General features: G+C 37.6%; 2 protein-coding genes and 1 long non-coding RNA gene across 10 annotated transcripts in view; 2 read left to right on the top strand and 1 right to left on the bottom strand.

Moving 5' to 3' along the window:
* Positions 1-6,328: 6,328 nt before the first annotated feature.
* LOC140514318 (uncharacterized) lies at positions 6,329-21,351 on the top strand. The gene is made up of 3 exons (XR_011970543.1): positions 6,329-6,980; positions 7,551-7,825; positions 11,633-21,351. It is a non-coding gene; the product is annotated as an uncharacterized lncRNA (long non-coding RNA).
* Positions 21,352-23,718: 2,367 nt separating this feature from the next.
* Positions 23,719-44,173, top strand: CSN1S1 (casein alpha s1). Of its 7 annotated transcripts, XM_072624504.1 has the most exons (17): positions 23,732-23,776; positions 25,899-25,961; positions 27,137-27,160; positions 29,695-29,730; positions 30,995-31,021; positions 32,236-32,250; positions 33,051-33,119; positions 34,016-34,039; positions 34,543-34,566; positions 35,241-35,279; positions 36,746-36,769; positions 38,036-38,077; positions 38,557-38,598; positions 39,052-39,075; positions 40,607-40,759; positions 42,007-42,052; positions 44,046-44,173. In XM_072624504.1, exons 2-16 carry the CDS (start codon positions 25,911-25,913, stop codon positions 42,013-42,015), a joined length of 603 nt encoding a protein of 200 aa, XP_072480605.1. In that variant the 5' UTR covers positions 23,732-23,776; positions 25,899-25,910; the 3' UTR covers positions 42,016-42,052; positions 44,046-44,173. The 7 variants fall into 7 exon arrangements, with proteins under 7 accessions (XP_072480611.1, XP_072480605.1, XP_072480607.1 ...); XM_072624510.1 differs by lacking the exon at positions 33,051-33,119 and having other exon boundaries at positions 23,719-23,776; XM_072624506.1 differs by lacking the exon at positions 32,236-32,250.
* Positions 44,174-55,037: 10,864 nt separating this feature from the next.
* CSN2 (casein beta) overlaps positions 55,038-60,948 on the bottom strand; it is a 9,831-nt gene continuing 3,920 nt past the window's right edge. Inside the window, exons 3-8 of one of the 2 annotated variants that reach the window (XM_072624502.1) lie at positions 60,765-60,791; positions 59,974-59,997; positions 59,843-59,872; positions 57,857-58,624; positions 56,367-56,412; positions 55,038-55,370 (exon numbers count right to left, since the gene is read on the bottom strand). In XM_072624502.1, the coding sequence (XP_072480603.1) occupies positions 56,404-56,412; positions 57,857-58,624; positions 59,843-59,872; positions 59,974-59,997; positions 60,765-60,791 (858 nt within the window). In that variant the 3' untranslated portion in view covers positions 55,038-55,370; positions 56,367-56,403. The remainder of the gene's footprint in view (positions 55,371-56,366; positions 56,413-57,856; positions 58,625-59,842; positions 59,873-59,973; positions 59,998-60,764; positions 60,792-60,948) is intronic. The other variant, XM_072624503.1, reaches the window with a different exon arrangement.

Genomic DNA, 60,948 nt, shown 5'->3' with positions numbered 1-60,948 from the left:
TTAAAAAGAGACGTTTCCACTTGTTTTTGTGCTGCCCTCTAAGACCATGGGACCTTTCCATCTGACTTAGATCTGAAACCTTCAGGTGTGTTGACTCTCCCATTAGAATATACACTCCTTGAAAGCATGGGCTATCTGATTTTTCAGTCAGTGCTTCACCAACTATAAGGATTTAATAAATGTATTTGTATCCACCCACCCACCCATTCATTTATTTATTCATAGTATAATTTCTTTTATTCAGGTTACACTTCTACTTTAAGCTTATTGTGGTATATATTGTAAACATGTATGTCTATGATATTTTCTGAGCCCATATTTTTTACTCTGTTCTCAATATGTAATTTCTTTTTTATGTTTATTTATTTATTTTTAGTTTTCCATTCATTTCCACAAAATTTTGAGTTCTAAATTTTATCTCCATCTCTCCCCGCCCAAAATGCCATGCTTTCTAATTACCCCTTTCCCCAATCTGCCCTCTCTTCCACCATATCTCTCCCTTCCCTTATCCCCATCTTCTCTCTTTTCTTGTAGGGCAAGATAGATTTCTATACCCCATTACCTGTATTACTTATTTCCCAGTTGTATGCAAAAACAATTCTCAACATTCGTTCTTAAAACTTTGAGTTCCAACTTCCCTCCCTTCCTCCCTCACCCATCCCCACTGGGAAAGCAGGCAATTCAATATAGGCTATACATGTGTAGTTTTGCAAAAGACTTCCATAATAGTCAGGTTGTGTAAGACTAACCGTATTTCCCTCCATCCTACCCTGCCCCACATTTATTCTATTCTTCCTTTTGACCTTGTCCCTCCCCTAAAGTGTTTACTTCTAATTACTCCCTCCTCCCACTTGCCCTTCCTTCTATCATCCCCCATATCACTTCTCCCCTTCTCCCCTACTTTCCTGTAGTGTAAGACAGATTTTCATACCAAATTGAGTGAACATGTTATTCCCTCCTTAAGCCAAATGCGATGAGAGTAAGCTTCATTTTTTCCCTCTCATCTCCCCCCTTTTCTCCTCCATTGAAAAAGCTTTTCCTTGCTTCTTTTATGAGAGTTAATTTGTCCCATTCCATTTCTCCCTTTGTCCTCCCAATATATTTCTCTCTCACTTCTTAATTTTATTTTTTTAGGTATCAGCCCTTCCTATTCAACTCACCCTGCTCTCTCTCTCTCTCTCTCTCTCTCTCTCTCTCTCTCTCTCTCTCTCTCTCTCTCTATATATATATATATATATATATATGTGTGTGTGTGTGTGTGTGTGTGTGTGTGTGTGTGTGTGTGTGTGTATGTATATGTGTGTGTATAATCCCTCCAACTACCCAAATGCTGAGAAAAGTTTCAAGAGTTACAAATATTATCTTTCCATGTAGGAATGTAAACAGTTCAACTTTAGAAAATCCCTTATGATTTCTATTTCCTGCTTACCTTTTCATGCTTCACTTGATTCTTGTGTTTGAAAGTCAAAATTTCTATTCAGCTCTGGTCTTTTCATCAAGAATGCTTGAAAGTCCTCTATTTCATTGAATAACCATTATTTCCCCTGAAGTATTCCCCTCATGTATTATATTCAATTTTGCTGGGTAGGTGATTCTTGGTTTTAATCCTAGTTCCTTCTGGAATATCATATTTCAAACCCTTCGATTCCTTAATGTAGAAGCTGCTAGATCTTGTGTTATCCCAACTGTATTTCCATAATACTTGAATTGTTTCTTTCTAGCTGCTTGCAATATTTTCTCCTTGGCCTGGGAACTCTGGAATTTGGCTACAATATTCCTAGGAGTTTCTCTTTTTGGATCTTTTTCAGGAGGTAATCAGTGGATTGTTTCAATATTTATTTTGCCCTCTGGTTTTAGAATATCAGGGCAGTTTTCCTTGATAATTTCATGAAAGATGATGCCTAGGCTCTTGTTTTGGTCATGGCTTTCAGGTAGTCTTGTGATTTTTAAATTGTTTCTCCTGGATCTATTTTCCAGGTAAATTGTTTTTCCAATGAGATATTTCACATTATCTTCTATTTTTTCATTCTTTTGGTTTTGTTTTATAATTTCTTGGTTTCTCATAATTCATTAGCTTTCCTCTGCTCCATTCCAGTTTTTAAAGAACTGTTTTCTTCATTGAGCTTTTGAACCTCTTTGTCTGTTTGGCTACTTTTTTCTTTTTAAAGCCTTCTTCTCCTCACTGGCTTTTTGGACCTCTTTCGCCAATTAAGTTAACCTATTTTTAAAGGTGTTATTTTCTTCAGTATTTTTTGGGTCCTAGCCAGTTTTTGACTCACTTTTCATGATTTTCTCGCATCCCTCTCATTTCTCTTTCCATTTATTCCTCTACCTCTGTTACTTGATTTTCAAAATCCTTTTTGAGCCCTTCCATGGTCTGATACCATTGTGTATTTATTTTGGAGGTTTTGGATGCAGAAGCCTTGACCTTAAATCTTCCTCTGTTGGTATGCATTGTTCTTCCTCTTCTGAAAGGATGGAAGAAAATACCTGTTCACCAAGAAAGTAACCTTCTATAGTCTTATTTTTTTCCCCTTTTTTGGGCATTTTCCAAGCCAGTTACTTGACTTTTGAGTCCTTTGTCAAGAAGAGTGTATACTCTGGGGGCCTGTAAGATCTCAGTTCCTCCAAGGAGGCTCAATCAAGGGAGAGGAGTTTATTCCTCTCCTGGCCTGCACTCTGTTCTGCCCAGGATCTACCTGCAGGATTCCCTCTCCAAAGCCTCCACCAGCTCCACTGCCAGCCCTCTTCCTCAACCCAGGAGAGCCACTCAGGGCTGAGATTCTGATCAGCAGCTCAATTCCCCCAGGGTCTTTAGTCAGAGGCCTCAAAAAATGGACTTTGCCACTGCAGTGCCTGCTGGTGGTGGGTCCAGATCTTGTTCCCTTCTCACCCAAGTAAAAGAGCTTTCCCATTGATCTTTGAAGCTGCATTTGGTGTTTGTGGGTTGAGCAATCTGGGAACTACTGCTACTGGTGGTGCCCTGAAGCCTGTTCCAGGTCCTGTCTCTGTTGTACCTCATGGCCCATGCTGGGCTGCACTCTGCTCTGTGCCCAGTGTGATAGACCTTTCCTATCAGCTTTCCAGGCTGTCTTGGGCTGAAAATCTCTTTCACTCTGTCATTTTGTGGCTTCTGTTGCTCTAGAATTTGTTTAGAGTCATTTTTACAGGTATTTTATCGCCTATGTGGGGAAGCTTCTACAGGTCCATCTTTCTGCTCCACCATCTTGACTCTGCCTTCAATATGTGATTTCTTTAAAAAAAAATGAATCCCCAAGATCCCTTCTCACTCTAATGTGTGATCCTGTGGCATTTTTTTTGCTGTTCTTTTATGCTCTCTGGGGGAGCCCACAGAATTTTTTTCTTTCACCAGGAGATATTTTCTCACTTTGCTTCACATTATAATATTGTAGTATTGGCTTGTATTCGCTTTAAGGTTTTACTCATTCTTCTATTTCATTGAGCTTTTTTCCTCTTCGTGTTCTTGGTGTTTTAGTTTTTTACTGGTGTTTCTTGTTGTTCACATTATGGTTTCTCCCCTTTTGCTGGTTAGCAGAATCCTGGACTTCTCTTAGTAGGATCATTCATTGGTTACTGGACAGGGGTCTCACCTAGAGTATCAGTGAGTGAATATTTCTAGAGTGATGTTTGTCAGCATCTTCAATTCTGGATTTCATTCTAGGACATTAAAAATTTAATGCCACAATGCATAATTTCAGACAATGTGAAAAGTTAAGTTAGATTTATTTTTTTTTCTAATTAGGAAATGGAAATAATAATAGAATCACTTTTCCCCCAGTAAGCAAAAGACACACAACATGGAAGACAAGGAAGGCATCAAATATTTACTAAGACTTTACTATGTGCTAGGCTCTGTACTAAGTGCTGGAGACAGAAATACCAGGTTAAAAAAGTGTCCCTGTCCTCAAGGAGCTTAATTCTAAGGGGAAAGATAATGCATAAAGGGGAACTGCAAATCAGAGCAAGGGAAGGGGTGAGCGGGTGGGGAGGGACTGATTTGGAGACACAACATTGAAGCCCAGAGAGTAAGAAGCACAACTGAAAATGGAGGAGGAATGGCTGATCTGAGCCTCTTCCCAAAAGAAGGTCCTGGGAGGAACTCACTGATCCAGGGGAGGACAGATGTTCCAGAGTGAGAAGGAAGGATATAAAGAATCCTGGAAAGCAGCAGAGCCAACCTCAGAAGTAAACTCTGTTTGTAGAACTAGACCCACTCAAAATTGTGTGGAAGGAAGGAAGCACATTCATTAAATGCCTACTATGTGCCAGGCACTGTGCTAAGCACTTTATAAATATCTCATTTGATATTCATAACAATCCTGGGAGTTAGGTGCTATTATTACCCTCATTTTACAAATAAGGAAATTGAGCCAGACAAGAGGTTAAGCAATTTATCCAGGGTGACATAGCTAGTAAGTGTCTGAGGCCAGATTTGGACTCTGGTCTTCTTGACTCTAGGTTTAACATTCTTTTAACTGCATTACCCAGCTGTGGGAGTAGCAGAAGAGCTAGAGTTAATTTCTGATGCTTGATGCAGAAAAATGTTTCTCAGATGATGGTTGCTTATGGACAATTGGGACTTCCAAGTTCAGCACCAATCAGGCAGCTCTAGGACTCATGAAACGTACAATGTCAGACCCTAGGAATCCTTGTTTGGTACATAGTAAGCACTTCATAAATGCTCTATTTAGTATATTTGCTTACAACCTATCTGTCTGTCCATCTGTTTACCTATCTACTTATCTCTCTTTCTCTCCCTCTCTCTCCCCGCTACTTACCTAACTCTAACCTACCTATACATTCATCTATCTATCTATCTATCTATCTATCTATCTATCTATCTATCTATCTATCTATCTATCTATCTATCTATCTATCTATCTCTTTGAATGAAGGGCTGTAGGGAGTAGAGGAAGAGAATGGCTGTTTCACCTTTCACCAGTAGGTGGCAGTCCAGGCTAAGACAAAATGATGGGCTCCCACAGCAAAATCACTAAAATCACCTCTGATCATCAACAACAGAAAGATAAGCCACAGAACAATTGTTTGTGGACTCCATAGGCCAATGATATTACTTTGTGAGAAAGTAATGGAAGGTTTCTAAGACACATAACCACAGATTTTAGGGCTAAAAGGAGCCTCAGAGACTGTTAAAAGGAATCCTTTCGATGTGTAGGGAAGGAAAAGGGGAAATGGATGCAATCTGGATGATGCCTGGTTGGGTCTCTCCAAGGTAGTTTCCTGCCTAGGGTTGGGCTATCATAGACAACATCAGTCTCTTTGGATTCTAAGCTTTAAAGACTCTCTAACTTCATTGAGTCTAAAGATTTTGGACAATAAGCATGTGTTTTCTTATTTAAATCTGAATGGTATAGACCAATAATTATTCTTAAATGATTTTTTTGGAGAGGGAAGGGGGGCGTTGGAATGTGTAGGAGGTAGCTAGGAGAGGGGAGGAGGGACGGCAGAAAGAAGGGAGGATTGAGGATAATATCCAAAGCATAGATATAATGAGGGTATCTAAAAGATACCAGAACTTAAGCCTACCTTCTTGGCTTTTGACAGAGTTGCCGAGGCCTCAAAAACCTTTAAAGTTAATTCTTCATCCTTAGATAGAAGCTGACTTTAATGGATTTAGCCTAATACCAACCTATTGTATCTTCAAAGACCACTCCCTCCTTCCCAAAGGTAATTCATTGCTTTTTACAAGAACCAGAGTTTCTCATAGATCTTCTTCCTTATATTAAATCAAGAAAACCTCTTGTTGAAATTTAAAAAAAAAAATCTAATTTAATGATAGCAATTAGTATTTGTAGAGGGCTTTTAAGTTTGCAAAGCATTTTACATAGATTATCTTATCTGATTCTCAACAGCAACCTCATGATGTGGGTGCTGTTATCATCATCCCCATTTTACAAAGGAGAAAACCAAGTCTGAGAAATTAAGTGATTTATCCAGGGTCACGTAGATAGGAAGGGTCTCTAGGAGGGTTCAAACTCGTGTTTGCCCTGACTTCAAGCCAAGTTCTCCATTCACTGTACCACTGAGGGTAGTGTCTCCTTAGGAGGAATGAGAAGAGACTAGTCATTCTTTTCATATTGAATTTCATCCTTCCATCCTCCCTCCCATTCCTTTCTTTAGCGGATTAACTTGTTTCAGTTATTTATTTCAGGTGTTGCTAATCTTTTTTTTTTAATGAACTCCTTTGAATACCTGGTGAAGTCTAAGCACCCTTTTCAGAATAACATCTTAAATGCATAAAATAAAATATATAGGATTACAAAAGAAATCAATTATATTGAAATACAATTAGCAAAATGTTTTCCCATCCAAGTTCATAGACCCCCTGAACTTGCTCTCCCCATTTAGGGGTGTGTGAACTCTAGGTTGTGAATCCATACTTTATTCCAACATTCTAATCATCTCATTCTCAAGATTATTGAGTTCTAGGTCTTTCCAGGATTTAACAGAAGCCTTACTTCATAGCAGCTGCCTGTTTTTCCAGTTGGTTTCCCTACAGGGCATTACTATTTTTGTCAATCGACAGTACAATATATTTTCAACAGAACAAATTTTGAATAAATGTCCTTTTCCTTTGAAAAAGATGTAAAAGTGTTCAATTTGTATTTAATTTTAAATATTTCCCAAGACTAAAATTTCAATCTATTTCATTCCAAAGGGATCTGATCTAAAATAGAGATTATCAAGTGTTAGAAGACTAAGGGTCTTTACTCACTGGGGCAAGCAAACATTCAGGCTCCTCATGGGTATTACAGGAAGAATTATTTTAAAAGATATTATTAGAATCTGTTCAAATTGTAAAAACTTCCTTGTTTATTCATTTCAACAGGAACCATGCGGCAGAAAAGTATGTTAGCAGAGTGAAAGTATGGTGTAAAGAGTGCTGGATTTGGGATCAGAAACATCAGCTCTTTCATTTGCTACCTGGGGAAATTCAGGTCAGTCACTTTGCCTAATAATTAAAAAAAGCTAGTGCTTAAATAACAGTGAAAAGGTTTGTAAAGCACTTTAAATATGCTATCTCATAATCCTCACTCCAATCATATGGATTAGGTGCTGTTATTGTCATTTTATAGATGAGAAAACTGAGATTGTGCAAGGTTAAGTTTCTTGTGTGGGATTTGAACTCAGATGTTCCTGATTTGAAGTCCAACAATGGGGCATCTAGCTGTTTTGCTTTCCTGAGCCTTATTTTCTTTCATTGTAAAAGAAGAGTTGGGATAGATGATTTCTAAGGTCCTTTGGGATGACAGAGCAAACACTTCTTTGTCCTCCAGTCCCATGACAGCATCAGGAAGCGTGGCAGCATTGTATCAATCACCTCAGTTTCTGGGGAATAACTTTTCTATGATGGGTAGAGAGAAGGGTGGCCCCTTTCTCTACCTACACTTCATGGAAACCCCTGAAAACATGGCAACTGAAAAAAATGTCCTACTTGGGCAAGCCTGAGCCTGGTTCTCAGAGACCCAGCTGCCTCTGCACCTCTGTGTTTTTCTGCTTGATTGTAGGTGATGAATTGGGATCCTGAGATGGATGTTTCCAGCTTTGGTGTTGAGTAGTGTGAAGGATGCCCTCTCTATATCCACATTTACTACAGAGCTTCTTGGAGAATGCCCAGGTAGAAGATGAACCCAGTCCTTGGCCTGGTTTGCCAGAAGACGTGGAATTCTTTGAACAGAACATATTCATGTGAAAGATAAGATACCTTCTTACTGTTTTACAAGCTGCTTCATGCTTTGATATCTGTCTCAGCCTCCTGTAATGGTGTAAGAAGAGTTAAAAGGTATTATATCCTATTTAAGTCTTTGTCAATGTACTGTGAGTTTGTGTGCTTTTTAGAATTTCTTTTGTGAGCAGGAAATAAATAGCTAGCCTATATCTCATCTATATTGTACATTGATCCTCTTTGTACTCCTAACTCCCTTTTGAGAACCTAGATAGTAGCTTAAATCTAAGTTTTAAATATTTTCCCCTGGGACTCTGGCAGAGGAATATATACGGCTCAGTAACTTGACCCCTCTCATTAGAGTCAAGTTCTCCCAGTTTTGAACCTCATATACACACTAGCTAGGGTTCAGTCCTAAGAGGGAGCCCTTAGAGGAAAAAATACAGGGCTTCAGCCTCCAGGGCATAGTTGGTATTTGGCATGGTTACATAAGCACATATGTATGTATGTATGTATGTGTATATCTATATATCTATATATATCTTATAATACTATGAACCATTGAATGGAAGGTCAGATGACTTGTCTGTGAAATTCACTACATAGAAATTCATCAGGAAATTTGGTTTCTGGTAACTTTAAAAATGGGTCATCTCTCTTTATATCACTGAACCAGTTCAGGTTCCCTGGGGATGTTCCTGCTGACATGCTGCTCAGTGCCAACTGCAGAGAACTGGATGATGCAAGATGTTTCATAGGAAATACCTTTATTCATTCAACTCTTGCCTCTTCCTTGTTCCTTGAGCCCATGGTTAGGGCATATGCAAGATGGGTCTTTTTATTATTTTATCTATTTATTTTAAAATTAATTTGTTTGTTTTCAGTTTTCTACAATCACTTCCATAAATCTTAGATTTTCTCCCCTTCCCTCCCCTCTCCCTCCTCGAGATTGCATGCAATTTTATATGGGTTCTACATATACATTCTTATTAACCACATTTTCACATTAGTCATGTTGCATGGAAGAATTAAAATGTATGGGAGAAACCATTAGAAAAACTAAACCAAAATAAACATAACACAAGAGAAAATGTTCTGCTTTATTCTGTGTTTCGATTCCATAGTTCTTTCTCTGGATGTGAATGGCATTTTACCTCGAGTCCTTTGGGAATATTTTAGGTCCTTGCATTGCTATGAAGGGTTAAGTCTATCAGAAACAGTCCTCACACACTGTGCATGTTACTGTGTACAATGTTCTCCTGGTTCTGCTCATTTCACTCAGCATCAGTTCATATAAGTCCTTCCAGGCCTCTCTGAAGTCCTAAAATGTGTCTTTTTAAACTGATCTTCTATTAGTGATAATGAGTACCTCCCCTTGGACTGGCATTAAGTACTTCAATTAAGCACTATTTTACTTAAATGCATTTATGTCAGCATTCTTATTACAGAAAATATAGCTTATCAATATAAGAAACAGATAAAAACATTCTCAACTTTCATTTCACCTAAGCTTCAATTTCCCCCATGGTTAGAATGTATTCCACTTTCACTGTAAATCTTAGAATCCTTGGATTCCTTCAAGGCTCATTTGCATCAAACCATAGATCACACACACACACACACACACACACACACACACATGCATGCACACATCCAAACTGTGTACCTTTCTTTTTGTGTATGTTTATATATGACATATAAATACATAGAAATTGCTTTGCACACCTTAACATGCGATAAAAATTCTAGTTGAATAACTATTAAACTCAAGCTGACCCAAATTTCCCACCTTCTTTGCTTTCCTATTACCAATGAAGGTGCCACCACTCTCCCAGTCACCCAAATTGGAGACCTAGGTGGCATTCTCAGCTCTTTCTCTTATCCAATCTATTGCCTAGTCCCGTCGACTCTATCTTCATAATGGCCCCTTCTCCCTTTGAATGCTGCTACCACTGTGTGGAGGGTTCTCAGCATCTCAGGCTGGACTGTTGCAAAAATCTGCTGCCTGGTCTTTCTGCCTTATATCTCTCTTCACTTTGCTCTATTCGTTACCCAATTGTACAATTTAACTTCCTAAAGTGTAGGTTTGTTCATATAACCCTCCCTCCACCTCCAACAAATAAACTTCAATGGCTCCCTATTACCTCGGGATAGGATATAATATATATTGTTTGACTTTTGAAGCCTTTCATGACCTAGTCCCTTTCTACCTTTCCAGTCTTCTTGCACCATAATCTCCTCTATGTATTCTGTAATACCATGACATTGACTTCCTTGCTGTTCCTCTAGGTAGGTGCTACCTTTCCTGATTTTGTGCATCTCGCTGATTGTACCCCAATGCCTGCAATCTTTTCTCCTCATCTCTGGCTCCACACCTCCCTGGATTTCTTAAAACCCCACCTAAAATCTTACTTTCTATTGGAAGCATTTGCAGATCCCCTTGATGGTAGCATCTTTCCTTCTGTGATTCCCTCCAATACAACTCATTCGTGCTTGGTAATTTGCATATCGTCTCCCCTTTTAGACATAGAGATCCTTGAGGACAGGGACTGTTTTTGCCTTTCTTTGGATGTTCAGGGATTAGCACAATACCTGACACATAAGCAGTTAATAAAAGTGTAGTGACTTGATGATGCTGATAATAATAATAAGTGCATATTTTATATGGATAGTGAACACACAAGCATAACACAGCAATAATAACAAATATAATAACTAATGTTGTTAAGTACATCTATGATATTAATAAATGTAAAAATTTTCAAAATTTTTATCAAGCCTACTCCATGTATATAAAACCAATCACAACAAACAAATAAACAGCCAAAGCCATTTGAGATTTATTTTGGGGGTGTATTTTCATGGGCTCTTTTTTAGGAGAGATGACAGACAAATTAAAACTAAATTATGCCATGCAGGGAGATGGGAATGGGTCTTTCATATGTTACTCTTCAATTTTCTAGACAATCCATCAGTTAAAATGTGGTAGGTTCTCTGTCTCTTTCTTTTTGGAATGCCTCTATATTTTTCTCCAGATGTTTTTTCTATCATATTCCCAAACACACTCAAATACTTAACCTTCTGTCTATGTCCTTTCAATCTATTTTGTGTTTGGCATACTGGGTTAGGGAGACGTTCCTACTCCTCTTATCACTATTCCAGTAAATTCATACTGGCAGGGGAGGAAGGAACAAAAGTAGGGCATGGTGACCAGGCCAGTGCTTTTTAAGGAACAGTTAGGTGGAACAGTACATAGAATTGCTGTGTCTGGAGTCAGGAAGATTCATCTTCCTGAGTTCAAATCTGGCCTCAGACACTTATTAGTTGTGTTACCCTGGGCAAGTCGCTTAACCTTGTTTACTTCAGTTTTTTCATCTGTAAAATGAGCTGGAGAAAGAAATGGCAAATCATTCCAGTTTCTTTGTCAAGAATATCCCAAAATGGGATCATGAAGAATCAGATATGACTGAAGTAACTGAACAACAATTAAATAATCACTGGATCAGGAGTGTGCTCTGATTGGCAAAGAGAGGGGGTGGTAAGCTAAAGCTACCAGATAAGGAAATTGGATCAAGTTAGGATGATAGAGTCATTCCGTCTAAAAACATGAAAAAGCTTACTGAGTACCAGATACTGTGATTGTTTGGATACAAAGAAAGGCCCAAAGCAGTCCCTGCCTTCAAGGGACTTATATTCTGAAGGTTGAGTCAGCATGCAAAGAACTAGGTTCATGCAATCTATATGGAGAATAGATGGAAGATAACCTTAGAAAGGGAAGGAACTAGGATCTAGTGGGAAAGATCTCCTGCATAAGGTGAGACCTGAGCTGATTCTTGAAGGGTGCCAAGAAAACTAAGGGGAAGAAGTTTTCTTGGCAAAGACACTGGAGTGGCTTGTCATTTACTTCTCCTGTTCATTTTACAGATGAAGAAATGGAGACAAACAAGGTTAAGTGACTCTCCCAGGATCACATAGCTTGGAAGTGTCTGAGACCAGATTTGAACTCAGGAAGATGAGTCTTGAAGTAAAAGACAATGAAGAGTTGAGGATGATATCAAAGTTGTGTGCCTGAGGAACTGAGAAGAGAGCGATGTCTTCGACAGTAATAAGGTTGGAAAAAGGATGGTTTATCAAAAAAGAGAATTAAATCTGTTTTCGATATTTTGAGTTAGAGATGCTTAGAAGAACTCCAGTTTCAGGTGTCCAAAAAGTGGTTGCTGATGTAGGACTGTTGCTCAGGAGACAGACTAAGACTGGATATATACATCTGAGAATTATGCTCATAAAGATAATTAAGCCAGTGGAAACTGACAATATCACCAAGTGAGAGAATAAAGAGAGATAAGAAAAGAAGGCCAAGGTGGAGCTCTGGGAGACATTTCTAGTTAGTGTGATGTGGATGAAATATGCAGCAAGGGAATCAGACAAGAAGTACTTAGACAAATAGATGGAGAACCAAGAGAGAGTTTACTTGGAAAAGACTGAGCCCAAGGACACTAACTGGAGTTTGAACAAGTGGAGATGAATATGGAGTCTTGAGTAGTCATAGTTTCTACCAGGTAACCTAATAACCTTTCCTTTACTAGGTAAGACCTGTGAATTTCTAGGTGGACCACATTGCTTTTGCTTTTTGAAACCTAGACTGTCATTATTGCCTTTAAAAAAATGGTGATTTTTGAAATGGAGAGAACCTATGAGCCTTTTCCCATATCTTAGCAAATCAACCTCCTGCATAGATTTCTCAGAATAGATCTGTCCAGGCAGCTCAGTGACAGGACACTCCATCATTCTTGATTGTAAGTCATTCTTCATTGTGTTCATTTCTTTTCCAAAAGGTCAAGGGAGAAAGGCTAAAGTACATTTTGCCCAAGTTTGATCTAGACTCAGACAACTGAGATAGGAAAATAATAATACACTCTAGTCGATCTACTATTGATATTTCGGACAAGTGGTATTTGTAAGTGAATTTTGCTTTGGGAATGCTAAAAAAGCCCATACAGACCTTAAATGATCTCATGGGAGCATATAACTCCAGCAATGGAAGAGCCATCAACGGTCATCTGGTTCAACTGGTTCTTATGCAGAAATCCCCTCTGCCATGTCCCTAACAAATGATCACCTATCCTTTGCTTGAAGACCTCCAATAATGGGGAAGCCATCCAAAGACTTCCCATTCTGGGGAAGCTCTAAGTATTGGGAATTTTTTCCTGACAGACACTTGCTTTTGGGGTCAAGCAGAGCAATGACATGACAATTCTTTAAGTACTTGAAAGGACCTCTCATATTTCCTCTCCTACACCAAATCTTCTTCTTAGGTTGAAAGTAGGTTCTTTTCTTTTTTAGGTCTTGAAGTAGCTTGTAGTATCCAACCAAAATTGAGAGAAGTAACTGGAGATGATTGTCTAGCCATATCCAAACCAAAGTGGAGGATTAAGTCAGTTATTTGGATAATTCGAACTGAAACGCCATTCCTCTGTCAATTTTGGCTAAAGTATGATGTTGTTAATGTGCACAAATTCATTATATCTCAGTATCACAAAAGATCATTGTCAGAGAAAGAGGACATTACTTTCCTTTTCTTCTCATCCTCTTCCTGTTCCCCTAAGAGCTCTTTAATTAATTTAATCTGAAGAGTTCCAGAACCAGCCAATGGGGATTTGGTCCAGGTACTTTCATATGACCAGTCCATTCTTTGATGTACTGGTAGATGCCATCTGGCTTTCCATTGTATATGAATATACTGTTACTAATGCACTGAGATCTCAGTAGGACGTCTGGGTAGAGTCAGAGAAGCTGATAGCCTGAGGCTTTGGATGCCTATAAATAATTGTTAATGAGTTCAGAAGAGGGCAATTCGGGGAATTGTATCATATCTATTTTCCATTCATTTTATCTGTCATATCTGTAATTTCCATGTATACTGTAATGATCGTTTGTCTTTTTCTCAAACTTGCTTTTAGCTTAGAGTCTTATATTATATTGAGTCTTTTAGTAGCCTTTTTTCATTCTTTTGGTCATCTGCTAATTAACCCTTTTGAAGAGAATAGTATGGTTATTTGAAAGAACTGAAATATATGAACTGAAATATATGACAAAAGTAATGAACAGCTCAGGCTTGGAGACTATAGTATACAGAGTAATTGGTATATCTTTTTAACTCTTTAGACCTGCTTCCCCTGTGTGCCAATCCTGATGGATTGATCAAGCTTTTTAAAGGTCTGAGAAAAAGGAGAATGCCTTTTGAAAATGGGAGGGTTTCTAAAAATATGGTCAGTTACAACTTGACTGATAATAACTTCTATAATGGTTAAATAGATTCCCCTTTAAAGTATCTGTAAAATGGATAGGGTACTGGAGTTGGAGTTAGAAAAACTTCAGACACAATGTGACCCAACAAGTCACCTAACCTTTTTTTTGAAAGTTACATATTGAATTTATTATTTACCATCTCCCCCCATTTTTAAGGCTTTTATTTAGTATTTTATTTTTCCACAGTTACATGTTAAAATAATTTTTAACATTTGTTTTTTTAAAACTTTGAGCTCCAATTTCTCTATCTTCCTCCTTCCCCACCTGTTGCTACATTGAGAAAGCAAAAATTCCATATAGGTTATATGTGTGTAGTCATGCAAAACATATTCATAATAGTCATGTTGTGAAGCAAAACATAGACAAGAAAAAACCTAACTTCTTGATGCCTCAGTTTTCTCATCTATAAAATGAGAGGATTGGACTTTATGGTCTCTAGGGTCTCTTCTAACTCTAAAAGTATGATCATTCCAGAGACTAGTAAGGTCTGGGGGGGCTGGAAGGAAATATAGCACTACCACTGTTCATTTGGAAGTGTTCCAATTCTTAATGGTTTTGGAAGAGTGACAAGGCTTCTCCTACTGGAGAGAAAGAAGCATTTGTGACACTGAAAATGGTGGAAAAGAATGGCGTTATAGCACTAGTTGGGGGCCAGGAAGAGTCCCCAGCTCAGATCCTCATGCAAAACTTTCTACAGTATTTGGTTGAGGTGTGGCCTGAATGAATATGCTTCCCTTGACCGTGTTAATAAGGAGGTCTAGGCTCTGGGGTCATTGTGAGGGGGGAAAAGATAGTCCAATACCTGTGAGTGCTCATCAAACAGGAAGAAATGGGTGTTTTATGTTCAAGCTAGCTTGAGGTTCCCATTGATCAGAATGGACATTTACACTCTTAAACTGCCTTCACTAAGTTTTCTATGGAACAGAATAAGGGGAGATGAGGCCCCTTCCCCAACTATAATCTGAGCAGCTAGTATTAGACTTTCAGTACTTTAAGAGGAATTATTTTGGTTTCTTGTTTTGTGTTTGAAATTGCTTTAAAAATAGGTAACTATTAAAACCATGCCAATTCTACTTTCTTGAATATTTTTGGAGAGATAGAGAAGAAAAGAGGAGGAAGGGCCCCAAGGATGTTTACTGTCATCTTATTTACTTAGTTTATATGCAGAGTACATCATGCAAAATTCCAGGCTGGAGGAATCAAATCAAGAATTAAGGTTATCAGGAGAAATATGAATAATCTCAGATATGCAGAAGATGCCACTCTGTTGTCAGAAAACAAAGAAGAATTAAGAAGACTCTTGATTTGGGTGAAAGAGGAGAGTCTAAAAGCTGGCTGGAAGCCAAAACAAAAAAGAAAACAACTCAGATATTGGCAACTACTCCCATCACTTTCTGGCAAAAAGAGGGAGAAGATGTTGAATTGATGTCAGATTTTATACTCTTGGGCTCAAAGATTGCTACAGAGGTAATTGCAGCCATGAAATAAAAAAAGGCTTGTTTCTTGGACAGAAAACCATGGTGAATCTGGAAAGCAGACTAAAAAGCAGGAGGACCACCTTCTCAGTCAAGATCCATATAGTCAAAGCTATGGGCTTCCATTAGCTCTGTATGACTGTATGATTTAGTTATAAGGAAAGCTGAGTGCTGCAGAATTGATGTTTTTTAGTTGGAGAAGACTTTTGGGAGTCCCTTGGATAACAAGGAGACCAAATCAGTTGATTATTAAATAAATTAATACTGAAGATGAAGCTTAAATACTTTGGCTACATAATGAGAAGACAGGACTTGTTGGAAAAGACCCTGATGCTGGGAAAGATTGAAGACAAAAAGAGAAGGGGAGGAGATGAAAAGATGGTGTCATGAACAATGAACATGAACTTGAACTGACTGGAAGATAGTAGGAGATACAAAGGACTAGTGTGCTATGGTCCATGGGGTCATGAAGAGTTAAACATAACTGAATGAATGAACAACAATTTATTAAGGGTTTACTACGTGCCAGGCAAAGTACTAGGCACTGGGCAACTGTGGATTAAAAAATTATTCAAGTAAAGGAGTAAGTTATAGGGATGGAGACTATCTTCTGTGACTAGAGGGAAGGAGATGGATGAAGATATTTGGAGTATTCAAAGAGTGGACAAGAGTAGATGGAAGATACATTGATTCACCTACCAAATCTCTTTTTAAAAATATATTTTCATTAATTTCATTAAAGAATTCCCAATTACATGTAAAAATATCTTTAACATTCATTTTAAAAATTTTGAATTTTAAATTCTCTCCCTCCTTATTTCCCCTCCCCCCTCCTTGAGAAGGCAGGTGATTTGATATCAATTATACATGTCTCACCAAGGCTCTTAACCTCTCAGTGCTCTAGACAGCTCACTAAGACCCAAAGTTTCAGAAAAGGTCAGGGATGAGGGGTACAAGTCAACTCTTTATGAACTCACTGAACACACTGATCTTCAGTGGCAGAGAGAATTTCTTCACCATGAATTCCATACAGCAATGAAAATCACAAATTTATAAACAAAATAGACAGCAATAACAACAGCAAAAACTGTTGCATTGCAACAACATTTTCTGACATAGCTGAACAGATTCCCTCGCTGCTCAAGTCTCATAGATTTGTAGAATGTTAAAGCTAGAAGAGGCCTTCTATTTCATCTAGTTCAACTCTGTCTCATTCTACAGGTAAGAAAATAGATGACAAATGGTGAGAACTTATTCAGTGTAACAGCTTCCTTGTGGAACTCAGACCTCTAGTCCTTCACTCTATTGGTATAGGAATCGATTAGGCCGTAGATGAAGCCAATAGTTATCAGAGGTCATTTATTACAGGGCCATCCCAAGGCCTACTGGGGACACCTAGATGAGGAAGCTCTTTCTACCAATGTAGTTCGGTATCTTCTTTGCAATTTATAATTATACAAAACTGTCTAGGGCACTGAGATTTTAAGCAAAAATCAGCTCCTTGATTCAAAATTTACACAAAAAGAAAAGCTTAAAATAAACTTCAAAGACAATCTTGAAGAGAGAATGAAAATAAACTAAGAGCAAGCACCTAGTACTCTACATGGATGGTAGCTCTGGTAAACGCAAGTCACACAAAATCACCTCACATGTCAATATATATGAATAATAGAAAAGCCTTTGGAGATCATTTAATCTACTTTCATTTCATTGAGAAGTAGACTAAAACAATCAATCCCCAAGCATTTATTAAGCACCTACTATGTGCTTCAGAGATACAAACACAAAATGAAATATTTTCCACCTTCAAGGGGCTTCCATTCTATCACATATCTACACCTTAAATGTTTGCTATCTGTGGTTCTATAATAGGGGCACATCCAAGGGAGAAAACTCCCTCATGAAGGTGCTACAGACCTCGGAGACAATCCTGATGGAGATTTCTGAGACTTCAGCTCTTTTTGGCTATGACACAGAGTGATTGCCTAAGGGGGAAGAGCAGGGTCCAGGAGGAAGTAGAAACTGTGTCATGTGAGGAGATGGTAAGTCATGGAGCCAAGCAGGAGCTAGAGGAGCAGGCTACTGGCTAAGCTATGAGGATATGAGTCAGCAGGGCTATATAAACTCCCAGAGTCTAAATGTGCCAAGAAGAAGAACACCTGGGGTGGGAGTGGTGATTGAGAACTAGGACTAGCAATTGCTCAAATCTGCCTCTGCTTTGCCCTGACTTCCTCAGTGTAGCAAAGCTGGAAGAGGAAAGCTTCATTCTCAGCTGTGCTAAGGAAGAAGGAAGTTTGAGGGTGCTCATTCCATTTTTTTTTTCATTTACATGTTTTCACTTATTTTTGACTGCTCTTTGCCTAGATTTGTGAGTATAACTCATATAAGCTCTGAGGTTCCTTTTCCTAACTACTACTGTCAAAGATGAATCTTGGGTCCTGAAGTAAGACTATATCTCATCCTCAGAGCTCTAGGTATACCCCCCAAGAGTTAGGGGTCACTCTTTAATGTTATTGGTTCAAGCTCCCAAAGTAACCCAGGATTATAAGTTGATAATCATTTTTATCATCCAATCTTAAGTAGCTTTTAGAAAGCTACTGAAGAAATACTTCCTCTTTTTTTTCAAGAAATTTTAGAAATAACCCTTTTGAAAGGGTTATTTATTAAGGTGCTATAATTTTAAGAACAGTTGGTGCAAATCATTCCCCTAAAAATCTATGACACAGTTTGCCACAAGCATATATTGGGTCTAGGGGAATGTGGTCTGGAGTTTAGAGAATATATGTGGAAAGAGTAACTAACACATCCTGGTTGTTAGAAGTCCTTTTAGAGGTGCTTATGAAACTCCTCTTGCATATGATTTAGTTTCTTTGCAGGGTTCCTTCTGGAGCTATGAATCTACATCCCATCTGTCCATGGCTCCAAATGCAGACACTGTTGTCAGTGATTTAGGGATGCCACTAGGCCACTGCTGGGAAGATGGGAAGCATCCTCCAGTCTCTTGAAGGTTCACATGGTCCTCTTCTGGCCAAAGTTGTGGATTTGGAGAGGAGATCTAAGTGAGTCCAAATCCAAGGTCTCTCCTTACTTCCTGTCTCTCTAAGATGGTTCCTACTCAGGGTTTTTACTGGAGTACCCGACTTGCTCTAACCTTTCAACTGGCTTAACAATTCCTAGGTGACACACGAGGCATGGCCATTTCTTGAGCCTATCTAAACATGATTCCTATGCAACAGCTCTCTAGTTCCAAAGACTTTTCTGACTTAGTCTAAAGCCTGTGCTTGAGATTGATTGGGTATATTATCATATACTTTAAGTGTGGTAGAGTGACAATCAGCCTCACTTTTACATTAGCATGGTAGAAAAGAGAATAGCTAGGTCTGAATTTCACTTTAGAGGTTCTCAATTTCTTTTTGAATTGGGGTTTGACCCACATAAAGTAAATTTACTCTCATGATATAAATGCAAGTCTATATGGCTAGATCTGCCTGGCCAATGGGGGACAATTTCATTCATATCTTATGGTGATTTATCTTTACATGCAATTTAATAAATACTTATTTGTAACCTACTCTTGTTGTTGTTCGGTCATTTTTCAGTTGTGTCCAACTCTTTGCGACCCCATTTGGGATTTTCTTGGCAGAGGTACTGGAGTGGTTTGCCATTTCCTTCTCCAATACATTTCATAAATGAGGAAACTGAGGCAAGTAGGATTAAGTGACATGCCAGGGTCATACAACTAGTAAATATGTGAGGTTAGATTTGAACTCAGGAAGATGAGTTCATTCTATCCACCATATCACCTAGCTGTCCTAGCACCTGCTACATGAATTTCAAATCATAAGATCCACAGCTAAAAACTTTATTACATTACTTCGCCAAAGAGGAATCTAAAGCCCAAAGAGCCCAATGATTTGTCCAAGGTTTCAAGCTCAGGTCATCTGATTCAAACATTATATTTTTTCATAACTGTAATATATTAAAGTATTGCACAATCTATGTATATGTCTTGCTCCTGTTATAACTCTTTAAGGGTTGAGACTGCATCTTATAGATCTCTCCAATGCCCTGTCAATTACCCTGCAAACAACAGATACTCATTAAGTGTACATTATTGTAAATGATGCATTGTAGGATTCTCCCACCTCCCTCCCCAAATGATAGGAAGGAACCTATTAATGTTTAAGCACTGTTTCAAATGACTGGACTGAATGCCAAGTGTTCAGTTGGGTTGTTGAACCCAGTGTTTCAGAAACTATTGATCTACCATTTGTCAGTTCACTACAAGGTATGGAGAGAATGGTGAAAGTTCTTTGGTCCCAGTATTGTCATCGACTGGTTTTTTGGTTTAGGGACTTAAAAAGTTGTCAGAGATCAGATTATAAAATGACAGAAAGGTGTAGAAGTAATTAAGATATAATTTTGAAGATATTAAGCAAGGATTGGGTAGGACGTGTATGTATGTATGTATGTGCATGCATGCATATGTGTATGTGTGTGTGTGCATTTTGAGGGAATATGAGGAGTTGTAGAATAACCCTTCAAAGAGAAGAATGTGGTAGAATGTTTATTTCTCCTGTTTGGAAACCGGATGATCATAGGGCTACGTTTCGTTCATTCAAGTACACAGAGGGTAGCCACAATCTTTTTGGTTTCCAAGTAAAACTAAGTTAATGGAATATAAAAGAATCTAGGTATGATAGTGCACACCTGTAATCCTTGGTACCAGAAAGACTGAGGTTAGTGAATCTCTTGAGCCTTGGAGTTCTGAGTTGCAGTAGGTTAAGCCAAGAGATGTCTATACTAAGTTTGCCATTGATAGAGTGAGCCCATGGGAGGCTACCAGGATGATCAAGGAGGACAAAACCAGCTCAAAACAGAAGTGCATCAGGTCAAAGCTTTAGCCATGCTGATCAGAAGTGGAAACAGGCCCAGGAATAGCCTCTGCACTTTCAGCACAGGCAAGATAGGGAGACCCAGTCTTAAAATGAATGAAAGAATGAAAAAATGAATGAATGGACAAATGAAGAAACAAAGAAATAAAGAGAACCACAGGCAGAGAAAACATCCTTTGTTCTCTTTTCTTTTTTTCCCATGCCAAGGGAAAAAGGGATTGGTGGACTAGAGAGAGGAAGTGATTCACTGGGCATGCTCAGGAAGCCATCAGGCTATAGATTGTATTCCTGGGGGTATAGAAGAAGCCAAACTAGCCTTTCTCAGCAAGGCTCTTTCCAGAGCATTCACTGTTGCATAATAAGAAGATAATTCCCCAGAATGTTCACCAGCCTCAAATGCTTTCAGAGAATAAGTCCACAGTAATTTTGCAACCTAAAGTCCTGAAGTTGGCAGGATTGAAAGAGCAGACCAGATATGAGTCTCCTCTAGGATTCCATTGTTTCAATCCATTAGTCAATCAACATGTATTTCTTAAGGACCTACCATATACAGGGCACTGAACCAGTAGGGGATGATGCCATGACTTCCAAGTGAATTGAATTTTAGTGAGGAGGGGATGTGCAAACTCATCATTCTCACTTTTTCTTCCAGAGCCATCTGGGTCCAGTGGCCAGATAACAGTGGGAGATGGCCCAGAATGCAGTGGGAGACCTTGGTCTTTCATGCTAAGGGCTTTAACAGGTCTCAGTTTGACTGAGGCAATGCCCATTCGGTGATTAAGACTTAATAAGAAAAGAAAGAGCTTACTTTCACATGCAGTGGTGAGATAGTAGGCATATATTGAGTGTACATCTTTCTCTCTCTGCCTCTGCTTCTCTCTCTCTCCTTCTACCTCTCTTTTTCCCTTTCTCTCCCTCCCTTCTTCTCTGTCTCTTTGTCACTCTCTCTGCCTGTCTCTGTCTGTTTTCTCTCACTCTTTCCCTCTCTCTCTCCTTTTCCCTCCCTCCTTCCCTCCTTCTCTGTCTCTACCTCTATCTTTACCTCTATCTCTGTTTCTATCTCTATCTTTACCTCTCTATGTCTCTAGATCATCTATACAAAACAAACACAAGTTTGCGTGGTATTTTTAAAAAAATCTATCACCCATTATATTTTATAGATCTATTAGTATAAATACATATCTGGGTTAAGAAAACATTGTATGTGTGACTAGGCAGATAATTTGCGTCCACATCTCCCAACTCCTTCCCCTGATCCAAATATTTCTCCATATAATTCAAGCCAAATGGTAGGCTAGTTCTGAACTACCTGAGAGATCATAGCTAGGGAACTCTTGGTTAGACTCCCTGAGGTGTCTACAAGGAAGGTCTGTATCATTCTTAATAAATCTTTGATGCTCACTTGAAACAAGAGCTATTATTTGTCAGTGCTCCCAGAAGCATGAAGTAACCTAAAATGTTTCAATAAATCTCTTCTGATTATTCTTACTTTATGTCTGTATCATTGAAGCAGAAGGTTCAGCCCTCTCCCGTCCTCCTTAATCTTAATACATCCCCCAATCCCATGTACATCTTGTTTATACATCGTTGTTGCCACAATGTCTCCTCCATTAGACTGTGAGCTCCTTGAGAACAGGGACTGTTTAATTGACTTTTTTTTGATACTTATGGTTTTGCATAGTGTCTGGCACATAGTAGATTTTAAATAAAGGCAGCTAGATAACACAATGGATGGAGTGCTGGGCTTGAGATCAGGAAGATAAGAATTCAAATCCAACCACAGACACTTACTAGTTGTGTAACCCTGGGCAAGTCACTGAACGCTGTTTGTCCCTGTTTCCTCATCTGTAAAATAAGATGAAGAAGGAAAGAGCAAACCACTCTAGTATCTTTGTCAAGAAAACCCCAACTGGAGTCACAAAAAGCTGAACATGACTGAAATGAGAGAACAGCAATAACAAAGCCCTTAATAAATGTTAATTGGTTGACTGAATAATTCCCTATGCATTTTGGTACGTTAGACTTAGAGATGGAAAAGAGGTGTGTGTGTGTGTGTGTGTGTGTGTGTGTGTGTGTGTGTGAATGTTGAAAGTGGCCCCAAAATGTGTGAGAGTAGCATAGATCATCACTTTACCATACTTAATCATTTCACCTGGAACAGAATTCACACATGAAGGTTGGATGCCAATACCTCCATTTTGACAGTACTCAACACAAGACTTCAGAGTCATACAAGATGATAAGTAACTTTTCAGCTTCTCTCTCTCTTATCCTATTTGACACTAGGGTGTCTGAGCAGACAGAGTCTGTTCAAGCCACAAGGTTCATTGTATCAAGATTCCAAATGGTGGAATTTCATTTAATTTTTCTCTCTTGGCTAACCATACTAGCAAATTCTCTGGATGATTTCTCATCATTTTCTAGAAGACTTCTTATTTATTATATGCCATAGAAAGGTTTTGTTTAGTGCCTTCCTTCTATTGATAATTTCCAATTTATCCGGTATGTAGCTTTTTTTAATACAATCATTCACATACTATTTCCCTCATTAGTGGCAGGGACTGTCTTCTATCATTCTTTGTATCATGTTCGTTGTTCCTCAGTGCTTAGCATGGTATCAGGCACGTAGTAGTTTTCTAGTAAATTTTTATCAACTTATTGAGTGACTGACTAAACCTCAAACATAAGTACATGATGTAGATTTTAAAAGACATTTATCTTTCAAAATAGTGGAGCAAATGAAAAATTCATTTCTTAGTGTATTGTGAACTTGTTGAAAGATAGACCATATTGCAAGATTATGCTTAGATATAATGTTATTTATCTGCAAATAGAATCTTACAGCCAAAATAAAGACATTTTAATTGGGAAACATTGTCCCTTTCATCGAGAACCCAGTTCCTTTGAAAAACAGCCTTCTCAACAAAAGCCAAAATGGAAAGAGTGATTTAAGAATGAGAACTCCTGTGTTCAAATCCTACCTCTCAGTTACTCACCGTGTACTACTTGGATAAGCCATTTCCTCATCTATAAAATGAGGGAATTGGACCCAATATCCTCTGTTGGCCATTTCATCTCTGTATCTATGATCCATGGTTGCACAGCTAGGAACCTATTTTAATTTTGAATTTCACCTTATTTCCTGAAAAAAAAAACAAACCCTAAGGTCATATCATGAATCACCCTTTTGTTTAAAAACACTCCTCAGAAATTCTAGGACAGAAACTGGAAAGGAGGGTAATTTTTGATCACAGAGTTCTGAGAATTCAAATCCCATGGGTACAGCTTCAAGCCACAAAATTAGCATATCATCAGTCACAGAGTTTAAATAGGTAGGAAGCAGATGTGGATAACATCACTTCCATCAGACAACCTCCCTTTGGCTCAAGGTAATATTTCTGTATATTTTCTTATTCTTTCTTCTTGCCTAATATTTTTTTGTTCCTATGTTAAGAAGGATTCATTGTTTGTGGATGAAAATGAGCAAACTGTGGCAATAATTTCTTCTTATAAGTGTAATTTGAGCAAATTTAAGCTTTTCCCCCAAGGCTTAGTTTAAAAAATACATTTTGCAAGTATCTGTACCACCTTGGGGTTTTAGGTGAAAAATCGATATGGCTCATCAATAATAAATTCAGTGTGGTGACTTTCTTATTAAAAGTCATATGGATAGGTTACTGCACATTAAGTAAGTTATATTAATAATGCCAGCAGTAGTAATAATAATAGCTAGTTTTCATATAGCTTTTAAAGACTTGCAAAGTATCCCACATACACTTTCTCCTTTGGTCAAGGGAAAGCAATAACTATGTATTATACATTTCTAGATTTTAGTAAGGTTCCAAGTTAGTTTTTTGGGGTCAAGTTCAGCATTATGTCCTTGGAGAACATGGATTAGATCAATCATGGTAGCTGTTAGGTAAACACAATTGGTTAGAAATGACCAGTAGCCACCTAGTGGAACTTCACGGTAATAGCTCTTGGACATACCATTGATAGTTTAATTACTTTAATAAAGACTTAGAGAATTTGCCCACGAAATTCAACAAGAACATCAAACTGAGTGAGACAGATTGAAAAATGAGGCGAACTTAGGTTGGTATCAGCATGGAGACAGTACTGACCCTTAAGTCAGAATATCTCCATCCAAACAATGACTCTGCCATTGATTTGGCAAAATTACTTCACCTCCCTTTCCTTTCCTCTTACCTGGGCATTAGATTTATAAAATAATGGCTTATACTAGGTGGCTAGGTGGTATAGGGGATGAAGTGAGAGACAAGGCTTCAGGAAGACCTGAATTAAAAAAAAAACTAGTCGTAGGTACTTATTAGCTGTTGACTCTGGGCAGGTCACTTCTTTTTGCCTCAGTTTCCTCATCTGAAAAATGGGAGTAATAATGCACTTCTCTCCCAGGGTTGTCATGAAGATAAAATGAGATCATACTTATGAAGCACATCGCAAACTTTAAAGTGCTATGCAGATCCCAGATGGCCTATCATTGTAATCATTAGACCACTAAAGGTCCTCCTGCCTCAAAATATATGATCTTATAAAATATAAAAAACAGACTGAAATTCTGTGAACGCATCTTCTGCACAATGCAGTTTATGTTTCTTTCCATTTTAAAAGTGAATTTTTGTATTTTAAAATTGTACCTTTTGAAAGGCATATATATGTCAATGTATATATTTAATCTAGCTTCAATCAGTTATCCAATCAGTCAAAAAGTATTTATCAAGTCCCAAATACTCAGTCTACTGACAAGACTGGAAGCATCCACTTCTAAGCTGAGGTCCAGGCTTAGCCAAGTATGCTGGGTGCTCCCTGTGGACCCCCAAGGCTGCTTCTTCCTCCTTCCCTTCCCTATTTCTAGCTGTTATTGAAGAGATTTCTAGTCTCAAGAAATAGAGTAGAGCCTTAATATGAGTTTTACTAGAGAGAGGAAGTTCTCAATATTCCTACAAGTTAAAGTGATAAGGATATACTCCATATTTCTGAAAGTCCAAGGAAAAGCTGGTATGGATGTGTCACCAAAGAACATTGGCCAATCAGGAGAGGGAGATTTTCCAATGCTCACCTCTCTCTCCAAATTTCTTCAAAGCCAAGCTCAGCTGCCATCTCCTACAGGAGCCCTAGAGGATCTCCTCAAGTGTTCATGGGATCATCAGATCATAGATTTAGAGCAGAAGGAGCTTTTGAGTTTGTCAAGTTCACCTTTTCCCTCTCCCTCATTTTACAAACAAGAAAGCTGAAGCCCACAGGAGGTAGTCAGCCTCTTCAAATTGCCTAGTAGAAATACTTCTCTGTTTTTGTTGAATTGGACAGATCTAGGCAGTAGAATTATGAATATCTATGTCAAGTCCCCAGATCAGAAGCTTATATAAAAAATTACTTCTCTAAAGCATCCTTCCTTTTGTCTGCTAGGCAAAAAATACAGTGTTTAGGAAGAATGGATATGACATCAGTAGCACCAGCACAATCTCTGATTTTTCATCTCTCCTTTCCCAGGTTTCAGCCACCATGAAGCTGCTCATCTTCTCCTGCCTTGTGACTCTTGCTCTGGCTAGGCCAGTAAGTACAGTGAAATGTTTAGAAAAACCTCTCTCTCTCTCTCTCTTTTTTTTTATACCAGGGAATGGGAACCATTGCAGCATCTGGGTAGTAAATCAAACAATAGGACTTTGGAACTTAGAAGTTAAAATTATTTTCCATTAGCCACTGAACTATTTAGACAGGAAGCAAGCTAATGACTTTTCATTTGGGTATTGCGGATTACCATTTAAGAGCTCCAAGTCAGAGGGCACAGTGGTAAGGCTAGTTTTTATTATCATTGTTTTGAGCCTTAGTGACAGAGATGTGAAAATTTGGCTTCTGTGTGGAGACATAGTTTCCTAGGAAACTATTATGTAGCACAGTGTAAGCACATATAATATAGTATAATATATGTTATATATCATATATATTATACTGTGATTTGAGTTTTGCCAAGCACTCTACAAATACCTTATTTTATCCTTATAAAACCCTAGGAGAAAAGTGTTATTTTTATCATCATTTTACAGAGGAAAGAAACTGAGTCAGACAGAAGTTAAGTGACTTGCCCAGGGTCATATAGCCTGTGTCTATAACTGGATTTCAGCTTAGGTTCCCTTCCTAGTCAGTTTTATTCCATTGTGCCAACTAGCTGCCTCTCAAGAACGGAAGAATAGGGCAGAAGACAAATGAGAGACAGTGACAGAGGAAGAGAGAGAGATGCCGAGACAGAGAAAAAGAGAGAGAAAAATTCCTAAAGTTCCCCGACACTTTCTAATTCTACGAACAAACCTAGAATATCATCGTGCTTTCAAAAATCTTCAGTTTGAGATGGTTCTTCCAATAATTTCAGTGTTGTGACACACGCACACATAAACACACATGGACACTTATACACACACATTTTCCCCTTCCCTTACTTAGATGTTTCATCAAAAATATTTTCATGGAAAATCAGTTTTATTAACCATCCAGACAATGGTTTCCATAAACTTCCTTGTAACTTGGTAAATTTCCATAATATAAAGTGAAATAGAAGACAGGAAAAATAGATGGCTAAACCAGCCCTTTCCCCCCAAAATGTTTCTTCCATATACTGGGTAAATGACACTAAATTAAAACTACATGTTTAAAAAGTAGGAAGTATTCAAACTGTTTCTTTCTTATATGCTCATTAATAAAAATAATGCTGAGTCTCTTTTATTTTCCCCTAGGATGCCCTCCGCTTATCTATTGATGTAAGTATGTTTCACTCAAATGCCTTTAATAGCAAAACTTTTGTTTATACATGTATGTTGCAGGTGTGTTTGTGTGTGAATTGTGAACTTCTGGGCTTGATTTCTTCCATATGTAACCCATTTGGTGTGTTCATTCTTCCTTTTCCTGCTACTAACTCATTTTTCTTATTCTTTATCTCATTCAGGATTCTAAGATAACCAAAGTGTACATTATGATCTTTCTACGTTAATTACTAAAATTGCAACATCTTTCTTATTTATAAACAAATAGCTCTCAGCCTCCATTGCAGTTTGTCAAATATATTTTAAAGTATAAGCTGGAGAAACCATTTTTTCTAGTAAGATTTTCTCATCTATTTCTCTATGCAAACCCTTTAATCTCCTAGGCTTAAATAAACATCAGTGGTAATGGCAATAAAATTTATTAGCAGAGCACCAAACAACAAAATGAACATATAAACAATTATTCATGACATACCAGCTATGAGAAAGAATCACTATAACTGCTGACTTCGCAATTATGGAAACTGTTGCAATATTCAACTTTCTCAAGAAAGCAAGTCTTATTTTTTTCAACAGTTTTCTTAATATCTCTTTACAGAAGAGTTAGATCAATTATTTCAGGAAAGAACTCTTAGTACTTTCTCTATTTCTTTCCATCTATTGAAATTAATCCTTCAAAATAAGCCTAATTTCCTGTCACTCTAGATTCCATTCCCTCTTAAGGAAACATTTATTGTATCCATAGTTTTTGTGGGAAAGACTAATATAGTGAATGTTACATATAAACATATGTATGTATATATATGTATACACATATGTATTATATATAGCATAGATGAAAGCTTGACATAATGGATAACATACTGGAGATACTGAAGTCTGGAAGAACTGCTAAATACTGCCTTGAACTCTTTGTGTGAGTATAAGTGAATCACTGAATCCCTACGAACTTTCTGCAACTCTCTAAGACTTATCTACTAAGGTAGAAATCGGTTGCAACATGTAACCATGGAGCAAGTTCCTGTACCAATGAAATCACTTTGTTCTTGACATATATGACAAATTATAGCTGACCCCAAATCTCTGCTCACAAAGTCATTCCATTAATTCAGTCCTCTTTGCTTCTTCCAATGGCCTCCCAATTGCCTTCCTTCTTCAAGTCTTTCCCCACTCAAGGCCACCCTCTACTCACTTGCCAAGTCATTTTCATTAAACTCAGATCTGATTATGCCACTCTACTGTTGTTGAGTCATTTCAGTCATATCAAACTCTTTATGACCCCATTTGGGTGTTTTTTGGCAAAGATACTGGAGTGGTTTGCATTTCCTTTTCCAGCCCATTTTACAGATGAGGAAACTGAGGTAAATAAGGTTAAGTGACTTGCCCAGGGTCACACAGCTCGTAATGTCTGAGGCTGGATTTGAACTCAAAACCTTCTAAGTTCAGACCTGGCATTCTATCTACTACACCACCTACCTACTCTTTTACTCTACTACTCATTAAATTCTAGTGGCTCTCTATTGTCCCCGAGGATGAAATACAGATTCTTTAGTTTTAAAAATACTTCACAACCTGTTTCCAACTTATATTTCCAGCCTTACTGTGTAGATTATTCATACTTTCACACTCTGTCATCCAGTCAAATTGGCTTTCTTTTTCTTCTTTCCATATAGCACTCAATTTTCCAGCTCTGTGCTTCTGTACTGTCTGTCCCCATGCTTGAAATACTCTTACTCTCCATCTTACCACTCAATCCTTCTTGTGCTTCAGTTTGCAGCTTGAGCACTATATTCCACATGAAATCTTTCCTGACCTTCCCCAATTGCTAGCGCCCTCTCTCCCTAATTACCCTGTATTTGTTTATTCTTTTTGTATTTATTCTATATATTCATGGGGCAGCTAGGTGGTGCAGTGGATAGAGCATCAGTGCAGGAATCAGGAGGACCTGAGTTCAAATCTCACTTCAGACGCTTGACACTCACTAGCTGTGTGACCTTGGGCAAGTCACTTAACCCCAATTGCCTCATCCTGGGTCATCTCCAGTCATCCTGATGAATCTCTGGCCCTGGATTCAGATGGCTCTGGAGGAGGAGTGAAGCCGGTGACCTGCACAGCCCTCCCTCACTCAAAAAACAAAGTCAAGTGCAAATCATGTCATTATTTCTCTGATGGCATGGTCTTCTTCAGGCAATGAAGGACGAACACACATACTCTATATATTCATCCTTACCTACCTACCCTTATGTCTATCTCTCTCTCTAAATCTATCTATCTAATATTTAATTACTGTGTTCCCTCATTAGGGTGTTAGCTCCTAGAAAGTAAGAATTATTTTATTCTTTGTGGTTTCATCCTCACTGCCTAACCATGCTTGGCACATAGGGGGTGCTTAATACATACTTGTGGATTGATTGCTCTGTGAATGATAAGTAAGTGAATATATATGCATATCTGTATATATATATATGTACACATGTGTATCTATTTATCTATATGTACAAAAATTTCTGATTTCTTTTTAATATTTTCAGAGGCATTTTAAACATCGAGAACTGGAAAACCGTTTGGTAATTATTTTATTCTGTTAATAGAAGAATGGGTTATGATGATGTGTTAAGAATGCACTGTTGAAGTAAAAGGACCTGCTCAAAGTTTAGAGTATGAGTCAGTGTAAACCTTTATTGCTATTATAAGTCATGGCAGGGAGAGAAAATGGTTAACTCACAGGGAAAATCTGTGGGGCATAGTTCTCAGAGAGAGTTTTGTGGTATCTTACAATCTTGTTCTTTGGATACTGGTGATTATAAGGGCGTGTTTATATTTCTAAGGGACAAAATATGCATTTCCTTCTTAAGAATTATATTTTTATAATGATAGCCATTAGCTTTTAAATCTGATTGGACTGAGACATTTTTAAACCCAAATACAAGGAAATAAATGTGGCTTGCAGAATTTACTCTGAAACGGAGAGGGGCTGTTGTTGTTCAGTCATATTCAATTCTTCTTGACCCTATATGGATTTTTCTTAAAGACATTGGAGTGGTTTGGTCTCTCCTTCTACAGCTCATTTTACAGATGAGGAAGCTAAGGAAAACACGGTTAAGTGACTTGCCCAGGGTCACACAGCTAGTGACTGAGGCTGGATTTGAATTTAGATCTTCCTCACTCCAGGCCCAGCACTCTATCCACTGTGTCACCTACATACCCACTCAACTGGAAGTTGGCTCTAAAATGACTTTAACTTGTGTTCAGAGAGGGAAAATTCAGGATTCCTCTCTCTTTATTTCCATAATATTTTCTCCCCACTATTTAACTATTATTCTCTAACCAATAGTCCTTTGTGCATTTATCACAATACAGTTTTTTGTATGTGTAAATCTTAATAAGTGATAAATCTACTATTTTTAATTTTATTTATTTATTTATTACTAATTTGGTCATTTCTCTAAGCAAGGTCAGGCTGGTAAAAGAATACTTGCAGACTGGTCAAAGCAAAGGGGAAGCAGTTCATTAGACTGATGAATTTAGCAGCTGTAACAAACCCCTTTTCCAGGGGGAGGGTATAAAGTTTACTCCCCTCTGCAGGCAGGGAAAATAGAGTTTCCTTCTTCCCTTCCCCACTTCAAGGGGGCTGTTAGGTTTTATTGGAAGACATCTTGTTCTATTACCTTCTGCTGGAGTACTAGACCTGGGTCTTGATAGAAACATTCCATGGATTGAATGTTGGAGGTGGTACCTCTGAACTCTTCCTTTATACTATAAGGGATTTTACAGGTAACCCACTTCCCACTATCAAGCTTTGAACTCACATTCACCCTTCATCCCTTGCAGAATGAGGATCCCATTCCAGTAAGTGAGGTGAGTCATCCTGGTTGACAATCAATGCCCTTGCACAGGGTAGAAAGAAATCAACTTTTTTTTCCCTTCCTTTGTTTTGTGTCAAACTGCTCAGGTGCTTTTGGAGGGGGAAGAGAAAGGAAGAGAGATAAATGATAAGGTATCCAAACTGGAATGAATTTAGTTGTCTACAATATTTTGGTTAGGATTTTTAGCCAGTGAATACTGAAAGTGTACTGGGCACAGAGCATTATTTGGAGAGCTTTTTGTTCAGGAGCGTAGATCATAGGGTCCATTTTCCACTTTTCTCTGTCAGTAGAAGGGAGACCAGTAATGGTTCCAATGGAGATGAAGTCACATAACAAGACTAAATACAATATGGCATTCTGGGAAATGGCAGAATAGCTCAGAACTTTCCAGGCTCTCCACATTTCCTCCACAAACAGACAGAAAATTGCCATGAAATGAATGTAGAGCAGCAAAAATAATGGGGTAAAGCAGTTGTCCTCCTAAGACAATTCAAGAGGACTTTAGAAAAAGTATGACCTCCAGGGGCTGAGGTTTGGCCTGAGTGAAGTGCATACCAGATGAGATAGGATATCTAAAACATTTCGTAGGAGGTCCAGTGTTAAACACAAAACTATAATCTTATAGGGTGGCATTCTCTTTACAAGGTACTCTTTTCACACTCTGCCCCCTTTATAGCACCCTACAATAACATCTTGCTCATGTTTATTTTTATTTTTTCTTAATTTATTTTATTTTTCTTAATTAAGACATTTTTCTTAATTATTTTTCTTAAATTATTTTCTCAATCAAAATATTATGAATATCTTTTGTTTTAGTGACACTTTCATTTGCAAACATTATCCCTGCCACTTCCTCCTCCCTCTAACCCAGTGAACCCTCCCAGTAACAAAGAATGATAAGAGCAGGAAAAAGGTGGTGCAATAAAAACCAACTAACACATCGACAGAGTCTGTCACTATTACCCAACCACAGGCTCCCACCTCTGCAAAGTAGGGAAGCAGGCATATTCTCATCTGGTCTTCAGGGCTGAGCATATTGATCAACTGCAAATGCTGTGATTTATAATCATCTGAGAAACCAGCTCTTGCATAAGAGACCTCCAAATTTTTCTGTCAAAAGAAATGGTCCCTGAAATTTATCAGGTGACATAATTTCAAAGGTAAAGGAAAAATAAAAAGTAATCTACTCCTCCTTATTCTTTGCAGGCTTCATCAAGTGAGGTAAGACATTTGGATCCCAGGACTGTCATGATGCTATGTGACCTGATTTTTTTTCTACTATTTTATAGCAACAAAGGCTAAGCGTATAAAACCAGAGAGACATGAAAGTAGGAAAAAATCTAGCAAATGTGGGAAGATAGATAATTTCAATATGAATTTTTCTAAATTAAACAGAAATCCTGCCCCAAATTTCCAAAGAGTTCTTCCTCTCTCATTTCACATTGGTCATGTGAATATGGCTCCATCTTGTATAATGGTTATATTCCAAAACCATTATCTCATTTTTGGTTAAATCGTAAGCATAGACTCACAGGATTTCAAGACAACTGGACCTCAGAAAAAATGGTTAGGCTCTACCTGGTGCATGCATATATTATCTTTCAAGATTGATTCATGTCCACTTGACCAAAGAAAGCATCTCCAGCAGAGATTAGGAGATGGTATGAGTGCAATCTGCAGCCACTGAAGATGGTAAAGTGAATTGGTTTTTGTGGGCATGGTTTCTTTACCTTGGTCTTATAAGACAGTGTTCTAGCCCACTCTATTAGACAGATACAAATACGTGTTTTATTGGTACTCAGGCTAGTCTCCAGTGGAAAGGGATAGAAAGTGAAGAATAAAGGTCTTCATGTCACCAAGTCCTTTACTAAACTAATCCTTTCAGAATAAACTAGGCAGAGGGATATATGTCTTTGTAAATGCATCCAGCTTGCATACCTATTCCTGGCACTTTATAGTCAGGTTTTCTGAGTCAGAGTAGATGTACTTAGAGCACTAAAGCCGATTTTGTCTTTTCTAAGGAATCTGTCCACCAGCTGAACAGAGACAGGCGTCCCCTGGAAAAATATGAGCTTGACAAATACAGAGAGGTAAAAATAATTTTAAAACTCAATGAAAACATTATCATTATAGGGAAAACGATTTTTATTTGGAAATGGGACTTTGTCAGTATTTATTTTTCTATGTCTGTTGATGGTATCCCCAAAGTTTTAGTGTACTTTTAAGCTTTTAAAGCTTCAATTATTCAAATGTATAACAGACAACAAGAACAAAATCAAGGCATTTTGCAGGTTCACTGTGGGGATTCTTTAAATCAAACCTTAAAACTTAAGCTTTTAAGGCTTAAAACTGTACTAAGATTTTTGGAAAGTCCAATATAAAAAGACCATTTATCTATTCAACCATAGTGAATACTGATTTATGTTCTCTGAGTTCTAAAATAGACTATATCTGTATTATGCTTATACTAAGGGAGGAGATGGGCAAAAACAATGGTTTTTGTTTCCATTTTTGCAAGAGGCAAATTTTATTGTTTAGGTATCTTCAGTCATGTCTGACTCTTCATGGTCCCTTTTAGGGTTTTCTTGGCAAAGTTACTGGAGTGGTTTGCCAATTCCTTCTGCAGCTAATTTTAGAGTTGAGGAAACTAAAACAAACGGAGTTGAGTTCTCCATGGTGACATAGCTAGTAAGTGTGTGAGGCTCTTGGCTCTTCCTGACTCCAGGCCCAGAACTATCCACTACAGCACCACCTAGTTGCCCTAAAAGGCTAATAGAGCATTACATTTAATGGCCATAGTACAGTGCCATGCATACACTTTCTGGTTACTCCTTCATTCCCTACCATCCAATACACGTGTCATTGGGATTGGACAGGAGAGTTCTTAGGAGGTATTTCCCATATAGAAGGACTGATGGGGCTTGAGTGGGTACAATATTATCTCCTGCTCCATCTTAGGCTTGTGTTCATTCTCTTTTCTTCACAGGATTTGAAGACTTCATCAAGTGAGGTGAGACCTGTTCATTTAATGAACCTCCAGAGTTAATCAATAAAATCCCCCACTATTCTCTTCCTTTTGTTATACTATTGTGCAGTCCAGGATTGATGCAAGTCCCATTATACATTTTTGAGAGGTTGTTGCTGCATTTTGTTGGTTCTCTTTATATGTCTGGTGATTCAGGGGAATGAGCCTGGTATTTTAAATTTCCAGAGATAAAATATAGCATGAACAATCTATTTGGAAATAATTAAGAATTAATGATATTAGAGGGAGCAAATAACCTCAGGCTTACTGCATATTATGCTTTTTAGTGGGTTACAACTCATAGTTTAAGAAGTGCTGGGTGTTGTGAGTGGAAAAAGTTTAATAAGCCCTTATCTAGAATATCTGAACTAAAGCAAAGAATTATCTTATTATTATATTTTAATTTGGCCACAGAGATTAGGCTAACAACTACTGCACTTGTGAGTATGTCATAAAAATTAAAACTAATTCTTTTTTCTCTTCCAAAGGAATTTGTCACTCCATCTACCAATGTAAGACAATTTCAATGCATGAAAAAAATTGATATTTTCTATTGATTTCAACTATCATATTTGTAAAACACTTCATTTAGAATGGAAAAAAAACCTTTGGAGAGATCTTAAGTGAACCTGAGATATCCCAATTTTGCTTCATTATATTGCCAAAATATTTTTACTCTTGAAATGAAAGAATGCCATTTGGAAAACAAAATCCTTCTTCTTCCAAGATTTTTATTCTGTTTTTTCCAATATAAGCCATGATTTCTGATGACAATGGGTGCCAAGGAATATCTTTCAGAGGGTGAATTTTGTTGATGCAATTGGTTCTATGTCTCAGGAAGACAAGCAGGCAATAGTTTGTATTGGACTGGAAGTCATCTCGATTTTGTTTCCAAGGAATGGGGAGGGATCACTTGGTGGTGGAGAATAGAAGTTGTTGCCTCTGTAGGTCAGGTGATCAGAGGTAAATTAAACTCACAGGAGCTGGTCTAGTCCTCCCTGACCTCTAGAGTTTGTACTTCAAGATTCTGAGAAAATAGCTATAGCATTTATATATTGCTTTTGTAAAGTACTTTACAAATATTATCTAATTTCATCCTACTTCAGGGTCAGGTTAACCTAACTGGCAAAAGCCTAGCCCACTGCATTGGCCTCACTTTTGATACAATAAAATTTGTCTTAAACAGGAACGTGTCCGCAGACAGGTTGAATACAATTTCAATGAGGTAAGGCATCATATTGTATGATAAGTGGGAGGTCACATCTTTCTCTCTATACTTGAAGTTGTATTCACCAGAAACTTACCTCTATGACCATTTAGGGAGGCAACTTGAATTGGAACCTTGGAACTGACCATTTCCCTCTTAAGGTCTCTTCTTGCTCTAAATCTATGATTCTGTGATCCTTCTCCAATGAAGGTAGAGCTTACTTCCCAACACAATCATTCCCCAAATCCTGTTTTCTTCAACTGTCACCCTAGGGATAATGGCAACAACAGCAGCAACAGCAACAGTAACAAGAATGAGAACAAAACTATCCCCATCCCTCAACTTGCCTTGATATCTCCTATGAGACTTTTGTCTCCATTTCCTTCAAGGGATATTAATCTCTGAAACGTCTCTTTTCTTGTACCACAATATCCTGTCCTCCTTTCTTTCCTACTTCCTCTCTTGATAAACTTCTTATTCTTTTTCAAGCCTTTTTTATTCTCATCCATCATGCCTGATCCTCTTGCCTCCATACTTGACCAGGACTCAGCCATTTTCATGAGAGGTTTACCATTGCCCTAGAATCCTTCTCCTTTACCATTTCTCTTTCAAGAATTTCTTATCCTGGGTTACTTCCTGACCAATTTTCTTTGCAATTGCTCCTAATCATTGCCAGAAAAAGTCATGAAACCACACAATTTTTTTCCTTTTTACATTAAGGATGCACAACTTCTCTGTTGCTTGACAATTCACCTGTCATGAATGGACTCCCTTTCTCACTTCCTGCAGTGCATGTTTCAAACTTTCTCGTCCGTCCTCCTCAAATCCTCAGCTGTATTCATTTCCTTGTCACTTAGGCAAATTGACTACTCTTTTATTTTATTGATAACGAAGTTGTCTGATACTGTGCTTGCTACTTCCTCTTCCTCTTTTTAATGCTTCCCTTTCTTTACTCATCCACTGTTCCTTCTCTCTGATTTCTGAATAAATCCCTCTCCTTCTGGCTTTCCTGTATCCTATAAAACATCACTCCGTTGATTATTTTTATTCTTTCTTGATTGTTATAGGGTCATAGATATAGAACTGGATAGGACCTTTGAGGTCGCTTACTCGAACTCCCTCATTTTACACTCAAAGGGAGAGAGGATAAATGACTTCCACAAGGACATTTGGGCTATAAGTGGCAGGACTTGAACCAAGATTATTTGACTTCAACGTCACAACACTTTCTTCTGTGTTATTTTTCCTCTAATTATCCACACCATCTCTCTGTAGTCTTCTTACATATTTAACCAACTCTTTGCCTTAGTCTCCATAGCTATATCTATAAAACAGGTATATTTTTGAGGTATCCATTTACACAATGGTGCACAGTCTAGAAAAAACATTTGCACCTTAGGTGTCAAATACACTACTAGATAATCATTAAGTTCTCTTCTAGACTTAAAACTTCAAGTCCATCTTACAAGTATTTTTCATTACAGGAGGATTCTTCTGCCTCAAGGGAGGTAAGTTACCTTGTTTCTATTTCTGTGGTTAGCATCCCAATAAATTTCATTAAATGGACCTCATGAAGAACCTATTTTACCTGGAATTCCTTGTGTATGGGAAGAATAGAGGTAGCCATGGAAGTTTGAGAGGAGAGGTGGGTTTGGATGGAAAGATAATAAGGTCTGTTTTAGACATATTGAATTTGAGATCTTTTGAGACATCTAGTTTGAAATGTCCAGGAGACAGTTCATGATCATGCGATTATAGATTCATAGATTCAGAGCCAGAAGGGAGCTTAGAGGCAGTTGAGTATTCTTTCATTTTACAGATGAGGAAATTAAGGAAGAGTTCAGTGAACGGGCTTGCCCATGGTAGTGCCTGAGGTGGAATTTGAATCCAGGTCTTCCCGACTCCAAGTCCAGTGCCCTATCCATTCTGCCTGGAGCTCAGGAGACAGACTGGGGCTGGATATACAGATCTGCTACAGAGATGATAATTGCACACTTTTGAGTTGATGAGATGGAGTAAAAAAAGAAGAGGGTCCAGGAAAGTGTTGTAGGGACAAAATGTGGGTAATAACACAGCAAAGAAGAATGAGAAAGGGCAGTCAGACATGGAAGAATACCAAGAGATCAGTGTTATTGAAATCTAGAGAAGAGGGAATCTGGGAGGAGAGGATGGTCAACAGTATTGAATATTGCTGAGACCACCAAAGGAAGATTGAAGAAAGACCCTTAGGCTAGGCAATTAAGAGATCACTGAAAAGTTTGGAGATAGTTTCTGTTGAATTGTGGGGTCAGATGTCAGAATACAGAGAATTTAGAATGACTTGTCAGTCACTAACTTCTTTTGCACTTTTGTTTACCACTGCTTGCACTAATATCTCAGTGTGGAATTTTGACACTCTAATTTTGAAATGTGAATAAAAATTTTAAAAGAAAAGAGTATAAGGAGAGGAAGCGGAAGCACAAAATAGAGATTTTTTTTAGGAGTTTGACTGAGAAAGGGAGAAAAAAAATAAAATGATAGTAAGGATGAAGTGCCTTTGTTGGCAGTAGAGAAAGGACCTGTACATTGGGATGTAGAGAGAAAGATGTTTTAATTCTCCTACTTATTTTTCAATAGTTGATCAATCAGTATTATTAAGCTCGCTATCGTGTCGAGTCTTTTTATTAGTTGGTCATTTCCTCCAATAAGTTGTAATTCAAGTGTCAATATTTTCTAAGGTATCCTACATTTTTACTCTATATGTTTAATTTAATTTAATTTTTTTTTTTTACCAGAGAAAGATTGAAGATTTCAGTGAACAGTACCGGCAGTATCTGGTAACATCTCATTTAAGACTTGCAACACATGTCATTGCAGAATAAAAGGGAATGTGGCATAACACTAACATGTCCTTTTGAACAAGGGTCATTTCCCCACATTTACACAAAAGCTTGAGGCTCTGGGGATTTCATCTGTAACTGTATTCCTTCACAGTAGAGTGCAATTACTTTTTACAGTGTAAATTTGAAGCCACTAAACATAGAACTCCACTCATTGTTTTCATCTTTGCCCAAATAACCAGACTATGGGCTCATCCTACAGAACGTTTGGTTTCTAATCAGCAGTTTGTATTACCAGGGGTTTTGAGAGAGGATCAATTTTCCCTCAAAATGCTAATTAATCTATCGTTCTGAAGCAAATAGAAATTTTGATATATGTGACCCTATAGTCATGTCTCCTACATACATATTTCATTTATTTATGTATTCATTCATGTTACTCATTCTTTCATGTATTTGTGCATTTATTTCACCAGAGAAGACGGGTAGAAGAGAGAGCTCTCAATTTACGCTATCTGGTAAAATTTCTTTTAAGATTTCAAACAACTGAATGAAAGAGAATGTGGTACAATAATATTATTCCTCAGTAGTATCTAAGAATACAATATCCTATAAGAGTAACACAAAAATATGTGATTTAGAGAATTGGGTTCATATCCCTGCCCATCAAGTATTAACAGTAGTTTAGAACCAGTAAGTAAAACAATAGGAACAACCGAGGCAAATAAACTTTTAATTTGGGCTCCTAATACTGTTATATCAACCATTCTGGCTAAAGAAAGATGTTTTATTCTGCCCCTTAGTTGAGAGGTAGTTGCCACAGTCTGCCCTATCCTTTGGTGGTAGAAACTTAATCAATCACTAATTTAACTTGATTTTAAAGCATAAAAGTAAAATCATCTGTTAATATATACATATGTTAATGTGAGTTGTCATAAAGCTAAAATTATTTTTTCCTTTTATTTCCTCAGGAACCTCTCTATTATGCTACTGAGGTGAGATACATTAATTTAATTTAAATACCTTAATATTATTCAAAATGTTTTAGATTTTTGCTATATAATTTTTAAGCTAAGAAAACCTCAAGTATAAAGGGAATTCTACATGGTAAGATTTCATTTGAGACAGAACAAAATGTTGGTAATCAATGAAAAGAAATTTGCCAGTATATTTCTGTTTTTTTCTCCATAATACAGATTTGTCCACTCAGATCCTAACATAAAGTCCTGTAATTCTGAATAGTTCATTTGTATTTCTATTTATTCATATTGAGGTATGTTTTTTCTAACCACAAGACTATAGTCTTTTACTCAATTCATATCCATCATTGCCCCAACTTTCATCATCTCCAAGTTTTTGACCTTCTTGTCACCTGTTATTGGGTCTGGGAAAATAGTGGTTCATTTTCTCCTAAGCGTGATAAACTCTTTTTTCTCAAGGCAAGTAAACCATTGTCCTTCTATCTATCAGTCTTCAGGTAATCAAAACCAAACCAAAGCAAACATCACCACCACCACCATCACCATCACTATCATCCAAAACAAACAAATGAATAATCAGACAAATCAAGCCATGTTCCATCCTTGTAGTAATTGAATTGGGCTCTCCTTGGCCCTCAGTTAGTCAGATAATCATTTGACTCTGACTCAAAATTCTCCTTGATCTATATTCCAGGTCCAGCACTCTATCCATTCTGCAATAATAATAATAACAACAAATAATGATAACATTTAAATAGAACTTTAAGGTTTGCAAAGTTATTTACAAATATTTTACCATCCCAATAATCCTGATAGGCAGGTGTTATTATAATCCCTATTTTACAGATAAGGAAATCAAGGCAGAAAGACATTTAGTAACTTGCACAGGGTCATGCATAAGGAAAGCACCTGTTGGTCAGATTTGAACTCAGTTCAACTGCACCACCTAGTTGCCTCTTCCATGCTGGCCCTCTGAATGATGTCTAATGTTTCTCATTTATATTTCTAAAAAGGGAAATACCTTCAAGATATCTACTATACTCTAGATTGTGAATTTTATGAAAATCTGATGAACTAGATTTTCTCAGAGTGCAGAGGGCTATTAGGCAACAACCTACTTAATGAATGATCAGTTACCTGCTTCTCAGACATGTGGAAAGGGGGTTCTCACCTCTTTTCAAGAAAAAAAAGCTTCTTTACTTGGTTTCATATAGAAGTTTGCTTTGTCTTTATCAGGAAATTGGCCATCCCAGAGACAAAAAGTTAGCACATTAATACATGAGCTAAAGAAAACATGATGTGAGAAGAGGAGCATTTGTCTGTACCATCTGGAGACCTTTATCAAATTATTTTGGATTTCAACTTCTGTGTCCACAAAATTGGGTGAATAATACACTTACTCCCAAGACTGTTAAGGACAGTGTTTCAAAAACCGTAAAGGCAACGTATAAATGAGCAGTTCATGGTGAATTATGGCGAGTCAATTATTTCTTCTTTTTCTCTTTAAAATTACTGATGAAATCATTTTGTGTCATTGTGTCAACAGCCAGAATACTACTACTACTACGCATATGTTCCTGTTTCCATGCCACGATTATTCCCCTATCAACTAGAAGCCTCTGTCTCTTCTACCCGCAAAGTCCCACTACCTTATATCAACAGGGCTACTGAAGCAGCCGTTACCTATTCTGAAGAGAAGGTCAGTTCCTCTTAATTTATTACACCTCAATGCAACTATCATTTAAATATATGCTAGAGAGAATAAAAGGATTGAAAACTCATAAAAATACAAAAGAAAACATATCTAGGATACAAAGCAAAGGCAAAATTAGCTTTTAAGAGTGAAAGCAACCTTCAGTCCTTGGCTAACTCAAGGTAAGGTGCTGCAAGGGTCCTGGCACATACATGATCTTCACTTAGGATTTAGTTAAGTTTAAGGAGTTGGAGCTTTCATGATGAATTCATCTAGGAGTGAAATCCATTAAAGAGGGAGAAAAAAAGACCTCCTTCCAATCTACAGAGTTCAAATTAAAGACATAGGATTTGGGTATTCAACTAGAAAAGTAAGGCTGATCCATCCTATATATCAACTGCCCTCTGAATTTCATTCCCAGCACCAACACCTAATTCTTTTTAGTTCAATTTGTGTTTATTAAGTTCTTAACAAAGCAAGGCTCTTTTCTAGATATTAGAGACATGAACTCAGTCAGTCAATAAACATTGATTAATCGCTTATTATTTGCCAGGCACTGTAAATTTCCCATCTTTCAGGAGACAACATTCTAATAGAGAAATGACATGCAAATAACTTTACAAAAATAATATGTATATGGAGTAGATGGAAGGTGATTTCAGAAGGAAATAGTCAAAGTAGGGTTAGAGGGTTCCAGTAACAGATAGAATTTGATCTTATCCAAGGAAACTAAGAGATGGAGGTAAGGAAAGAGAAATTTCCAGGAATGGGTGAGAGCCAGGGCAAAGAGATGGAGTCTGGAGATGGAATATCATGTCCAAGGAATAAGAAATAGGTCAGTATAGATGCATCATAGAGTTCACAGAGAGTAGTAATGTATAAATATACCACAGAGGTAGGAAGGGACTAGGTTGAGAAGAGCTGACTTTAAATGCCAGAAGATTTTACATTTAACCTAGAATTAATAGGGAGTTCATTGAGTGACACGGTCACTCTAGGAAAGTCATTTGGCAGCTGAAAGGAAGATGGATCAGAAAGTGAAGAGGTTTCAAGCAAAGAAAGCAAAGACGTCTGGGGAGTGACCAGTTTTTCTTAACTTGACAAAGCTGCGAACTCTTCCTACTCTTGCTTTGTAGAAGGAAACAATGTTGAATGGTTTGGTACGTTGTTTGGGTCTCCATTGTTTAAATTTTTCTGTGTGGTTGTGAACCAGGTATTTATTTTCATTTAAAATGAATATTTTTTTCTTTTAGAAGAACTAGGAAGAGCTTTCCAGATCCCCCTCTCTCCTGATCCTTGGTAAGTCACTTACAATTTGGCTTCATGCAAGGTGTCAAATTCAATTTTTCTAACATGAATATGTGCAAAGGGAAATACTTAAAAAAATCTTGTATGTGCTATTTATCTATTATTTAGGGGATCATTAAACTAATAATTTATTAAATATATATAATATATAAAATGTTAGATATCTTAATATATCTATTAAACTGAAGCTTTGGAATTCTCTATTATATCATACTTAAGCTATAAGTATTAAATTTCATTTTAATCAATCAATTTTTATAATAGATACAATTTTAAAAAGTGATGTTCAGATACCCTAGTCAATTTCCTACGATATGCAACTCTAGGTATCTCTCAGCAATGTATCCTCCCACACGAGTCTAGTTGTACTTTTACTGCTGTTTCTTCTACAGCAGGAGCAAACAGGAAAGGCAGCTTTCACTATCAGTCTAGATAAGTCATTTCATCATGAGAAACATCTTGGTGTGTGTGTGTGTGTGTGTGTGTGTGTGTGTGTGTGTGTGTGAAAGTAGGTCACTTTTATTTAGGTATTTTTTAAAAAAACAAAAGCTTCCTGGCCATAGCAGTGAAATTTCCAGCGAATATTTAGTGTACCGGTCCCTGGTCCTCCATTGGCATGTGAGCTCTTTGAGAACAGGGACTGTCTCGTTTTTGTCAGCACCAGGGACAGTGCCTAGCACATGATACTGTGCTTAATATGTACTTGCTGAATGGGATGGGATCAGCTTGGTGGTGCAGTGGATAGAGTACTGGGCCTGAAGTCAGGAAGACTCCTCTTCCTGAATTCAAATATGGCCTCAGACCCTTACAAGCTGTGAGACTCTGGGTAAGTCACATAATCTCTGTTTGCTTCAGTTTCCTCATCTGTTAAATGAGCTGGAGAAGGAAATGGCAAAACATTCAGACTCATTGTCAAGAAAACCTCAAATGGTATCACAAGGAGTCAGATATGACTGAAATGACTCAACAACAAACAGAAATGGAATCAAATCAAGGCTAGAACTGGCCAATAGTCTTTCTCTAATTTAAAACTCAGTATGTAAGGCATCAGGAATTACCAGAATTCTCTAGTATTGGCAGCTACAGAAAAAAAAATTGTCCAGTATGGTAACTCAGAGAGAAGGGTCTACTTAAGAGTGGAAGACATATCAGTTGTGTTCCTTGAAAGGAGTGACCAAGCAAATGAACTAACAGATCTTTTGAAGCATTGAGATATGCAGAAGCTAAAATGTTAACTACAAGTTAAACTACATTTTAAAAGATGAGGTTTTAGAGACAAATGTTTGGTAGAAACAGTAAAATAGCTTTTAGCTGTTTTATGTATGTATATGTTTATCTATACATATCTATCATCATCATAATTCTCTCTCTCTCTTTCTCTCTCTCTCTCTCTCTCTCTCTCTCTCTCTCTCTGTCTCTCTCTCTCTCTCTTTCTCTCTCTCTCTCAGACTGAGTCTCAACCAGTTCATAAATATGGTGGCCACTCCCAGTATTGATCTCAACTACTGATTTGCATGGGAGATTTGACCTGCTCTGTTTCTGGCCTGCTCCACCCTGTCCTTCTCTGAGCAGGCTAGGGGCCCCCACTCCCTGGGGTTCACCATATTGGGGCTAGACTTAGTGAGAACACCAGACTGACTTGAGCTAATGTCAAAGGGGGGATTTGAAACCAGTTCTTCCTGACTCCAAATCCAGTGCCCTGTCTACTACACCATGATGCCTGTTTAAAGAATTAATGGTTAATGGTCAATTTCCATTTGCACAGTAAATCCTAAATGTGGAAGTCCTAATGACTTTTCTGTTTCCTGCTCTGTTACTGTGAAAGAAAACAGTTGATGTAAAGACCAATGGCTTAGTCGCCCCCAGAGATAACTAGGAATGACAGGCAGCAAATATGTACTAGAAAATTCTGTGTTATATGACATTATCTTCTGGCCACAAATAAAGGCAATCAATAATATTGAATTTCTCTCTTTATTCACAGTTCTGACTGAAAATTCCAACCTCTTTATGGGATCTGTCTTCTATTGGTGTCTACAAATAGCACATCCTATGCAGGAGATTTGATGCTCATTATTGAATGAAGAAAAAACAGAACGAAAGCAAAACAAAGCTCTGGAGAGTGGAATCTTTCTTTGATGTACACCACATGGCGTTATTCCTCATAATCAAAATTTGATTTAGAACTGCTCTTTCCTATATCCCTCTTTCAGTCCTGACAAGCCAGGTGTAGGGCATTCTAGTATGGACACATTATTTATAGGTACGGAAGCTTGTGCTGTGTTTCTTTAAAGGAAATGTTTAAGAAAGAGTCCTTGAATTATTTAACTTCTTAGTACTTCTTCTAGCTACTGTGTAATAAAATTTTCCTTTCTCCTTGCTTTTAATAAATTACTTATTAAGGCACCATCTTATCTGTGCTTTGTTTCTATTCTCTACAGTTCATTTTATTTAATCCTAATGCCTCATTCACTGGCATCTAACATGCTTATGTAAAAACTGCTTTGGGATGAAAAAAATACAACACAAAAGAAACCCAAAAGATGGCTCATGAAGAGCATTATTATGATGTTTGACACTGTACTGTTGGAAGTCTGCCTATCCATACTAGCTCACTTCAAACACCACCTCCTTCCTGAAGTTTTCGCATATTCATCTCCTTGTATTCATGATATCTGACTTGTCTATTTGTACCACCATTTTGAATGCGAATATTTTGTTTTCCCTATGACTGGAAAGTTATCAAGGGCAGGGACTGGGACCAGGACTGGGATATTCATTTTTTTGTAGCTACTTCTGTAGTTATAATAGTGAGAAGATAGCAAATGGGGCCCTCTCCTCATGTGCATCAGGGATAAAGGAGAAGATAGTGGGGGGAAGGCATCTGATTGGTGGGAGATGAGGAGATGAGAGAAGAGGAAGCATTAGGTGAATGGTTTTAATTAGGAATAGAATGATAGGATTATTGATTTAAAGATGGAAGGGTCCTTAGAGGCCTCAGTTTACAGATTAAGACTGAGGCCCAGAGGGACTAAGTCAAGTCAACATACACTATTAAGTGCCTACATGTGGTAGATACTGTGCTAAGCACTAGGCATACAAAAAAAGGCAAGAACAGTCCCAGCTCTCAAGGAGCTCACCTTCTCATGGGAAGAGATAATATGCAAACAGTTGTGGACAGACAAGATGTAATCATGACAAATTGAAGAAAATCTTAGAGAGAAGACACTAACACTAAGGGAGATCATGAAAGGCTTCTTGTGGAAACTGATTTTAACTGAGACTTGAAATAAGCCAGGAAGTAGAGATGAGAAGAGACAGAATCTCAGGCATGGTTGACAACCATGGAAAATTGAAAGATGTGGGAGATGGAGTTCCATGTTTGAGAAAAAACAAGGTAGAGTATGAGACAGGGAGTATGGCGTATGAAGACTGGAAAGGTAGGAAGGGGCCAGGTTATAAACAGCTTTAAAAGTCAAACAGAAGAATTTCTATTTAGATGAGGATTGAAAAAAGTCCATTAGAACTGGCAATCTCAAGATCCTTGGTGACTTTGGAGAGAATAATTTTAGTTGAATGTTGACTTTAGAAGTTGGACTATAGAGAGGTAAGAAGAGAGTGAGATGATAGTAAATGGATGTACTAATTGTCCACAATCTTCTCAATGAGTTTAGTCATGAAAGAGAGGAGAGATATATGACAATAGCTAACTGGAATGGCAGGATCAAGTGAGGGTTTTTTGAGTGTAGAGGAGACATAGGCATGCTTGTAGGTAGTAGGGAAACAGCCAGTAGATAAGAAGAGATTGAAGATTATAGAGAGAGTGAGAATGATAGAGGGGGGGGGTAATTTGCTGGAGAAGACAAGATGAGAAGGGATCACTTGTTCATGTAGAATTCAGCAAGCTTGACAAAGAAAGGGGCCCTCTCCTCATGTGCATTAGGGATAAAGGAGAAGATAAGGGGAAGAAGGTTTCTGATTGGTGGGAGATGAGGAGATGAGAGAAGAGGATGCTTTAGGTGAATGGTTTTAATTTTTGCAGTGAAGTATAAGGTAATGTTCTCATCTGAAAGGGTGAGGGGGAAAGCCAGCCATGGGAATTCTGACCAAGAATGAAACTAACTTGTCCTGTATTGTATAGTGAGTTAGTACCTGAGGCAGGATTCAAATAGAATTTTTTCTGATTCCAAGTCCAGCATGCTATTTACTACGCCACCTAACTGCCTTTGAGGGAGGCTTAGGAGTAAGGATAGGGACAGAACCTATGATTTCATCGGTACAGGGAAATTCCAGACAAGGAAACTCCTTTTCCCTTATAATCCTCAATTCTGTTCTTTACTGTGATCTCCGATTCCTGCACCCTTCAGTTCTTCCCAAGCTACATCATCTTGACCTTGACACTTTTGTGAATCAGTACATCTTCTATGCTATTTGTTCTCTTGTTTTATTATTATGTCCTGTCAAGCACAGCTTTGAATTACTCTATGTCACTTTCAGTTAAATTCAATTGCTGGTGAATGGAGTAAGAGAAAGTCATGACACCATGGTGACTAGCTGCACTGCAAATCCATATTATATAATTTCCAATAGGTTTTCATGGCATTAAGGCAATCCTTTTGCACCTCTATAACTATTCAGTCTCACTCACTACAGTGACCATTCTAAGCATTTTCATTTCTCCTCAGACCTCCCACACTACCCCTCCACTGAAGACTTGACCTCTTACTTCAGTGAAAACACCTGAGGCCATTTGGAATACTCCTTCTTCTTCCTGCATCCTCATCTCACATCATTCATATGTCTTCATTTGCTGTCTCCTTCACCTCTGTGGCACATGAAAAAGTGACCCTTCTCTTTGACAAGACAAAACCATCTACATGCATCCTTGAATCCATTCCATCTTATCTCCACTCTCTTTTCCTCGATGAGTTCAATTTCTAGCCCAGAGTCCTTTCCCTCCAACCTCTGCCCTCATACTATTTACATTCCCTCAAATACCCCTACCTTCTATTCCTCAATTTACTCATTTTCTATGATCTCCATCCCAACCCAGCTACATATTCATATCCTTGATCTTGTCATTCCTTTCTCTCACTTCAATTTGTAAGCATTCCACCTCTCCCTCTTGCCTCAACCCCTAACCTTGTTCTTTGATCTCATCATGTCCTTTAATCTCTCCACACCTCAATTCTTTCCTAGGCTATCATCTCCTGTACTCATTCTATGTTTCTCCCTTCTCCATCTTGACCTTTTGATGAACCAGTTCAATTCTATAATACTGTCTTCTCTAAAGTCTCTTACTTACTCATCCTGTCATTTATCTTACTCTGTTAAGTCTCAGTCTTGGATTACTGTCACCATATTCTTCATTTCTTCTCATATGCTGCTGAATTAAGTTGAAGAAAATCATGGAGCCAGGTTGACTAGGTTTACAAATTTTTGTTACTCAATCTCAAATGGGCTTTTTATGAAGCAAAGTAATCCTTTTTCACTTCTTAATTAATTCACTATTCTACTCACCACAGTGGCTTTTCCAAGCTTTTCCATCCCTTTTCAAACTCCCTGTACTCTTCCTCTTCCATCCTCTTAGTTGAGAACTTTGCCTCATATTTAACTGAAAATTGAGGCTATTTTCCAAAAGCTTCTTTTACCCTCCACATCTCATATTATTCTGGGGCTTTGCCACACTATTTTCTCCTTCATTCCTCTTTCACAAGAAGAGCTGTCCTTTCTTCCCAACACAAGCCATTGACGTGCACAATTGATTCTATTTTATCCTGTCCCCTTCAGCATATTACTCTCTCCATAATCTCCATTCTCTTGTTAGACTTCAATCTCTTCATGTTGACTGGCTAATTCCTTTCTCTCTACCAACATAACCATGTATCTCTCATTTTCAAGTACCCATCACTTGAGTCATCTACTACTTCAAGCTATCATTCTGTATTTCTCCTGCAATTAGTAGCTGCATTCCTTGAGGAGGCCATTTCAATTTGTGCTTTCACTTTCTTTTCTCTTCCTTCCTTCTAAGTCTTTGCAATCTGACTTCCAATCTCATTAGTCAGATGAAACTTCTAAAATCGTTGCTTGGCTAATACTGTTCCAGATGATTTGAGAGTTAATCCAGTTAAGAGGGAAAGTGAACCTCTTCAGACTAAAAGATGGACCTTTCTCTGCCATTAACAATAAGAGCTAATGCTTCTAAGTTGACACTTGACAACTTCATTATGTTTTTATAAATCTCTACCAAATGATCAATAAGCATTGAGAACTTGAATTGTTTGTTCAGAGTAAAAACTGTGGGCTTTTTGGTTTTAAAGTTCAGGCAATGAGACAAAACTGAAATATCCAGTTTTATAATTAACTATAAATCCTGGTAGAAATAAAATCCTAAAGGCCATGAGCATGAGACATCTGAACAATATCTTTCCTGATGAGAAAAATGGAAGAATTTGAAAATAGGATTGAAATTTCAAAGAACCTCTTGATAAAATCAATCAAGTCAAAAATGGATAGGGAAAGAAAATATGAAGAGACATTTTACATTATCTTTTGGACATAATTATGTGTTTGACCAAATAAAATTTTCCTTTCTATGGTTATAAAGAGGATATGCTGCCAAATTTCAGAGTTCTCAGGTCAAGGACAAAATATTGCAAGCAGCTAGAAAGAAACAATTCAAGTATTGTGGAACTACAATAAGGACAACACAGGATCTGGCAGTTTCTACATTAAGAAATCAAAGGACTTGGAATAGGATATTCCAGAAGTCAAAGGAACTGGGATTAAAACCAAGAATCACCTACCCAGCAAAACTGAGTATAATACTTCAGGGGAAAAAATGGTCATTCAATGATATAGAGGACTTACAAGCATTCTTGATGAAAAGACCAGAACTGAAGAGAAAATTTGACTTTCAAAAACAAGAATCAAGAGAAGCATGAAAAGGTGAACAGGAAAGAGAAATCATGAAGGACTTTCTAAAGCTGAACTGTTTACATTCCTACATGGAAAGATAATATTTGTAACTCTTGAGATTCTTCTCAGTATTTGGTGGAGGGATTATACACACACACACACACACACACACACACACACACACATGGACTGAGAGCACAGGTTAAGTTGAATAAGAAGGGATGCTATCTAAAAAAATAAAATTAAAGAGAGAGAGAGGAATATACTGAGAGGACAAAGGGAGAAATGGAATGGGGCAAACTATCATTCATAAAAGAGATAAGAAAAATCTTTTTCAATGGAAGGGAAAAGGGAGGAGGTGAGAGGGGAAAAGTAAAGTTTACTCTCATCACATTTGGCTTAAGGAGGGAACAACATGCTCACTCAATTTGGTATGAAAATTTAGCTTACACTACAAGAAAGTAGGGGAGAAGGGGACAAGTGGGGTAAGGGGGATGATAGAAAGGAGGACAAATGAGAGAAGGGAGTAATTAGAAGTAAACACTTTTGGGAAGGGACAAGGTCAAGTGAGAGAGTAGGATAAATGGGGGACAGGGCAGGATGGAGGGAAATATAGTTAGTCATACACAGCATGACTATTATGGAAGTCTTTTGCGAAATCACACACACACACACACACACACACACACACACACACACACACACATATAGCCTGTATTGAATTGCTTGCCTTCTCGGTGGGGATGGGTGGGGAGGGAGAAAGGGAGAGAAGTTGGAATTCAAAGTATTAGAAACGAATGTTGAGAATTATTATTGTATATAACTGGAAAATAAGAAATACAGGTAATGGGGTATAGAAATCTATCTTTCCCTACAAGAAAAGAGAGAAGATGGGGATAAAGGAAGGGCGGGGTGTGATAGAAAGGAGGGTACATTGAGGGAAGGGGTAATCTGAATGCAAGGTGTTATGGGGTGGGGGGAGAGGAGAGATGGGGAGAAAAATTGGAACTCAAAATTTTGTGGAAATGAATGTTGAAATCTAAAAATAAATAAATAAAACTATAAAAAAGGGCAAGCAAAGAAAGAGGATATGCTTTCAGTAAACAAGTTAACAAATTAGTAGAATTACTCTCAAATTATGACCAAATTCTGAGGGAGCATTTTGCATAAATTAAATATACTATTCCTTCTGAAAGGAGATTGATTTCACACTCATCTCAAAAATTCAAATTTACCTCATTTTTAGGAAATTACATCAGAAAAAAAAGATAATGGCAGATATAAAAGAAAAACATTTTGGAAATCTTTTTGATAGTACTTCCAACATTTTACATGCTGACCAAGCTGAACTCACAGAACAGATCTTGAAAGTCCTGGATAGTAATGGACTGTACGGAAACCTCTGTTATGATCAAGAATTTGACAGTGCTTACAACCATGACTAATGTTCAAAGAAATTAACTGCAGTCCCTTATTTAAACTTCTGCAAATATTTTTTTGAACTATTGTGCCATCCACTCTTTTGAAAGCATTTCTTCATGTGTGATTTTTGTGGAAAAAATTATTCATTCTTTTGAGTGTTACTTCCTCGATAGAAAGTGCTGCAGAATATAGCAGCACGAGTGAAATGAACTTCACAGGCAAAATGTAATACTCATTATAAAACTGTATGTGTGCAAATTTAAAAAAGTGAAACAGGCTTTTTAAGGGCTATGCAATCTAAAAGAAAACATGGGTACAAGAAGATCAGTTCAGATTTTAGTCTGCTATAAGCAATTTTGATTTTCTGAATTACCTTTTTTTCCTCTGGTGTAACATTTTAGACGAGGTCATTGAGAGCTCTCTCTCTCTCTCTCTCTCTCTCTCTCTCTCTCTCTCTGTCTGTCTCTCTGTCTCTGTCTCTGTCTCTCTCTCTGTCTGTCTGTCTGTCTGTCTCTCTCTCTCTCTCTCTCTCTCTCACACACACACACACACACACACACACCCTTTGCAAATATCAGGAATCAGCCATGAATAAAATACAGGTAAACCTGAAGTTTTAAAATTATTCCTTCAAGAACAGAGACCAAAAGTTGTAGAGGTAATTAACTGTGCAAGCACAAAATGTAAGGAAATGGATTTAACGTAGAAAAAAAAGAATGCCAGGAGAAATGACAAAAGATGCTGGTTTTATATTGTCAGACTGAATTGAAAGGGCCATGTTTGAATTCCTCAATCATTTCCATCAACAACTAGGTATTTGTTCTAAAGCAATGGGTAAAATTATGGCAATACTCATTATTACTTAGTCATTTTTCTCTGATTTCTGCAGAAGTAGAAAAATTTTCAACTTTTTAACCAAATATAGCAGAAATTGATAATAAAATTTCTGGTAAAGATATTTTAGTAGGAACTCTTTGTCTGTGAAGACATTTGAAAGCCACTAGAATTCAATTCCAAGCAAACAAGGACATGGAGAGTATTGAAATTTCTGGGATTTATAGTGAAATAGGATTTTTTATGAATCTCGGTCAAACATCCTTATTTGTAAGACTTCTTCTGTTTCTCTATGTGTTTCTTCACGTGAAATAAACCTTTCCAAATTAAAATTAATAGAAAGTCTTTGATTAAGTGTGAGATAAATTTGTCCATTGAATATAGTACCTATTGAATATGAATGAAGATCAATTTTGATGAAATATTTGACAAACTTGCAGAAGTTATAACTTGAAAAGAGAAAATGTAAAGTAATCATTCATAACGATGACAGGTAAAGATATAGATGTAATTAAAATACATTAATGCAATTTGATTGCATTAACTATCAGTTTGTTATCTACGTCCTTTTTGCAGTGTAATGTTTATTTTGCTTATTTTTAATATATTTTTACTGGCATGATTCCATGTACAAAGTCAATAAAAGAAGATCTTCATTGTCTACACTTCCATTTTGGTCATTATTATTTGTTGCATTTCATAAATATTACTGAAATTAATTTTGTTGCATAGATAAGAAGAGTGTTAAAAAGTTTTTCTCTCTGGCATATGTTTAGATATGTTACTGATTTTTTGATCCAATGGATAAAGATCCACTGGTACAAGGAAATTCCCTCTGCTTTTCACTTTCTTCCTGTCCCTAGTGATTAGTACAATGGCTTGCATGTATTAAATACTTAGAAAATGCTTGTTGAATGACTGACTTTACACATGAAGGTCAGCAATTTCTTTTACAACTTATAGCCTGAAAAGATTGCCTAGAGCACTGAGAAGGTAAGTGACTCCTAAAATCATATTGCCCACATTTGTCAAAAGAGCCCTGGCTTTCCTGCCTGACTTGTCTGCCCTACTGCTCCTCATGATCAATAAGGATAAAGGCTAGCTATAGAAGGGAAGAAGTATTTGAGAAAAGTCTTGAAAGATAAGTGCAATTTCAATTGGTGGTGATGTCAGGGATTATATTCCTTTATAGGAAATGGTGTCTAATGGTGTAGTGGTGGAAAAACTCAGGCTATGTTTGTGGAGCAAGGAATGTACCAGTTTCTTTTGACATAAGGGCTGTTATTTTGGACTAATTATTTGAACAGAAGGGGGTTCAGGTGACTGTTGTGGGACAAGGATAGAAAGGCAAGTCAACATCTGATTGTGCAGGGTCTTGAATGCCAGGCTAAAGAATTTGAAAGTTATTCTTTGTGCAACTGAGCATGGGGACAATAGAAGGGATCTTAGAGGTCACCAGTCTGACCCTTTTGTTTTAACAAAAGCAAATTGAGACCCAGAGAGTTTCCTTAGGTCACTCAGTTACTAAGTAAAAGGACTGAGATTTGACCCTGGATCCTTGAACACCAGATCCAGCACTCTTTCCATTATATATCAGAGAGAGAACCATTGAAGATTTCTGAATAGGAAGGCATGCGATCAGACTGGCCTATCAGGGTGATTAATCTGAAAGTAATATATAAAATATATTAGAAGAGGCTGGAGGTAGCGGCCCCGGTGAGTAGAAGGCTATTGCAATAATCCATTAAAGATCTGAATTAGGATATTGTTGGCAGTGGAAATGGCAAGAAGGGAACAAATGTACAGATTTGAGAGTCTAATATGGAAAAATGGATAGAATGCTAGATTTGGAATCAGGAAAGACCTTGATTTGAAATGCACTGAAGCAGTCACTTACGGCTATGTGATACTGGACAAATACCGGACAAATCACTCACCCTCTCTCAACCTTAACTTTCTCATCTATAGAATGAGAAAAATAGTATTTGTCTCAGGGTTTTTGTGAGGCTCGAATGAGGTAATATAAGTAAAGCACTGTGTAAACCTTGATGTTACGTATTATTACATTGTATGTACTAGTATTCATATAAACAAATCATTTGATGAAAGGCCTTATGCTATTATGTTGCTCAAATTAAATTTCTATAAAAGTTCTACTCTAATGTCTTTTGGTGTGGCATAGAGGTGAGCCTGGGTTCTTGAAGGCTGGTGTATATGATGTGCATGATCGATCAGGTTCTGCTATGTCAGAAGGCTCAGAGAATAGCCCGAGAAATAGACCAGATTTGCTTTCTAGATATCAGCTTCACTAATCATGGAGAAGCACATTACTAATAAGTTGGGCATATAACAAAGAAAAATACAAAAATGGCCTTTGGTCCTGTGGATTAGGTTGGCTACAAGAGGTGTCTTTAAATATCTGATGAGCTTTCTTGTGGAAGAGGGTTTAACTGAGAAGGCAAAACTAGCAGTGGTAAATGGAAGTTGCAAAGAGGCAGAATTAGGGCTTCATGCCAACAATAAGCACTTTCCAAAAGTGCAATGGATTACCTGAGAAGACAGTAGGTTTTGTCTCACTGAGTATCTTCCAGGAAAGATGGTCATTTATTGAAGATGCTGAAGACGGTATTCTTGTTCATGTATCAATGAGACTGGTTGCCCTCTGAGGTCCCAGTCAACTGATACTCTGTGATTCTGAGTAGTTTAAAAGAATAGTCATAACGTGAAGGCACAAATTTGAGAGATAATTGACTTTTAATCCATTCTCACAAGGATAACTTAGTAGAGAAGCTAAAGCAAGCTTCCCAGCATCTTGCTAGTTTCTAAGGGTATGGAACTAGGGGACTGGTGTTTTCTAGTCATAAGGTTATAGACTTTGGTCCAAGTGGAAATCTTTCAAGCACTTAGACCATGGTGGATTATCAGTCTGAGGACCAGACTAGCTCAGTTTGAAGAGAGATTCATTTTTAAGAACAATGGTCAATAAGCGATTAATCCACAAACACTTATTAATCACTTGTGTGTTATACATGTGGGGAAGTATTCAGGATTTAAAGACAGAAAAAAAGAAAGAAATGATCTCTACTCTCAGGAAGCTAATAGTCTATCAGAGGGAGAAGGTACATGCATATGTAGAATAAATATATACTGAATAAATGCAAAATAAATATAAAGGAGCTCTATAAATGGTAGTTTGAGGGCAAGGACACTAGCAGATGGGGAAATAAGGAATGATTTCCTGTGTAAGTTGGTGCTTAAGCTGAGTCTTAAAGGAAAAGAGGGATCCTTTGTGAAGGAAGTAAAGAGAACACCCATTCCTTGTATGAAGGACAGCCAATACAAAGGTCTGGAAATAGGAGAGGAAGTACTCTTGCTGGACCATAGAGTACTGGAGGTAGGGTTTTGCATAATAAGGCTGGAAAGGTAGCTGTGAGGGATTTTAAAAGTCAAACAAAGGAGTTTAGATTTTATCCTAGAAGAAATAGGGAGCCATGGAAGTTTGTGGAAAAAAGAAGTGACATTGTCAGATCTCAGCTCAAGAAAAATCACTTTAGCAGCATTGTGGATGATGTGTTGGAATGAAGAGAGCCTTGTGGCTCGGAAACCAATCATGAGATTCTAAGTGAATGTCAAACTTTGGTTTGATGGGTTTCTCAACGACATAGTTATGAAATTTCAAAGCAGTCATCAACAAACATTCAAGTGGCATCTTTGAGGTTGTGTGGGACTGGCAAAACTTATTATGGGGGCCTTTGCAAAGGAGTCAATCAATGCAAAAGAATGACAATAAAGACATGGCAAGTGCAGTGTGCCCACAGGGATAATTTATTGCAGGAGCTGGAAAAAGAGAAGATGACCATATACAGAACTGTTAGGCATCCTGGCATTGACAAGAAATACAGCTCATGAAACTGTCCTTACAAAATGACTATGAAAGAAACTTGGCAAACTTGCTTAATTCACCCAGGGGTCACTTAAAATGGCCCTTCTGAATCTGGGAACTGGTATATGGTGAATCCTTCAAAAATTCCAATTAAAATGGTGTATGCCAGAAGATGCAAGGAGGACAGGACTGACTTCCAACACCAAAAAATAGATGAGAGATGACAATTAGGATTTCTAGCCACAGTCAAATCTGTTAATAAAAAAGAAAATCATGTTGGTTATCTTAAAATCTATTTCAGAAGCAATCTCTTATTGTGCATCATGGTTTTTTAGAAACATATTTTATCAAGGGATGACAATTCATTAGCTGGCCAATAGTAAGAGTTCTCCTTTATATGTGACACTTTAATTTTTATAAAATGTTTTTCTCCTAACTCTATGAGGAAGTAGGTAGGAGATGTATTATCATTTATTTCACAGATGAAGAAATTGAGACTTGGAAAGGTTAAGTGATTTGTTCAAAGTTACCCAGCAAAGAAATAATGAAGCTTAGTAAATTCAGATAGGTGGTACAGTGGATGGAGCACTGGGCTTGGAGTCAGGAAGACTTGAGTTCAAATTCAGCCTGAGACACTTGGTAGATGTGTGACACTGGGTGAGTCACTTGACCCTGTTTGCCTTTGTTTCCTCGTCTATAAAATGCGGATAACAATAGCACTTACCTCCCAGGGTTATTTTCTTATCTTAGACTACTCCCCTCTCCATGGATAAAGCTCTCCAGGAAAATGAGCACTTGAACATACCTATCATCTCCTTAACTCTTGATCTTTGCTCATACTGTTACCTCTGTGTTGGACCTTCTGAATGCCTTTACTGTGTTCTGTTCCATGGTTTACCTTTAATATAGAGAGTGACTAACTGGTGTAGGGGAGAAGAGCTGGTTTTCAGTCCTGACTCTGACACAGCGTGGCTGTGGGACTCTGGGTATTAGTCTAGGTGGCTCTCCAAGAGTCTAAGATGCAGCTATTGTGCATGGGGAGAAGGGGTTGCCTCATCTGGGAGTTCTTATATACAGTCTTATCTCTGAGTTTTCTTCTAGCTCCAAAATCTATGACCCTATGAATGAGTAATTCTGGAACCAAGGGAAAGAAATAAGAAAATTCCCTCAATATGAGTCAAGGACCTTCAGCCTTAGGGTAAAGAACAGTCAGAAGATTTGTCTGATTTCCAAACCCAAATGACTTACCAAATGCCAGGAGGATATAGTCATTTGAGTGATCCTGTTAGTTTTTCTGGAAAAAAAGCAGAGAGAGAAAGAAGTAAGTAAAACGGTGCTGCACATTATAGTAGAAGTAGTTGGAAAAGAGATGCTTATTTAACACAAGATGTACAACTAAGGGTCTCAATTATTTGCTATGATTTCTTATCTTCCACTAGACCGAATTCTTTGAAGGCGGAGACTCTATTTTTGTCTTTCTTTGTATTTTTAGCACTTAGCATAGTACTTGGCATATGGTAGATTTTTAATAAATGTTTGTTGATGGATGTATTTCTACATTGTAAGATCAGGGTGATGGGATTCCTGTTACCCATATGAACAGATAGGTGGTACAGTGAATAGAGTGCTGGACCTGGAGTCAGGAAGACCAGAATTCAAATCCAGCTTCAGACACTTATTAGCTGTGTGACCCTGGGCAAGCCACTTAACAACTATCAGCCTCAGTTTTCTCATCTGTAAAATGGGAATAATGATATATCCACCTCTCAGGGTGGTTATAAGAATCAATGGGATAATATTTGTAAAGCTCTTAGCCCATTGCCCAGCACACAGTGGGCACTTAACAAATAGATATTTCCTTCCTTCCAAGACTTGAAGACAGCTATCATGTTCCCCTCAAGGCTATATTCTTCTATTTTGTTTTCCCAATATCTTGCTTAATGCTACTTACACACTAGGTGCTTGAGAAATGTTTATTGAATTAAATTGCACTGAATTTATAATGGCCTAAGTGATTATTTCTCTTCTTGTTCTAAACAAAGGCATATATTCTATTCTCATTGACTCCAAACTATGAGAAGAGCTCAGAGGAAGGAGCATGTGGTCTTTTGCCTGTGTAAATTTCTGTATATAGAAATAATTTTGGTGATCTACAGCAGGGTTCTTGGCTTTTTTGTGTCTTGGTCTCTTTGGATGTCTGGTAAAGCCTCCAGACATCTTCTCAGAATGATCTTTTGTTGTCTATATCCATAATCAATTTCATGTAGAAGTTAGTGAGAATGAAAATGCAATTTTACTCCATTCAAGTTCACAGATCCCTTGAAATCTGTTCATGAATTCCTGGCTTAGGAATCTTTAATCTAAAAGAAGGTTAACTATTCTGAGCAATTAGACAACTTTTAAAGAACCTTTAATCTAAAAGAAGGTTAGCTACCCTGAGCAATTAGGCAACTTTTAAGGAACCTTTAATCTAAAAGAAGGTTAGCTACCCTGAGCAATTAGGCAACTTTTAAGGCACAAACAAGATAGAAGCAACCACTTTGGAAATGGAGAGTCAAATGCCCTTCATTTAGTTCTTGACCACTGTTCACTAGTTTCCCAATGGTTATATTTATGCCCCTCTTGAACAATTTTTTTATTCCTACCTCCCACCTCTACTCTTCTTAGCATTTCTTTTTAAAAAACCCTGCGATCATATTTGAATGACAGTTGCTATGGCAAATGATAAATGAATTTACCTCATTCAGCTCAGTGGGATAGTAGAAGGGGGCCACTGGTTGAAGGAATGGATAGGGATCAAAAGGTACCACTTCAGGCATGAGTTCCCATTGATTAACAGGCAAAATCTCTCTTCGGGCAATAGTGTCTCTCTGAAAAGGAGGTACAATCTCTCTCTGGGGAAGAGGCACAACTCTGTGCTGGAGAAGAGGCAGAACCTTCTCTTTCTCAAAAGGAGGCAGAATCTCTTTCTTGTGAACAGCTAGAACTTCTCTCTCATCATTGTGTAGAATCTCTTTCTCTTGTTCGGGTAGAACTACTCTCTCAGAAGCAAATAGAAACTCTCTCTCAGGAACAAATGACATCTCTCTTTGAGGAACAAGAATATCTCTTTCTTGAGCAAGCAGACTCTCTCTCTCGTGAGCAAGCAGACTCTCTCTCTTGTGAGCAGGTAGTCTCTCTCTCTCATAAATGGGCAGCATCTCCCGCTTAGGAGTGGTCAACAGTTTGTGGGACAGAGGCACCATTTGGAGGGTATGGAAAGTCAGGATCTGTTGGCGAGAGAGAGGCTGGACTTTTGATTTAGGAAGAGACAGGGATTTATGCTGAAGAGAAGGAAACACCTCATCTGAAACTGTAGATTTAAGGACAGCCATTCTTCTGTCTTTTGGAAGGCTGGTCATCTTGAGGTTACGCATTTCTTCAGACCAGTAAAAAGGCTGATAATAAAGGCTCATCATTTCAGATTCAGGTCGAAGATGATGGTTAATTTCAACCTGATGTTCATTCTAGAAAGAGAGAAAAGACATCAGTAAGTCAGTGATACAATTATATTTGATTGATGATGATATTGGGATATAAGGTAGGGGCATTCTCACAAGGATAACCATAAAAATCTAGTTGCTAGAACCCCATACTAAGGCCTGTTTGATGATAAACCAGCAAATGAATACCTTTGTTTAGGGATAGATCTGGTCCTGGAGTCTGGCATGGGGCTGAACCTATAAGCTAGGTCTAAGAAATTCCAACTGAAATCATGAGGCTGAAATCTTTTAAAGATCAGGGATTATTTCTCATTCAGCTTTGTATCTTTGTATAGTGCTAGTGCCTAGCATTGTAGATGCTACCATTGTAGATTTTAAATAACTCCACTATTCATCCTTGTCAAACCCTTAACTTCTCTTACCATCATCTTCCACTGCTCCTACTCATGTACTGCTAGAGGAAGACAAAAAACCAGGTCAACTGGATACGCTATCAATGTGCATTATCTAACTTCAACTGATCTTTCATTTCAGCAAGGCAATACTATTCCTCTTTATTTTATTTTCTCTCTTTCCTGACAAAAGTGATTCTAAACCTCTTCTCTCTTCAAATATCTAGTGGAGTAGGGGAGTAACTTGGCCATATCTATGCTTAAGGAAAATCACCTTGGGAAACTGTGTGCAAAAATGAATTTGAATAAATGGAAGGGGTGTAGGAATGCACTTAGAAGATCATTGCAACAGTTTAGAAGGAGTTAATAAGGTCCTGAACTAAAGTGGTAGCTATGCCAGTAGAGATAAAGGGTCTGAAGCAAGATATGTCACGGAGAGAGACATACAAAGATTTGATGACTAATTGGATATATAGGGCATGGAAGATTAAAGATTCAAGAATAACTATGAGGTCATGAATCTTAGAGACAGAAATAGAATTTAGAAAAGAGAGAAATTTGGAAAGAAAGATAAGTTCTGTTTTGGAACTGTTGATTTTGAAAGGGAAAGATAGTAGTTGTAGGGAATGGTAGGGCATTTTTAAGGATGGAGATTGGGCATGTTTGAAGTCACAATGAAAAGAATCATTATTTAAGGAGAAGATAAATATTAGAGGGAGAGAGTAAAGATGATTATAAAGGCAATTTGCTGGAGAAGAAGGGAAGGAATGGGACCAAGGGTAGAGGCTTAAGACAAGAATTTCCACTCCACAACGAGAAATCCTTGCCAATACGTTGAAATGAATTTTACCTTTACTGGAAACCTCCTTTTGAGGCGCTTCTGTTCAAAAGAAATAAAAATCGAAACTATCTCACCATCCATTAAAAGACTAAAACACTATGGAATATAACAATATTTTCATTTAAATGAAAAGAGTTTACCTCAGGGACTTCATTGACATATTCCTTAGGAAAAGAAAGAAAATTTTTTTTAGCATTCTTGACTATGAATCACATAAATACTCGATGCACCACACTAATTCAAAGCAAACATTTGTGAGTTCAAAGCAAGGAGCAATTATTTGACTAATTGGATAAGTTATTATTGAAGCAATTTCTGATGTTTTCACTATGTTCTTTGAATGCTTCCTAAGTGGATGAGATAAAGTAAAAAGAAAAAAAGTAAAAGGTTGAGTCTCTGCCCACAAGGATTTTAGAAGTTAAGGGCACAAGATAAAGCAACATAAAATTCACTAAGTGATACTCTATTTCATGCATTAATGTTACATATTAAATACCAAATTGCTAAATTTCTAGGCCATCTAAATAACTTCAAATTTACACCAAAGTTTTCTACACTCCCTACACTTTCCATCCAAGTGCTCTGCCCTCCTCTCATTCCATGTGTGTCCATCTGTGCTTAGTGATTAGATTCAAATGGATTCTTGATTTCATCAATGTGATTACTTCCTCCAAAATTTAGATTGCAGCCTATCTGCCTATCTTGACTCACAAAGTCTCATCTTCTAAGTGGGAATTTGGGGGTCTGTGCCCAACTAACCCCAAGCAATACTTCAGGCAGCTTCTTGAGGGAAGATGTTTCATTTTTTATCTTTGTGGTTCTAGTGCCAAAGACAAAATCTGGCATGTAGTTGTTGCTTAAAAATTCTTGTTAACTGATTGATTGACACGCAGAGCATGGGAATCCTAGGATTGGTAGGAAAGCATCTTACCTCACTTTCTGAAATCTTTTCTACCATCTGCAAAATAAAACAAAGATAATTAGTTTTTTTATCATGTCCAACACTTCATAGCCCCATTTAGAGTTTTCTTGGCAAAGATACTAGGGTGGTGTGCCATTTCCTTCTCCAACTCATTTGACAGCTGAGGAAACTCAGGCAAACAGGGTTAAGTGAC

Source organism: Notamacropus eugenii, chromosome 7 (assembly GCF_028372415.1).
Source record: "Notamacropus eugenii isolate mMacEug1 chromosome 7, mMacEug1.pri_v2, whole genome shotgun sequence".
NCBI lineage: Eukaryota > Metazoa > Chordata > Mammalia > Diprotodontia > Macropodidae > Notamacropus > Notamacropus eugenii.
This window is presented reverse-complemented; position numbering and strand designations above follow the sequence as displayed.

Bases quoted from the DNA above. Each gene is read 5' to 3' on its own strand.
- CSN1S1 (XM_072624504.1), top strand. From the start codon at position 25,911: ATGAAGCTGCTCATCTTCTCCTGCCTTGTGACTCTTGCTCTGGCTAGG. The intron at 33,120-34,015 runs GTAAAAATAATT...TTTTCTTCACAG, and splicing joins AGCTTGACAAATACAGAGAG to GATTTGAAGACTTCATCAAG. The intron at 38,078-38,556 runs GTAACATCTCAT...TTATTTCACCAG, and splicing joins AACAGTACCGGCAGTATCTG to AGAAGACGGGTAGAAGAGAG.